At 41.0% G+C, this 60,948-nt stretch overlaps 1 protein-coding gene across 5 annotated transcripts; it reads left to right on the top strand.

Moving 5' to 3' along the window:
- Positions 1-3,967: 3,967 nt before the first annotated feature.
- stai (stathmin) lies at positions 3,968-54,440 on the top strand. Of its 5 annotated transcripts, XM_045740043.2 has the most exons (9): positions 23,284-23,442; positions 24,182-24,371; positions 42,932-43,012; positions 46,777-46,949; positions 47,065-47,256; positions 48,745-48,885; positions 49,030-49,170; positions 51,810-52,115; positions 52,263-54,440. In XM_045740043.2, the coding sequence occupies exons 2-9, from the start codon at positions 24,296-24,298 to the stop codon at positions 52,341-52,343; spliced, it is 1,191 nt and encodes a 396-aa protein (XP_045595999.1). In that variant the 5' UTR covers positions 23,284-23,442; positions 24,182-24,295; the 3' UTR covers positions 52,344-54,440. The 5 variants fall into 5 exon arrangements, with proteins under 5 accessions (XP_069187938.1, XP_069187937.1, XP_045596000.1 ...); XM_069331837.1 differs by lacking the exons at positions 23,284-23,442; positions 24,182-24,371; positions 42,932-43,012 and adding exons at positions 3,968-4,072; positions 12,286-12,333; XM_069331836.1 differs by lacking the exons at positions 23,284-23,442; positions 24,182-24,371; positions 42,932-43,012 and adding exons at positions 5,918-6,055; positions 12,286-12,333.
- The last annotated feature ends 6,508 nt before the right edge of the window (positions 54,441-60,948 follow it).

Genomic DNA, 60,948 nt, shown 5'->3' with positions numbered 1-60,948 from the left:
TATATATATATATATATATATATATATATATATATATATATATATATATATATATATATATATGTATATATATATATACACACATTAACTCAACTGTCATTCAACAGGTGTACAGGTTCCTGAGCCTATTGGGCTCTATCATATCTACACTTGAAACTGCGTATGGAGTCAGCCTCCACCACATCACTTCCTAGTGCATTACATTTGTCTACTACTCTGACACTAAAAAAAATATTTTTAATGTGTCTATGGCTCATTTGGGCACTCAGTTTCCATCTGTGTCCCCTAGTGTGTGTGTGTCCCTGGTGTTAAATAATCTGTTTTTATCTACCCTATCAATTCCTTTGAGAATCTTGTATGTGGTGATCATGTCTCCCCCTAACTCTTCTGTCTCCCAGTGACATGAGGTATAATTCCCGTAGTCTCTCCTCGTAGCTCATACCCCTCAGTTCGGGTACTAGTCTGGTGGCAAACTTTTGAGTTGGCTTGAGGAGTTGAGGATGTGTGAGTGCGCGTGCGTGCGTGTATTCAGGAATTAGTAACAATAACACTGATGAAAAACAAGGAATCCATCCAACACTTGTGATATTCAGGAAAAAAGTGACAATGTTTGGGTCTGCCGTTGACCATTATCAAGTCGAGACTCACTCTAACACGTGATGCATAGTGCATAGTCCAATATCAATTGAGTCTGCATATATAAATGGGTCAATCAAGATAAATCCGATAAGCTCTCACAGCTCGCCAATAAATAATTCCAGTTGTCAGGAACCGGAGGCTTGTGCATAGGCACATGGAGGCCACCTATCCTCACCTTCCCCGGGATATAACCCCGTGACAATTGCCCCACATTTTTACGGGCTCACCATAGCCCGTGCTACATGGACACTTCGTCCTGAGTAGCTAAATCTTTAACAACATAACAACATGCCCCACACCCGACATTAGATAAAAGGAAAAGTGCCTAAGTGTTTCTGTCCTGGACGGATATTAAACCCGGGTCACTCGGTTGCAAGCCGAGGACGTAGACTACTGTGCTACGAATAAGACACGAGTAAAACTGGAAGAGACTTGGGGCCGCCTGACAGCTGAGGGGAAGCTCGAGACAGTTCGCCCTCACATCAAGGTACACACAGTTACCTGTATAATCCGAGGCAGTTCCTTAGGCTGTTACCATCTTGTGATATTGAGGTAATTCCTCTTCTAATGAATCGTGGATGTCTCCACTGACTCCTCTTGCCGAGACAAATATGATTTTAACACCATTGTCGATACCATACGATAGCACAAAGGGGCTTCCACCACAGTATTAGGTCCGACCACTTCGCTGGGTACTTGCATGACTGGCTGTCTGGTGTGAACAATGCTGTACATTACAGCCTATGGTGCTCCTCCAGGCCGCAGATGACGTTGCTGATTTCCACAAACGACCACAAACAGGCTGACGACAGTTATCAACCACTGTCACTGCACAGAACTGGATCCTCTGATAGCTTCGTTAAGGATCGCAGCAATTCAAACTTTGGTTCAGGCAATCAAGAGCGGTCGTGCTGATATATGACGTCACAGGTCTCCTCCCATTGGCTTTACCGGGTCATGTGACCTTTATTATCGACGGATATGACGTCAGAGCTCTACCGGGGGGGTCATCTTCTTTAACTAAAATAATACCTAAAAATAATGCCATTACACAAATTACATTACACAATGTATTCTTCCAAACATAAACAACATTTTCCCAGGAAGTCCTTCGAGCTCACTATGGCCGAGTACTGTAACGCCGGTGACCAGGAACCGGGTGACTGGTGACCGGTTGACTGGTGACCGGTTGACTGGTGACCAGGAACCGGGTGACCGGTTGTCCGGCAACCGGTGGTCCTCCTCAGTGCTGTCAGGAGGGTGAGTCATGCAACTTGATGCCCAGGACTCGAGCACGCGCCCCTGCGGCGAGAGGCTGAGCACAAAGGTGGAAGAAAGATGAAAGAGAGGAGGAGGGGAGAGAGGAAGAGGGAATGAAGAAGGGGAGATCAGAGAGAGAATATACAAGGGACAGAAAAGAGGCAAAGAAAGGAGGAGAGAGAGAGAGTGACAAGCAATACAGGAGGAACGAAGAGAGGGGGAGGAGGCCGGAGGCGAGCACAAAGAAATACCTAATACTGTAACAGAAAAGAGAGAGAGAGAGAGAGAGGGCTAGGAAGGAGCAGGGGTTGTGAGGGAGGCAGTGGGTGACGGGTCGATACATGGGAGCGAGTGGGAGGGCAGGAAAAATATCAGAAAAAAATAAAGCATAGAAGAATGGAGCCGGAAGAGAGAGGTATGACAGCGTGGAGACTACATGGAGCTGAGAAGAAGAGCGGGCACGTGTATATAACAACAGCCCGTGAGACAAGCTCCAGGTGGGAGGGGGGGAACGGAAGGGGAGGTAAGGGAGTTGTTGGGAAAGAAAGGGAGGGAATGGGTGAGAAGGGCAGTGTGAATACATCACCAAGGTATAAATGTAGCATTTTTTCCTTGTACATTTATGTAAATATGATCTTTATATTATATATTATTTAATAAAGAAAAAACTAAGGTGTAAACTGGCTGGGAACAGGGAGGTGAAGTGTATCACTAGGCTAGAGGTCAGGGAGGTGGAGTGTAGCACTAGGCTAGAGGTCAGGGAGGTGGCGTGTAGCACTAGGCTAGAGGTCAGGGAGGTGGCGTGTAGCACTAGGCTAGAGGTCAGGGAGGTGGCGTGTAGCACTAGGCTAGAGGTCAGGGAGGTGGCGTGTAGCACTAGGCTAGAGGTCAGGGAGGTGGCGTGTATCACTAGGCTAGAGGTCAAGGTGATGACGTGTGGCATTAGGCCAAGCGCAGGGTGGGAAGGTGTTGGGGGACGTCTGGTACTAGGCTAGGCGGGGACGTGAAGCAGTAGTGTGAAAGAGGAGAAAAAGAGAGGGGGTGAATGAACAACACTATTCCAAAACAAATATTTACCCATGTCCTTTCTGAATCTATCTAACTTGTCAAATATATCAACACAATTTAGAACACGAAACAATGGATTACTTAAGTTTAGATCCAGGAATGATCTGAGTAAATATTGGTTGATAATAAGGTTCACAATAAGATTTAAGGATGAAATGACAAGGCAACACAGTAGATGTGCAACCCGTTCTCACACTAGGCTGTTTAAAGCAGCGGTCGTCCTTGCTAGATGCATTCGTCAATTTTAACATACTCTGTATTAACAATTGGTTTGTTCTCATATATAAATTAGTATTATTATACATAAAAATTCTATGTTTAGTTAGGTGTTTAGTATCTGTTGGCGATTATTTGTATTTGAGGTACGTGGGTGAAGCATGTCAACCCGTCCTCGACTCAAATCCATGCCATCCAGCAGCCCGTCCTCCAAACAAAGATCCAAAAGTTATTCCATCCACCCGCCAAACCCCCTGTTTATGAATGAAAAGCGGTTTACACACGACTCACAACTGATTTCGTTCGAACACTTCCGGAACAAGTGCTTCACTGACGAGTTTTGTTCGAATCACAACGCTATAAATGCTTCACCCACGTACTACAAATACAAATAATCGCCAACAGAACCTAACCACCTGACCTAACCTAACCTATGCCTATATATACACAATATGCCAATATATTATTATATTAATTTATACTTGAGAAAATTCCCGTTTTGAATGAACAGCATGTTAAAATTTTTGAATGCGTCTGTGGGGTCGACCGCTGAATGTAATGGACTTGAGTCGAGGACGGGTTGACAAATACAAATAATCGCCAACAGAACCTAAATTAATATTATACTATAATATGAATTTAGGTTAGTTTAGTTTATCTAAGCAATACAAGTAAAAAAAATTGTTTTCCGGTTTGCCCAACTCAATAGTTCAGATTTCTACTGTCGTTTTACGTCAGTATATATATGCTATGGTCCTCATTGTCACTATAAATGCTACCAAAACAGGAGGATGGCCTGGAATCGCTTGTTGGACTGTACAGCGTAAACCGAGTCACGTCGATCAGAACCTCGGCCTTAACAGAGCCGGATCCCCAGAACCATTACAAGGTAAAAAGAAAGGATGGTAATGGAGTTCTTAATGAACTAATTAAACTGGAGGAAGAATGATGTGATCAACTCAGGCCAGCTTATGTGCGACTCGAGAACATCTGTACATTCTAATACCGAATCTTAATATTGACAACTTAAAACATACTTACTAATTGCACACCAAACTGTAGTTCAGCATCTTTACATCATGTTCTACGTGGCGCATGTAGCGCTTGATTTTTTTTAGTTTTGTTTAATTAGTTTATCATAGACCCTTACCCATCGAGGTGGGGCGGCTGCGCTGGCCCTGTATGACTAACCATCCTGCGAGATGGGGACTTTTATTATCACTGCTGCTTTATTCACTCTTGTGCTCATGATATCCTCATAACGAACCTAGAGTCTGGCAGTGCAGACTACTTATCACATGCCTCTGTATGACTAACCATCCTGTGTGATGGAGATTGTTTAGCATCACGTAGCTAGCTTTTTGACACACTGTACTCCCCTTCATATAGTCTAGGGTAGCTGCACAAATGCAAATGTACCTAATGTATTAATAAAAAAAATGATTATATCCAGTTTATATATTATATGTCATCATCTGGCTGTGGGTGTAGGGGCTGATTTTCAGCTTATGTCCTGTCAATCAGCTTTCAAGTGTCACGATAAATATAAACAAACAAATAAATGGTCGTAAAATGCATTTAAATATATGTGTTAAAAGTTGCAAGATTTCGAATATATAATATAATATATATATTTTTTCCAATCACTTGGGCCGGACGGTAGAGCGACGGTCTCTCTTCATGCAGGTCGGCGTTCAATCCCCGACCGTCCAAGTGCTTGGCCATCATTCCTTCCACCGTCCCATCCCAAATCCTTATCCTGACCCCTTCCCAAGTGTTATATAGTCGTAATGGCTTGGCGCTTCTCTTCATAGTTTCCTTCCTTCCTTCATACACTCACGAATATTAGAAGATATTCTTGTGCTCTACCTATAGAGTTTGTTTGTGCAGACTAATAGATTAAACTCGCATTTCATGTTCTCGTATTTTCGTATTAGGCCCCTGTCAAATAAAAAAAATTGGCATGCGTAAAAATTAAAAGATAACCAGTATTAACACTAATTATTAATTATTAATGAACATAGACCTCAATAGGTCAATTGGGTTACCTAGGTTTGTACGATTTTGGTTAGGTGAAAACAAAATTAAAAAAAATTACGCTTGTCGAATGGTGAGAACGGGCTGTTCTGTTACCTATATATAGAGCTTGTGGTGGTTACATAATAAAAACCAGTTGATAATACGCTGACAAGACACAACAAAGGCATTACTTCCACTTCCCGAGGTACTTTTAGTAAGATATTTTGTCTTCAAATTCTTTTTTTTTTTTAATAGACTGCCTGCTAGATTCGTTGCACGTGGCTAACAAAATATTTTCTGGAAATTGATAGTATGATGAGCCACCTGCCCGAGATCATCGTACATGGGATGCGGGTGGTAACGTCTCTTCACTTTGATTTATAACTTTTCATGCGAGAATTTTTTTGATAATTCAAAATTTTAGTTTAAAGATAAGGAAATTGTGCATATAATATAAACATATATGTAATGTACATTTAATTTATATGTGCTGATAAATTTTTAATTCCGAATGGAGCGAGAAAACTGTGAATCTTAAACTTACAAATTGCATGAAACAATATAAAACATATCGCAAATCAAAGAAAATATGTTCTGGGCGGCCACTGGTGAGCACACACATTTTAAACCTAGCGCGGAAGGTTCGGATCAACCAATCCTCGACACCGTTACACCGGGCGAGCGAGCAGGACCAATTGGAGCTCTTCTTACATTAGAGCCTCGAGGAGCTTTGTTGGGGGTTGTTTTGGCGGCATATATGTGTTGTGGCCGCCAGGGCAGGAGATCATAGCTTGCTTGATTTTCGTGTCGTTAGCTCGACTGCTGCTCCCTTCCGTACGTCTCTCAGGTTGTGGTGAGTACAAGGCTAGCTTGTCTTAGGAGTGTGTGGAGGAGTGAGGTAGAGGGAGACAGGAAGAAGGCTAGGTGAGCTTCTTGGGCCTTCTCTCTTTCTCTCTCTCCACGTTTTCCATTGTTCTCTGGTTGGAAGTTGTTAAGTCTTGTAAGTGTGCGTTTGTATAGTCTTGAGAAGTACACGCTGTTATGTTGGTGTAAGAATTTTAAATTTATCATTTATTGCCCAATATTTAGGGTATTTCGTAATTTCGGGTATTCCTCCTACACTTAGGCTGCTGTAATCCAGGGCAGTGTTGATGTTTATCAATGTTGGCTACTCAAACGGCAGCATTTTAATCTTCCTAAAGTGAACTAGGCTGCTCTGAGATAGCCGTTATCAACAGGTGGGACGGGACCTAGGCTGGCCGCTGTAAGGTTTACTGTAGTATACCAGGCGAGGTTTACTGTAGTATACATACACTGGTATGTCGGGTGAGTAGACCGTTACCGAGGGAGCATTAGTGGGGCGGGGGGTACCGTTAAATAAATATTAGAGTAATAAGTTAAACTACTTTGGATGGATTAGGTTTTAAAACTACTGGCGAGGTTGTTAAAGAGGTCACCCATCCAGTTACTGGTTGAACCCAATACTTAAACCCATGTTATGTCCCTATCTTGCTGAGCCACCATTGATGGACTTAAAACCTAGAAGCATACAAAAAATGGTTTAAAAATAGCAAGTGTACGATAGGTGTTGAAAAGAGCTCTTCTCCGTAGTAAATTGAGCGGGCACTCGAGGCGAGTGGACAAAGGAGCCAGCTCTTGCCTTGCGGGGTCCTGGAGAGTTTACCATTTTCTCTCAACGCTCTCCCTACCTACCTACCTCTTCTCCCCCCTTTCCTACCTACCTCCCTCTTCCTCCTACACCTCCCTCCCTACCACCCTCGACCTCCCCCATCCTACCCTACCATGGACCTCCCTACCACCCTCGACCTCCCCCATCCTACCCTACCATGGTACTCTCTTACTAACGTACTTCTCTCCCCTCCCCCGCTCCATCCCCCTCCTCCCCCAACGCTCGGGTTGCTAACTAATATTTACATTTTCTCTGGCCTCCGGGGGGGAAACTATTCCCTGGAGCCCCGTACAAGGTGTTACGGCGTTAACAGCTCTCTCTACGCCATACACACCTAAGCTATCTTGACCTTTTATCTACAACTGGCTTTTTATAGTTTCGAATGTAATTTGGAATGTGCATCGATGCTGTCAACACCTACTTGGTTATTACTAACCTGAAAAGATCACATGTGGGGTAAAGCGAGCCAAGACTTAACCCACATGTGATCTTGGTGGAAGATAAAGATCACTACTCCACTGTTCTATATATATTTTCTTAATTTTTTTTTACCAAATGGTTGTGCCGTATTTAGTTGTTAATTTAGTATTTAATACTGTATACAGTCTTGTGTAAAAAGTTTCTCAGATGGGTGTTCTTTCATGAAGCAGTTCTATTGTTTAGTTCATTTATTATGCACTCCATAACACATTCTGTGGGTGATAGTGGAAAAAGTTAGGAGCGTAATGGGCTCTGGAACTGAACCCCCCCAAAATTCATTTAGCTAAGCAAATTAATCCTTAAGAAGTTACAGAAGTTTTGTCTATCCTGGTAAAGCGAAACGTAAACCAGCATATCCTGGTTAGCAAATTGTACGTTATTGAGCGTACATAGGATATAGTTCCTTGAACAAAATAATAAAGCATTATGAACGGAACCTGTAGTCGGTCGCAGGTGTATACTACAATAACCCTGGAATTGCGTTAATTAATGAAATTATAATTTAAAGAATTATAGGCAGAGCAAATGCTAACAAATGTCTTGTGTTGATTCAAACGTTTTCCCCTGCTGAGTCGACCCGTCCTCATACTACGCTGTTTAAAGCAGTGGCCGTCCTCCCCAGATGCATCCATGAATTTAAAGTGTTTAAAAATTGGTTTGTTCTCGTATATAAACTATACATACAAATTCAATGTATACTTAGGTTTTGGTGTTTAGATTCTTTTGACGAATTTGTATTTGAAGTGTGTAGGTGAAGCATTTGTAGAATTGTTAGAACAGAAGACGAGCGAAGTACTTGTTCCGGAAGTGTTCGGACGTCATCAATAATAGTGTAAAGCCGCTTTTCATTCATAAACGGGGGGGGGGGTGTGGCTGGATTAACGAACGTGGATCTTTGTATGCGTAGACGGGCTTGCCGAGTCGTCTCTAGCTCGAGGTAATGTTCCACTCGTCAATGCTGACGAGTGGAACATTTCCTGGTAGCACTAGACGTAGTATCTAGTTCTAAGCGTAGGTTAAGAGTTTGGATGGATATAAATGTTTGTATTGGACCATAAAAGGCCTATGGACGTTGTATGGTCCAATAGGCCTTTTGCAGTTAATTGTGCTTAGTTAAATTGAGGCAGTTTCCTTGACTTCAACTTTTTCATTAATTAGTGCGCTATTGCTCTTCATATTCTTTACCCATGATTGGTTAATCATAATTTTCTGGGCGGAATTGATAGAGTACTAGTCAAGTTTAAAATTTCCATCAGTTTGTTACCTTGCCGAGTCTGACCTCTGTGCTGGTAAGACTCCCAGGGTTCCAACTCTTGGAACCCTTTCCAGTAAACTCTCCCTCCAGGTAAATTCGTTGCCAAGCTGCTGCATAAGTTAGTGTTTTCCGCTTTGTACAATACCATCTTCAAGTTTAACCCAAAGTTCATGGTTGATACTCCGTGCGATACTTAAATGGTGTATGTTGGATTCCATAGTACGAATTTATTTGCTTTGAGTTGCGTGATATATCAGTTGAGCGGTGCTTTCCGGAGGGGTGTGGATGTGTTGAGCGGTCTCCCAGCCCAAGGGCATATTTAGACGGGTGTGGTTGTTTTCTCGCTGGTGCCTGGCACTGCTGGATTTCCAGTTGGGTAATATTGGGTTATAGACACTACATGAAAGAAATGCTACAGTGCCACTTTTATCAACATCCGTGCATCACGATTTGCTAATGTTTTGACTGGTCTTGGAAAGCGGGAATTATTATCTTTATTGACAATTACAATTTTGCCTAATCTGAGGATTTAGATTGTCTTATTAAAGTGAGGATAATGCTGGTATTCACTGTCACGCAGGACAGGAAAGCGGGATGACACTGGTGGGTAGAGTACGGGAAGTGTCGTCTGCGGGCTAGAGGTGAATGACCAGGCCTGAGTCGCCGCACTAGCCTCGCCTGCCTTTTTTTCCCTATTCTTCCCTTCCTCTGTTCTTATTGACTCCCGGGTTGCTTTCTCGAGAAGAGATGGTCGCGTTGACACACCGCCTCATCTTCTGCCTGGCCATTTGTGGCTCATCCCAAAGATTTACTATAGATTAATTTATCGCCAGCTCTTGGAGTAACATTAAAGAACTGGGCTAGTATTCTGTAAGGAAAGTCGGTATTCAGTTGGTCACTGAAATGTTCATTGATAACGTAGAAATGCGGGCGAAATTTGGTAGTTAAATTTTTTTAATGAACATCACTAGATTAAGACTAAAGTAGAGATCATAATAGTTTGACATTTTATTTTGGTTATATACATATATAACCAATCTTCTGTATAAAGTAATGTATACCTTGTATTATGCTTGTTAAATACTACCAGGGAGGTAATATATTATGGAGCTATGTGATGGAATTGAACTCGCGTGCATCTGGGATGACCCCAAGACGAATTACTCACTACACCACGATGATGAATATAATTATAATTCACCGTGTCGGGCGACAGGAAACCAGTGTATTCATATACGTTAGGCTTTTATTGAGGTTCCCCCAAGGCCGAATTGCTGAAACCGCCTAGGAGTCGACCCTACAACAAGCTGACTAACTCCAGAGTACCTACTTGCTGCTAGGTAAACAGGGGCTAGGTGAAATGAGACATGCCCAACCATTTCTATCCCGCCCGTGATTCGAACCCGGAATTCTCGATTGTGTCGAAAATGAATCTGACTGTACTACGTAGACCCTATAAATGTTGGGTCCCTTCCATTATGGATGGAATATACAAAAAAATACATTTTTCTACCCAAGAGTTAGTTTTGCACTACAGTATTAGAATTCTAATGGGCATAAGACTAACATTGAACCTGAACTTACTTGGGCATTGGACACGCAATCTTGGGTCTAATTTAGTACCTATATATACATTTGGATAGGGGAAGCTAGATTCTATTGTATTTGGGGATCAATAAATTAATTGTAGTAAACGTTGGACTCTGTACAAATTATTGTACCTTGCAACCATAGTAGCTATCTATAAGCAAACATTTTGGAGGTTAGTGACCTTCGTATACACTGATGGCACCCCATTCGTTGGATTAAAGCACGTTTATAGTTTAGATTATTGTATTGCAAATTTAATTTAGGGTATTTGCTAAATCATTAATATTGTTCTATGCTGAATTTACACTACAATAATTATGGAAATTGTTGGTGAACATTACCCTAAAACGGAAAATGTTTTGTACTAGACAATTTTTACTACCTAATAGTTGTTTATGGCTTTTAAAATAGTGGCAGTGCTCTTGTAAATTCAGTTCGTTTTGGTCTCAAAGAAAAGTTACCAGAGGCAAACTGAAGCATTCCAGGGCCTTGGCTTCACATTTGCCTACTGCATTGATTATGAAGGTACCGCAAACGTAGCGTCCGCGTCTAGAAGTGTTTCTAGGGTGGATTTCTTCACTTGACATAAGGCGAGAGATTCGCACACGTTTGTTTAAAAGCATCTCTGGTATTTAAACTACCAATCATATAGTTTGACCTATGCTGGTCTTTTGCATGGTTGGACATTTGGACATTTTTACGTGACGTGCCACCAAAGGCAACGCGCACCAACGGTATTGATATGACGCTTAGCAGGGTAAAGTTGTTAGGCGTTGCTACAAAAGTTAGTATGTAGAGGTTTACAGCGTGGCGTCTAGTGCAGGTGTAACGTGGGTGGGGCCAGGGGCGGGATGGGGTACTGTATATAAACCGGGAGGGGCCTGTGGCCAACCACAGAAGAGCCCCGCCTTTGCTACTCCTGACGTTGTGCCGGTTCTCCTGCCGCAGTGCCGCCCGCCCCCCTTCCAGTCCACCCCCTCCTCCCCCCCCCTAGCCACAGGAATACCCACGTTTTACCAACCCTCTTAGTCCACCCCTTCAACTGTTCTCAGTTATCACAGTACCCAGTAGTAAATGTCTAGCAGCTAAACCATTACTAGAGTACCTAGGTTCTTGTCCTAGTGACGCATCCTTCCCAACTCATTTAAACCTCTTGCCCCCATATCCTTCCCCCATACCCCCCCCCCCTCGCCTCGTCGCCGCATCACAGGTACAGTAAGTCTCGCTTATTACGATATTGTTTTAAATTCATTTACATTTAACGTCAATATCATGACGAAAACTGTGCATTTTTGTAGATCATTTTAATTTAAAGAAATATTCCAATTATGTCTGACGTAAATAGCGTGTCGTCCGAAAATTAGCAAAAAAAAGTGGTCCACATATCAAGGTCGTGTTATATCGCCGCCATGTTGGAAGTGGGCTAAGACCACGTGCTGAGCCCAAATAAAGCGGACAGTCATGGACTGTGGCCGTCTAGTGCAGGTGGTCGACTTCAGCAGGTCGTTGAGAGTAGACGTTGTTCTAGATACAGGTAACGTGTATGTACTTACGGACATCCTTGTGAGTGCGATTAGTGCAATAATTGTGGTATTTAATGATCTTGTGAACAAGAAAGTGTAATTAAGGGGGAAATGGTTCAGAAAGATTGAGGAATTTCCTTGGCCACAAGATAGGCCTACCCGAGATGAGTTACGAAAGTGCAGGTTGGTTTAGCCATCGTAGTCATAGCTTCATGGTTAAAGGAAAAATGGAATTTGTGGCAAACTGAATTTACCACTTTGATTACAAGGCGGTTTGAGTGACTGAAGATGTTGCATAGCCGCGCAAAAGCTCAAATTGTAACGCAAGATGCAAATTTTGCAGTGTTAATTTTGTTAGCGTGCTTAGGTTAAGTATTGAAACTGCTATAATTTCAATAGCAAAGTTACTATGGGTTTATATGGAGTGATAAGTTTAATAAAGTATTGGCAACAACTTTATTGTTTGAACCTGGTATTAATTTCATATTGTAAGAGTTAGTCTAATATGTTTTGATAGCTGAAATAATAATTGAATTATTTTTCAGAATCATCAGTCAAGATGTCTCCTCCATCAAACATCTCCGACAAGAAGGGTGAGTATTCATTACAATTAAAGTTGCAGATACGGTGAGTACTGTTGTAATGAAACTATTCGGCTTTTTATATAGCATTTTAACCTAAATCTCCTAGACGCTTTCATCCTTATTACCATCCACCTTTATCTTGAAACTGTCTTAAGAGCATGGCGATGAAAGTTATTCACTACGGATGTTCTAGTCTTTGACGTACTTGTCCGGAATTTTGCACAAACCTGTGATATTTTTTGTTTGAAAGTGGAACTGGAAGCGGCTAATCAAAGGTGCATCTTGGCATGCGGGCGAGGAGGTCGCTAGATACAGCAGGTATTGATTCACACCGGCGGCTCAATGCCACCGGACACGCGTCCTTCAGGGTACACTTCCCACTAGTCGGCCAGGCTGTTAAGCTCCATAAATAGTCTTTTATGGTCTGTGTATTACGGTTATATGGAGATCTTGTCTTAAATGTTGAATAGTGCTTTGAGAGACTTGACTTAATTTTGTTGGGTACAATAGGTCACTTGTATTGAATACAGTATACGTATAGGAGAAATGGTTGGACGTCGTAAATAATTAACTTGTATTTATCAAAGGGATACCATCTCTAGTGGCCTCAAGGTGGACAGGAAGCCGCCGGCTCTATGGTTACCAAAAACGTGATCCGCCCACACCCCCCTTTTCCAAGAGTCCTCTTAATATGCATGCATGCATTTAACCTCGATTACTATTGTGCTGACTATAGTCAAAATAATTACATCGCATGAAGGAAGGAATTTGTTCAGATTATCCTGGACATTTAAGTGCGTTGACTTTCAAATATGCTAAAAAGCAACCAAATGGGAGAATATTGATAATACTGTACCTGTACTAAGATGATCATTCAAACAACCTTTACGGCTGCAGTCAATATATAAACGCATATAGAGGTACTAAATTTGTTAAAGAATCTTAATTTGTTACTGGAAATTGGCAGTCGTTCATTAGCCATGTTAATTGACGGCTGTTTGGAACGGGATTAAGTCGCCCTTAGGTACGGCAATACAGTATATACACTTGCCAAACTACTCTAGTTACTAACTAGACCAGACTTGGCTTGGCTAACTGCTGTTAATGAGGACGTGTGCTATTTTTCTCTAGTTTAACGAAAATGTTTTGTTGGGTTTAAAAATCCCTGGCAGCTATTAATGTTTAAACTCAGTTTTATGTTTTTAAAGATAAAATTAATGGACTAGAGTATGCTTACTGTTGAACTAATTTAGTCGGCTGAAAGTTCACCTTTGATAGAAAAGGTGTAAAATTATTAACATACTCTTGTTGTTTGAATTTGTGTTTCTTTACCACCGTGTTTCGAGATTTTTTTAATAGCTTGCGGTCAAAGGCATGTGTTGAAAATCAACTTAGCCTGTTCGTTTTCGCACGAGAAAGTTTGTCATGCTATCCACATCGCATCCAGTTGATTGACAGTTGACAGCCTGGATCAAAGAGCCAGAGCCCCCCCCCCCCCCCGCACGCTCAACTTGGTGAGTACATGCGCTTCTCAGTCTTATTCAGTGACGGACTTTATTCTGCCTACACTATTTCTTCAAATTAACATTTATGCAAAGGAATGTGTACAAAACATAGTAAATTACAATTGTAGGGAGAGGAATTGCATATATTAATGAAGCCATTTGCGTATCGTTTCGGATAAAATCTAATGCTAAAACTTCAGCTATGCGGTAAAACGATAGTATACTATAACATGTCCACACGCAGTAGTGTCTATCTATCGATAAATCAGAAGTGCTCAGTACTTAATAAACGGAATATTGTGGTAGACTTGATACGTACTAGTATAATGTTCAATGTTACGGCAGGTCTAATGTTGAAAAGTCACGCAGCAATTGACTTCCTAAAATGTAATACTTGAATGCTGTTCCTAGGCTTCAAGGAACTGTTAGTTCCTGTTAGTGAATGAAGAGGTAGGAGAGCCACAAGCAAGGGAGGACGGCCAGCAACAGAAGCCACTCTGGCAACGAGTCTCCTGCCTTATATGCAGGAGAGTTGGCGCCGCCGCACTCGCCCACCCACCCACCCACCTAGCAGAGGGAGCAGACTCGCGAGCATTATTCATTGTCATAGGAACCGTAATCCCACTCTTAAATGGACAAATTAGGTGTAAATAAAATTGAGAAAGCTACGGTCTTCGACTTTAGGGACTCGTGACGCCTATGGCCCAAGTGAATGAAATAGTTTGATGCACTTTATTTGTATTGATTCGAGGGAAGGAAGGGGTCAAGATATTAGGTGTTTTAATTGACTAGGGCTTGGTAGTTTTGTAACTAATTCGTATATTAAAGAACATCACTTCAATGCGACAAACGTGAAAAGCAAATTGAATGTAATTTAACAAATTTGTATAGCTTCAGTAGCTCAGTCGGTAACAATTTAAAAAAAATCTACATGACTGAAGCCAGTGATTTGAAGAGTTGTTGAACTGAATAGTGTTTGTCAGTCTTGCCAGAGTAAATCCTAATCATGGACGCTGGGTCTACTTGGTTGCATTGTAGTAGTAGTGCGCAGGAGCCTAGGTCTTGAATAATTTAGACCTTGATCTGTTTTCCGTATTGTATATTTCAAACTGAATGTATAGTAAATTTTGCACTGTAATTACAAGGGAAAGGTTTCTAACACTTGAGATCTCTACTCCTATGATCTGACTAGTTCCGAACCACTCTATAGAAAAACGTCAAATGCGCACCATTACGAAATGCCTTGCCTACGTGGAAATCTGGACCATATACCTTGTCTCGCACTCGTTAGAGTAAAGATTCTGACTAATAATTTCTTACGGACTTCGTAAGAAATATCCGCAATTAATGTTACCTTCTGTGTAATCACTGGTACTGTACAACGACCAGACATTATCAACGTAGTCCTGGGGGGGGGGGGGGTCTCCCTGTTGGCTGTATTACGTGTATAGTACTGGACGCAAGTTATTCATACCTGCTCCTTTGCCTACTGCTTTAATTCAACTTTCTACTCAAATTTAACAGAACCCACCCCCCGGGGTGCTTATGCCACTGCTTGCATCCCAACCTGCGCTCCAGGCAGAAAGCGCCTGGGCATCATACATTAAAGATAAATCAACTTGAAAGTTGTGTGCCGTTTCGTAGCTCTTGTTTTTGCTCTTGTGAACTTTTACGAAGTGGAAAGACTGCGCCTATACCCTATTGATGAAGGCTTGGGGGGGGGGGATAAAGGTGTTGGTAGAAGTATTGGGCAAGTGGCCTTGAGGGAAGCTGGTTCTAAACTGATTGGAAGAGTTGGTCCAGAGAAAGCTTTTTGTGATAAGGCTTGGACGAGCTTTGGTAGAAAAAATAATTATCAAAGAAGGCACCAAGCTGGGAAGGCTATGTAGCACAGAGCTTTGGGAGAGACTTCTGACTTTTAACAAGGTTTAATCTGCCTATGTATCCACCTGTTGAATTTTTTTACTGGTACCTAAAAAACAAAAGTGGAAGCTACCTACATTAACAGCTTAAAGAAAGCACCGACCAACCCCGCTCCAGGAGAGTTTCCTTCGTCAGGATCGGGTTTTCCCTGAATATCAGCGTAGGTCTGGGTGGGTTTCCAGGGTCGGGTGATTCACCGGTTCGGATGCTGGAGTCTAGTGTGGTTATGTGCAAGAGTTTACCGCAAAGCGAGTCGTGTATTTAAAGTAATTTACCATTACTGCTAAAGTTTAAGAATTTCAAATAAATATACTTTTAATTTATTATGTACTCGTGCGGTAGCAGTGTGGTCACAATGTTTAAAGTTAGGAACATTATAATCGTGAACTAAATATGTAGGTAAAAAAAAACAAAAAAACTGCTGTCTAACGTACAAAAATGTTTAGGCGTATCTGCATAAAGAAATTGCAAAGCTGCAGGTACCTCATGCCGGCAGGTCTAATGAGAAATCTAATGACTGGACATTCGATAATGTAATGCACAAGATCATGCAGGGGGGATGTGGCTGGCTAGAAACTCCACGGCTAAGCGCTACCTCACTTGAATCGATGGCATGACCAGTTTTCTGTGGAGTAGTTTCCTTCCAGCTGTAGCTCTGGTAACTTCAGGCATGTTCTTGCCGGGATTACGGGCTCACTATAGCCTGTTATATTATATTAAGTTGTGTTACGTTGTTATTATATTACGTTACGCTGTGTTGTTATATTACGGGCTCACTATAGCCTGTGTCACTATAGCCTCACTATAGCCATGGAAATGTTGTTTAGAGTAGCCAAATCTGAAAACTACTACTAAATGGTAATGTACATGGGTAAATAATGATAAACTATTAGATAATTTTTTATTTATCTCCAGGTGTGTCTAGGTAATTGGGGAATTGATAGAGCCTAATCATAGCAGTTATGAATACCTCCTGGAGGTCCTAAATACCTCCTAAATATGGTTACGAACTTTGTCCCGCTGACTATCCGTGCGGGATGATTGAGTTTACATTTACTTCAATTTATATATGATGGATCAACAATTCTCAATTGGCTTAGGCTGATGGGTGGAGGGGGGACGTAAAACTAGTTTAAATTCTATGGAGGCAACGTCCGGGCATGTTTGGGGTTTAGAGGGGAGATAAACGTTAATTGCATTGCCCATCTGTTATTAGATACCTTATTTCGGTATTTTAAGTGACCCTTAAGCGGTCATAATTTAGTTTATTATACGTTGTTCAATGTCAACCAAACTGTTTTGACTAGTTGTGTGTGAAAAGGGCTGCAACTGTTCAGTTTCAGTAACGCAGCCTAAATTGAAAGTTTTTTGTTTTCCAACTAGTTATATTTTCAATAAGCCTCTACAACAAGTTTCAAATGAAATCATTTCTGATACTTTACCACATTAGCACATAAAGGATCTGTATGACCGGATTTTCCAAAATATGCTTAGTTTACTATTACAAATAATCAGTTCCCCCCCAATCCAAACTATGCAAATACAGCATGTTTATTACTATTTATAAAATCAATAAATGAACTTTGGAAAAAAACGCTTCTTACAGATTGTAGAGAGAAACTCTACATACAAGGTGTAAGTTTCATGTAAATTGAAGAAAATATGAAAGAGTAGAAATTACATTTGTTACTTGAAAAGAAATAATTAAAAGAAGTCTAAGGTGCTGCCATCTGTGGCTGAGGTTGACATCAACCAATTTCCTCAAATTTTTACCCTTACAGACAGGCTCACTTGCAATCAGGTGTACAAGTTTCATGCAAATCGTTCGATAAACAAATAAAAATGAAAAAAAATAATTTTTTGTATGAAACTAATAATTTTTTATGCTATTGTGATAGCAGTCACACATGATTTCAGTTGACACTTGCGTTTGATGTTAATTTTTGAACATTTTGGAAAATTGGCAATTTTTCTGTATGCTACGATACTGGGACCAGATGAGGCCCTTTTCATATACAACTAGTCAAAAAAGTTTGAAATCGAACTAGTTTTCATTTATTGCATATTTTTTTGCGTACTTGAAAATTATGCCCCTGTAACAGTTTCCAGTTTCAATATTTAAAATTCGTTCCGTTTATTGGTAAAAAAGTTTCCTCCCCTATCTTCAAATATATTTCGGACTGCCGTTTGCACCTCTCGAATTTTATTTTAGTTTGTCTTAGTATTCTAACGATGGTCCTCTATTCGGTACCCCTATTAGGGAATTTTTAAGATTTGGTCGTGCAGGGAATAAGTGTTTGATATACCCGTACTGTACTTTGAGTGGGGGGGGGGGGTTAGTGTGATGGTGGGGGGGAGGCTCTTGCGGGCCACCCCATGACTCACCCAGCAGGGGCTAGCACATGGTAGAGGTACGAGAACGCGCAGCTCTGGCCCTTGCTGACACGCCTATTCCATACAATGACAACAGTGACACGGGGTTCAAAATATGACTGGCCATACAGGCTGGATTTGTGATCATTCAAATTTGACACAAGTCTGTGATAATTCTGGGGAGCTCTGTGAAGTTAACACATTGTAGTTAAAGTGTACGTACACAAGTGTGTAAGCACGAGTGCACAGGCACAATGTTTGGCGGGGCAGCCAGTGTTTGTGATTACTGGCCACCTGGCGACACCAGTGTGCTGGCGGCTCCTGGCTGTCTGCAGGAGTGGCACGAATCTCATAATCCCTCACCCCGACCTGTGTAATACAGTACTCATTTTTCTCCCCCCACTCGTGGGGTGGCGGCCAGGTATTGTGGGGGTTGGTGGTGTGGTGTTGAAGGTTCAGTAAATACGGTATTTCGTTCTGGTTGTAGGGGAGGGTTTAGAATAGGGTTCACGAAAGCCACCCCGCCGAGGACTCGAATAATAAAGTTAACATGGAACAAATTAGTAGTCTCTACTTAATTTAGATTTGATGTCATGTTTGAAGGAAATGTTTGCAAAGGATCAGACGCTGTTTATCATGAAGTAAACATTGAAAGCTTTCGCGAAAATGTCAATAAAGGCGATTTAACTTTCAGAAGGTGGGTTTCATGCCCCTCCCGCTGTTGAGCATAATTCCTGTATCGTTCTCTATTTTATTAGACATAATTCTTGAACGTTCAAAATTAGTATACTTTGCATTATAAACTAATTTACTAACGTAACGTAGGCTAACCTTTTGTTACTTGTATAGTAGAATTCCCAGAACCCCATCCAGGTACAATCCAGTACCTTCATTTAAAGTACACCATGCAGGATCAAAGGCGGTGTCTCAAGCCAGACTGTGCTGTTCCAGTCACTTTAACAGGTTAACCTTGGCGGTGTGTGTGGGGCGGGTGGGCCCAACTCACGATTAACGGCCAAGTGTCTAGAGCAACGGTAGAGAATTCCCACAACATGAATGTACAGCCGTCTCGAGACTTGTCTTTCACGATTTGCATTAATACAAAGCAGGAGGGTTCTGTTCCTTGGTAGGTTAATCGAGGTTTCGCTAGGTGGAATACTCCTTTAAGATCCCTGGTTGCTGCTGCTTCTGATCTTCTCGTGGAGAACATATCTTGGTTTAATACTGCCGGAATGATGTTTGGGGACTGGCCAGGTGATGTGCTAACGTGTACAGAATGTGTGGCTGTGGGTTTAGACCAATAAATAGAAGATAGAGAAGGATAGAGTAGCACCCCCAACCCTCCCTCCCAGACACCAGACGGCGGCGGCGGTGTCTGGTATTGATTGTACCGACAGACCATACGCGCGCAAGGCACCTCGCTCGCACAGGTTTACTTAACACTTATTTACACACGTACATGTGGATTCCTGTGGTTACAGGACTTAAAGCTTACATAAACAAAGGTATACTCGTTCGCGAAAATTTTACCCCTAATGCAAGGGATTAATTAGTTGGCAGACTTGAAAATATCTGCACCTGACTGGGATAGAGGTCACTATGCAGTGGTGACCGGACCCTCCTTGTCAATCCTTACTCCTTGCTATCAGCTGAGTTTGAGGCGTGGCGTGAATGGCTGCCAATGTTACAACCAAAGATCTTAAAATATTTATACTAAGGTAACGTAGAACATGTGTAGTAAAGACCCCCTTCACACATTAGCTGACCATCCATCATCAATTGTCTTTAACAAGGTCCACTACCTTTTGGAGGCCTGGTAAGCCCCGGAACCATTACAAGGGACCCCACCCCCCTCTAAAAGTTTAGCGGGTAGATGTTTTTAATTTAGGACCAACAAAGAGGATGCTCATCCATCGGCATTTTACGCTTTGTTAGGCCTAATTTAGATTATTCAAGTCTGTTACTACTGTAAAGTGTGAACATAAATTGTTAAACATGCACAGACAATTAACATTTAATTCCAATAATTCGGAACTAACCTTATGAAGATGTTTAATAAATTCATATTAGGCGAAAATGAAGTGACGACAATTTCTTTGTATAAAAGCTGAACGTGTATACCAAAAGGGTTAATTAATGGATATCCACAATAATAATACGAAAGATGCAAAATGAGTCGTTTACATTAATGACCTGTCTAGATAATAGTTAAAAAGGAAGGTTATTTTATTGAACACATTGCTGGGTAGCATGATGGACATAGGATTATGCTTGCTGGTTGGCACCCCCATTTTGACCCCTCCCTTGGCATGGGCCTTCAGGGTGAAATAGTGTATATTTACAACAGGATGTACCTAACTAGAAGTACCTGCTGACCTACTTAATTACAAAGATTCAACCCCCCCCCCCCTCCCAAAAAGCGCTTTTATTGAACCCCGAAGGCCGTTGTTAATAGGTTGGTGAGCAGATGGCATGTGAACACGAGGGGGCGATGAAAAGGAGCAACAGGGATAATATAGTCTGAGGGAGGGACATGCTGAGTGCCGAGTACTGTATTGTGAAAAATGTAATGTAAGTTACACTAATGTAAACTGGTTTAAAAGCGCTTATATTTATACACATTTTAAATAACTTTACCAACACGAGACATTAATATGTCTAGAAGTGGGCCTCTGCGAATGAGCAGGACCAGCTATAGCGCACTCAGGCTTAGATTGAGAGTCCCGAAAACAATTTTATTGCAGTAAGGTTTGCCTCATTGTTGCATTATAAAGTAACAAAGGAATGAATAAGCTACAGTCATGGGTGTTGTGAAAGTACCAATTATTGAATTGTGTGGAAAGACTGGAATAAGCAACTTTAGTTTTGAATATATAATATAAAACTTGTGAAAGTTGAAAGAATAGAAGCAGCAAAGATTGACGAAAGGCATTCAGTGTATCAGTATGAAGTTAGAGAGACTGAAGATGGGCAGACGAGAAGGAAGAAGCGGGTATATTGTAAACAGAGATGCGACTAGGCTAGGGGGCTTCGTGATGAATCTTCAGGTGGCATTTTTTATGGAGATAGGCAGGCAAGCAAGCAAGCAAGCAAGCAAGAGGGTTACTCGGTAGACAAAATATTGTTCTTGCAAGGCAAGATAAAAGTATAACATTTGGGGTTTACGGCTCATGCTATGTGATGTTAAAACAAAATTGGTTTACAGATTATAACTATATAAATGTACCATTTTTCCCCATGTAAATATGATCTTTATTGTATATAATTTAATAAAGAAAAAGTTGGGATTGGTGTTCCTATTGTATACTGTATGGGGAACAAAAGAAAGTTGTGAATATCTTGAGCTTCTATACGGATGTATTCACAAGGAGTGAAGGCAGGGGGATGACTTGTCAGTCTTTGTACACAGTCTTAATACCCTTAACCTCTTCTTAGTTAAAAATCATTACTTTCACAAATTTTATACAGTACTTAGAGTATTCATACAGCGTAATCTGTCGCTGGGAAGCATGAAGCAAATATATTTAATTTGAGACCCTTAAGGAAGTGAAAGACAATTGAAGATGGATGATCTGTTATTGTGGGGGAGGGGTCTTTAGTACACTAATGTTCTGCGTTATTTAGTATAAAGATCTTGGATATTTAGATCATGGGTATAAAACGCTGAGCTTATTATAGGATTAGAGAATCTTCAAAATTAAACTTGACCTAAAGATTGTGGATAAACTAGAAGAGTCCATAGGGGTGCTGCTCTTATTTTAGATTAGTATTAATCACTATCCTGTGTACATATTACCTAGTACAGCATTCTAGTTACACTGGTTCCACAAGTTTTGCCAAAGTCGTGGTTAAACCTTCACAACTTGGGTGTGAAAGTTGCACTTCTTTCTTTTCCTTAGTCCAATTTCATGACAAGAGTAACTGCAATCTTCCTAGTTCAGTACAGTTACCCCCACAACTGATAGTAACTGAAGCAAAGTGGAGAATAAAACGCCTTAAAGTTGTTGCATTATAGCAGATCAGAGACGAAAATGGTAGGTCATGTTCTTGGCGAGTGTTAAGGACGCGGGGTCACTTGCTGCTTCCTTGCCACAAACTCCTCTCCCACGTCTCTAAGGGTTGTACTTTTACTGAACAGGGTTTGTATAAATTGGGTAGTTTAATATAATAAACTATATGTATTGCATGTACATAAATGGCTGGAGTGTACATTGTATCGGTTGCCAGACAATTTAATGATTTTCGATGGCAATGCGCTTAACACACTGACGAACACAGTACACCACAAATTCGTAACTTAGTTACTAGTGCTTCACCGTTGTAAAACCTGCAAGATTGGTTTATCGCGCTTTAAAGTTATCAAGACACTTATCTGACCATTTACCTGAAGGTGTACGCCGTGATTTACTAAATAAAGTTGTATCATGTATATAGCTTGTATCATGGCTATAATTGTAAAAGATATTGGTATGAAAGTGAGAAAGCGCTCTTAAATTGTGGAAACCGTTGATGGCTGTGGCAACGACACCTGCCATGGGTCGGTTAAGCACTTGTGTTGTACAGTTAAGAAAGCACCGTATTGTCACGCTAACCTGCTTCAGGCAGGCTGTCGTCGTATCTTGCTGGTTACTCTCGTAATCCTGAAGACCACCACAGACTTGGCAGACTGTGAAATGTAAGTAGATGAATCTACTTTATTTTGAGATAATGAAATGGTATAGTAAAAAGCCTAGATATATTTGCCAGGTAAAAGGGCAGTACTTAGTACTAGGGACGGTAGTTCCCTGTCAAGATGAGCCCTTCAATAATAGCCTTAAGGAGGTTAATGTATAGTCTACGTGGGGTACACTTGAACATCGCAATTTATTTTAAAACTAAAGATTTTCTCGACTTGCCTAGTAATGTTTAAAACCTACGGACGGTAATTGAAATAGGTATGTTTAAGGAAAAAATGATGAACGTCAATCTGCATCGGAATCATAGACCATATAATTAAATATTTGCACATGTGCATGTGCACATGGTGTGTAACCAGGTGGTAGACACGGCGGTAGCTGCAGCAGAAACTGCTTCGGCGGCGGCAGCAGCAGCAGCAGCAGCAGCAGCAGCAGGATTGAGCCACCGTCGGGCGACACTGCGCAGGTCAGAAAACCACACCCAGGGAGACGAGGCGAGCACCAGCAGCGGCGACTGGACTACAGTGGCAGCAGCAGTCAGTGTAGCCCCGGCCCCCGCACCACCACCATCAACATTTACCACCACTGCCATCACCTCCACACCGTACTGCCTTAGGCTCCGGCTCTGCCACGTTTTAGTGGTGAGAAGATTAAACGCGTATATATATGTATCTTGTATACTTATGTTATATTACGTGGTTAGCTTGTCCTGGTGTCTCGTGGCGGTAGACTCGGCAGTACCTGCTTGGTATTCTTGCAAGCATTTTGGATAAAGCAGCAAACGCCTATCACCAGCGCCCTGTATCACAAGCCATCCACAGTGCTGGTCCTGATATCTGCTGGACTGTCGGGGCAATTCAAAAATTTCCAATGTCTTAGACATTTGGCCACGTGACTTGATTTGATATTAGATCACCTGCATAACAGATGTGCATAATTCTGCCATAGTGCCACGTCGTGTTAGTGATATTAAATGATCAGGCACATTAGCTTATTTGGTATTGAAAAAAAGTTTCCACGTAAACAAGAGTTGCCCCGACAATAGCGTGATCACAGGGCGGGGCAGAATGGCGTGTTGGGCTTTGCTTGAAAGAATATCTTTTTCCCCACAGCATTAAATTGGTGCAGTCAGTGTACCGCCACAGCATTCGCTACACCCCTTAAGTTGCCACCAACAGTTACTTGCCACTTGAAATATAAGTAGTCTAGGGAAGGGTGGGGGTGGGGGGTTATTTGACCATATTAAGGACTAAAGTCTCGACAGAATTTGCTGGCATACAAAGTGTTACTCTAATGAACACTTGCCGGCACTGACGAGATTTTGGTCCTGCATCCCAAAGTTGGTGACCTCGAGGTGGTTTTATTTTTTACATGGTGTAGAGCGGTGGAGAAGCAGTTTCTTGTAGCTGTAGCACTGTCCGGGGACTTGCCAAAGTCGCCCCGAACTCCCACCTATCCCTCCTGCACCGCTGAAGGTCGACCCACGTCGTCAAGATGATCATCGGTCTTGTTCGGGATTCCTTCCTCCGCTGCTTTTGTCAGACATGTTCTGTCAACTCGGCACTTCCAGGTTAGCTTCGCCACACTCACAATGTTGGTTGTGTATGTATATGAAGTGCACAAAAAGTTTTTGATTTATGAACATTTGAAACAAATTTGAAAAACCTGCAGTGTCGAAGCTTTCAGATTGTGTTGAAATTATAATGAAGTCGAAAGCAAGGAAAAAGCTTGATAAAGTATAAAAGACAATGAAACATGAAGTACAGATTGTGTTTGCTCCATTCAGGGTTTCCGAACGTCTCGTTTTCAGCTTCCGTTTTCTATGAACCGCGCCCACTTCCCCTGGTTTGAATGTAAATAAGGGCGAACACTACGTGTTCCCCTAATGCAGCATCGTCCATACCAGCGATCGATAGTAAAATAGCATGTCGCTAAGGGTGCCGCTCCCGAAGGGTCGCAGTGCCCTAATAGACCTTCCTGACCTCCCAGGAAGCGAACTACTGCAGTATCTCGTGTTAGTAGTAATAGTAGCAGTAGAAACTTATTGTAACAGTTCACACGTGAGAAGACTTACGGAAAGGAATTAAGCGAGTTGTAGCTTAACTCTTAATCTTAAGTTGCAGCTGCAAAGATATGATAAATTTTCTACCCCGTATTGGGAAGTCTGGCAAGATAAATGGGTGGTTGATTCGGGGGCGTGGAAGAAAGGGTCTGCCAGATCGAGACGGCATGATGGTCTGCCATGCATATAACTTGGATTATAACTAGTTACACGAAGGTTTCGTAAATAGTGGCACATCTAAGTCAGTAAATTAGGAACAAGGTACAGTGAAACTGATTAAATTGGGGAAAATGGATAGCGGTAGCCAAGTTAAGTATGGTGTTAGAATTTTAACTAAGTCTGATGTTTGAAAAGGTAAATTCTACCAAAAGCAAAAGGAAGTTGTAGGGAGGATGGGCAGTGTTAACATTTGTAACCTAACGGTTAACTTTATTAGACGATGCATTTAGGTTAGCACAGCATATATAGTATGGTCTAAAAGGTAATACGGTGTTGCTTGCATTTTATTAAAAACTGACGTTGTATTTCTTGTAGACTAGTTTAGTTGGGCTAAATTTTATTAAAGGCAAACTGGTGTAATTTTGTAGGTTAATGTACGAGATACGAAAGAATAGATTTAAATTGAAACGACTAGCGGGTCAGTACTGCAAGACTGTCAAATGGAAACTGGTTAGGTAATCTACCCGACCAGAGGTGGGAGGAGGGGTAGTTTGCTGCAGTGAGTAGAAATATCACCGTTCCCATTGTCTAAAATAAGTAGACAAGCTCTGGTGCTTGCAAAGGTTATCATTGGTGAATGAGATTAAAAAGTTTCTTTATGAAACCTTTGTTCTGCCCTGCAGTCTTCGTTCATGAGCATCCCGGTTGACCCTCTAGCGTTCTGCTTGTGCTAGACCGACTTATTTTCATTTTGCATTCTTTCCCTCTTGTGCTTTCACTTACTTTCCTTCGCCGAATTGTGCTTGTTTCCACACCCCTCCTCCCACCCAACGGCCAAAATAGATGCCAGACGTATTTGTAGTTTTCTAATGTGGTATGTGCAACTATAAGCATATTACAGGTAAACTACATAAAGAAACCTTTCCCAAGCGTCCATTACTGTCACTACCTCGTTCATATCCTTGATTAATTTTGCTTTGGCGTTCTTCTGGCCATTCATTGCTTTGTCGTCTGCCACCATTTGATCTTGATAGCAGCAGCAGCAGCAGTAGTAGTAGTATGTTATACCGGGTCAATGAATTAGCATACTCGTAGATGCGTCGATGACCTTGTTAATGTGATTTACTGGGGCCATTCGCTGCACTTCCTAAAGCTCCTTGCATCTCCTGCAGACTTTCCCGCTTTATTAAAGTGATATAGTTGGCAGCCCACGGAGAAGTTAGAGGGGATTCCTTCAATTACTCTTAGGAAGGCATCCTGATTGTACATTTTGAAATGGTAGTAGCGCATGTATCACTAGTTTTACTGTTTGCTCGATCAAGGCTGAAATTAAATATTATTTTTCAGAGGACTTTATGGCCAGGTTGTCTGGCTTTATCACACTTTCCCTCTGCCAATTGTTCTTTTCAAAACAAAAAGGAGCGTCTATTTGTCGTAATTGGCAAGACTACTTTTAAGTGAGGATGATGTAGGAATGATTAACAAGTGTCTTATTGTTAGTCGGCCTATTTACCATCCCTCCCTCCGTCCATCGCATTGACATTGTCGAACTTGTCGGCTTCCTTAATTCACTGAGTTGCGCGATTTAACATTTTCGCAGGTAATTCATAAAAGCCAGCTTCCGTTAACGACAATCCTAATGCAATGTACATTACATCCTGTCACCCGTCTGTTCAGTAAAAGTTTACAATGGTTAGTTTCCTGCAGGTAGCCTGCAAGCCAAAGAGTGGCAAGTACGATTTGTTCTTATGAATAGGGGAAAGTTAGGCGTGAAGCAGACGTGTCCTGGTATTCTCGTGAGTGCTTTTGATTCATGCATTCATTTTTGTTGACCAATCTGTCTTCTTAGGATAGTACACCATACTTTGGCCACAACGGCCAAAGTGTGATATACTATAAATCATAGCGGCTCGTCAAATTGACTGTCATGGTTTCTATTCGTGTCAGTTAGGTTCGGGGATACTTTAATACATATTTTTTTCTAGATTGACAACTAGAGGGCGGGCTGGATATTTTATTTATCAGACCTCTGAACCATTGCCGAAGAAGAGTAGGGAGAGCCTTCATACCAGTATTTGATATTTTGACGTCTAGGCGACTGCCGAATCAATGTGAGCTTTAAATACCTAATATTTTGGAAGCTTGATTGTTAATAAATTGGTGCAATTACTGTTAGCTTCTAGACTTCTCAGATATATTCCATCATGGAGCCGAAAGAAGTCACTGTCTGGCAGACATGGATGAGGTAGGGCGTCTGGTGGGAGATGGGGGGGTGGGGGGAGACGGCTGGCCATGCAGGTGAATCAATAGTCGTAGCCTATACGGCGTAGGGTGTGGTGCCAGCGGCGGCTTTGAAGGGTCATGGTCACCCATGGTTCATTCCTTAATAAAGTAACTTGCATTGCTGCACATTATAGGGCTTAACTGTTTATATTGTAAGTGTATTAGTAATCTAGCTTGAGACTAAACGTCTCTCCTGACTCGAGTAACCATATTTTTATAGCTTGTGACCAGGACGTTCAAACACCTATTGCTTACGGCGCTGAACATTTTAATGTGTAAATCATTTCATTTTCCATGAACACACTTTTTTTCCATTCGAATTCCTGCCATTCTAAATTCGTAATGTTGCACCCGGTCAGTATATATACAAGGTCATTAACGACTACAAGGCATGCATGCACCAAATAGATTAGCTTCGGGTTTTTCAGTCTCCAAATTTTTCTTAATGCTCCCTCCCTCCCTCTTTGTGCACTTCAAAATTATATAAACTTTTTTTCTTTATTTTAGTGTTTTTTAAGAATTCCGCAATCCTTGTCATTTAATCGGTTCCTTCACTATTTGAAGGAACCAACAGCTAAGGAACCCCGATATATTGTTATATCGGGGTTCTATTCTAGTGTTATATTTTATAACTGTTATATTCTAGTGTTGAAACAGATATCCCAAACAGCTTAGTCACAGTCTGTAATTAAATGTTGTACAATTGTCTGCAATTATCTCGAAATCCATGCACTAGACTTTCTTGCTAGATTTCTCCTAAACTCTCAAAGGCTGTTGCAGCTCCTAAAGAGGGAACTCCCACTGGTGGGGGGGGGGGGGGGGAAGGGGGTGTTCTCTGAAAGGGCTGAAGCAGGATCTTTAGTTTTTGCATACCTTGTGGTAACTTAAGGTAAAGGACGCTAATAAGTTTTTTCTGGAGTAGGTTTGAGTAATCATTTTTAAGGTGCTTGTTTTTTTTTCTCAATTTTTTCCTCCAAGTTGGACAAAATGCCCAGCGCAAGAAGTTATTAAACACTATAGACTAATTGGTCTATATAGATGGGTGTGCGTTTATACACTTAAGCTACTGTACGATAAAGGCATGACATTGAAATTTCGTTTTGTAGGAACGTGCTGGGAAGACTTTGTAGGTGGTCTTCGGTACAGAAGACAGGAACATGGTGGCTGCCATGAAGTAGACTGGTTAACTTATTTGCTTATAGGCTACCCTACAACCCAAGTAAACTACTGTATAGGCTTTGGATAGCGGTGGATTTGTGGGCATTTACTATTGGATCCCTAAAACATCTAAAAAAAAAATAAAAAAAAAAACGCTAAAAGAGGTATTTTTAACTTGTCGATATTTTTAAGGTTCTTGTATTTGTGGCGGCGGCTTGTACAGTACCTAGAACTTAGATAAACCTAGAAAAGTCCTAAATCTTAATTTCTTCGCCCGCGTTTTTTCAACCTTTGGTCCCTTGAAATAATTCTGGGTCGTACTTTAGATATTCTCGCATTTTATTGTCAACTAAACTGTCTTCGCTCTTGATAATGGTTAAATAGAAACAAAAATTAAACAATTAAACCCAACAATTACTCGATATACTGTATTTGCCTATGATGAGAATGAACCTGTATATCAGCATCTCTCTCGAAATTCCTAGTTTGGCGGGCCGTGGCCACAGTGGTTGGAAAAATTCTAACTAATGTTAGAAGATAGAAGATAAACCCACTTACGTTTTTAAAACGTAAGATAACCTTATTTTGTTGACCAGGATGGACGCAGGTTTTTTTTTTTTTTTTTTTTTACACTTGGATATAGCAGCTTGAATGTCTTAAGTGTTCCAAGTTGTTGATGGGTTGCCTCACCTTGGCCCGGCAATAATACCACCAGGACCTTGAAGCCGTTTGCCTCCGCGCTTCCTTAGTTACCCCGTGTAATCTTTCCAGGCGCCGCCCACGGGTGGGGTCCTGTTCGGCCCCCCCCCCCCAAGCTCTTGGGCATTTCACCCTCTTGAAATTTCCATTTTACTCTTGTTCCATTATCTATATCTACTATAATGGTGTACACTAAAAGTTTTTTCCCCTGGGTAGCAAGTGATATTTTCAGTACTTATTCCTCCAACATCTAGCATGGCAATTATTCTCATTGCCGAAAACAGCTTATAAAAATATTTCAAAGTATTTGAAGGCTGTCGACTTGTTAAAAAATGTCGCAGATCTTGACAAGGAGTCTGCAATATTAAATTTCCTTAAAAACCTCTTTCCCAATCTTTCTTTTGAATAGACAGAATAGTCTAATTCTTGGAAGAAATAGAAACGGCAGTTTGTTCCTTACCTTGTAATCATGCCAAAGATGTACCTAAATGTTTTGTTCGGTCCTTGTAGCTAGACAAGGCGTGCTTAACTCTTGAAACAGCCACGCCTGCTTCATATTGTGGCTTTTAACTGGTTCATACTCTATGCACACTAGGAATCGTATGCTAGGTCTGCAGGATGCTTGCTGTTTCATACCGTTAATACCCTACTCTTCATAATCATGAGTGTGAGTCGATCAATCGGTTAAGTGCCATCAACGCACCGCTACCATCACATTAGTCATGGCAGGGTCCCACTTCTGGTATGACTAATGTGATTTTCTCACGGATGGGGGCGGGGGGCGTCACAGACCATCTTTCAGATACTAGTTTTTAACTAATTTCCACCGTACCCTGGCTGTCATATAGTCTCTGAATATTGACAACATCGCACGATTATTGGGTTGGTAGTGGGCCTCGGTCATACAAGCATCTACGGGCTCACCATAGTCCATATTACTTGGAGCTTCTGTTTAAGAGTAGCTGAATCTAAAACATAATAAGCTGCAGTCCTCGGATCAGTACTCCTACACAAGACTGTATGGCGGGAGGGAATTATCAAGGGAAAGCGCCAAGCCATTAAGACTATATAGCCTTTGGAAGGGATCAGGATAAGTCTTTAGGTCGAGACGGTGGGGGGGGGGGAGGAATGGCGCCCAACCACTTGGACGGTCGGGGATTGAACGCAGACCTGAATGAAGAGACCATCGCTCTACCATCCAGGCCAAATGGTCCGGAATACCACGAAGACTGGTTTTGTATCGCGTAGATTATTATTTGGCATGCCTGGCGAACACGTGCTGGATCAAGATACGCTCGAAGTACGTAAAGTATATTTGTTTAAATGTACTGTGACGAGTTATTGGTTCTTGGCCATGATTAACTATCGGCTAATCACCGATATTGATGAGAAATTGAAACACTTCGAACAAAACTTTATATCGGTTTTGTTAAAAGTTTACCCGTTGTTTAGCAGACAGTACCTCTGAGCCGGCATAGGGAGGTACTTGGAATAAGTAGTAGCTTTGTGCTATCGATCTGGAAAAAGTGTGGTGCCAGTAAGGCTGGACTTGGTGGCGCCCTCTCCTAGACGCCAACATAAACAATGTTGGCGCCTACACTACAATGGTCCGGCCTTCCGCACGGGGTGTAGTTTTGCCGTAGTTTTTGTTCATCTTTGTAATTGGCGAAATCTAGAACAATTAGCTAAAGATTGCCATAAATTGGTCTAAATCGGCGCCCATCGGTATTAAACTGATAAAAGATCAAATGTCTAGTTCTCTGTTCACACTTTCTAAGAATTTATTAAACTTTTTACCAAACTTCAAATAACCAACCTACATTTGGTGCGGTTTCACCCGTCTTCGTAATAGTGGTCTGTATTAGATCCAGAGGTAACATTTATGGTTAACTCTGGCGATGTAGTGCAGTAATTACTCTGCAAGGTGCCGCTTGCCTTCTAACTAAACATGCATTGTGTGCATACTATGACGCCAAAGTTACCACTCCTATTCCAGGCTACTGGATTTAAACATTTTGGAGAGACTGTTTGGAAACCTGTAGGATTGAATCTGCTGGGAATTGTACTTTCATAGCCGCCTAAGTTTTATTTAGCTTCAGATTTGTAAGTTGTGATTAATACGTCGACAGCTGGAATTGTTGCTTTTTGGTGTTAATGGCAGGAAAAGTTACGGTCAGACTAGCTCTGGAGATCAGTTGTATGTTGGTGTACTGGTGAAGTGGGAACTGGAATGCTTGGGTAGGCGTGGTAGGTGTTGCTATTTTAACCTTTTAAGCTTTCTCCCTCGTGTCTTTCCCCTCCCTTCACAAGTAAACGTTTAATAATGTTAAAAGGTGAAGCTTGCTCGGAACAAGTTTAATAATGTATTATCGCCCTCACTTAATAGGGTGCCACTGTTTTTTCATACCCGCGTGGTTGTAATTTAGACATTCTTAATCTTACTGCATAATTGGACTGTATTGGGTGCCTCGGCGATGTCGCTTTCTTGGGCGACAGTAACTGTCAAATGTCAACCCAAAGATTGTTACGTTCTCATTAGGTTAATACAGGTTGGGCATTCACATTGGATAAATTACCATCATTTTTTTGCTTCCTCTTTGGCCCCCCCCCCCTCCTAGTTCCTGTGCTCCAGTGACGTGGGTTCGGTGTTGGTGAGTCAGTGGGTGGAGACAGCGGCTCGGTGCCTGCTAGACTGGCGACGGTGTCCTCGGTGACTCAGCTGCCAGTCCCACCCGAGTGCTTCCCCATGAATCAATTGTATTGGCTGTATCCCATGATCAACCATGTTACCGTATTTCGTTGGGGGGTATTGTGACTGGGTAACTTGTAACAGGCGTGAGTTTGTTTATAGATTTTAGCAGATTTGATTTTTTGTGGTTGGGGGAGATTTATGTACATTGATTGGCCTGTAGTTGAGATGGTGCGTGACTGGATTCGTAGAGGCCGGTAGCACACTTCTTGCTCCACAATTTCTCGGTTCATTCACCTAGATCATTTTGACTGTGGGATGGGCTTTGTACAGTTGCTCTGGAGACTGGGCTTTGTACAGTTGCAGTCTCTTGCAATCTTAAGTGTAATAACTGCGATACTTCCATTAGACATTTTAGCACTTACACCTAGTGGAGAACGAAGGAAGCTTAAACATTGCGATGGACGTTTTAGCAAAGATCGGTTTCACTCGTGGACTGTCTAGAGTTCTAGCTGTCGAGCTTGTATTGTAGAGAGCAGCAAATTTGAGGTTGTCTCGGTCCAGTTGTTAATGGTCTCGCGAGGTGGGCGCCGGCGCCGCCTCCTGTGGCCGGGTGGTGGTGGGGAGGACGAGGGGATGGTGGGGAGGACGAGGGGATGGTGGGGAGGACAAGGGGAGGGACCCTCACTCTCTTGGCACGACAGGTGGGGAGGGGGAAGGTCTTACAAAAAGAATTCGGATTTTTGTGGCTGTTCATTAACTTGTGTAGAAAACTAGTTGGAATTGTTTACATTCTTATCCATCTCTTCCCTCCCCCCCCTATTAGAATTTATATTTTAACGTTAGACACGCTTGTTAAATGGTTAATTCACTTGGAGTTGAACTATTTTAAGGCGTTGGTGTGTGTTTCCCCAGGTCTTGGGTGTGTAATGTTCTGTATACTAGTCTTTACACTTAATTCAGGATTAAAGTTCACTTGTTGGATGATGGCTACAAGAATTAAGGTGAAACTTTGACTATGCACACTTATAAACAGGATTTTATATGCATAGGATTTCGGCTATTAAGTCTCTACACACGGGGCTCACTGTACACTGCGACCTACACAAATTTCTTCAGTTTCAATCTGATTCTTGCTGTCAAGATGCTGCTGCATTTAAAGTACCAATTCATTATTTGTGTGTAAAGCCTACCAGTTAACCTTCTAAAGGCGCACTGTATTAGCTCGCTGTGTGCAGGACTGTGAGGGGGAGGCCGCCTCTCAGTATGGCATTGTGCTCAAAGTTACGGCGTTTTAAGTAATGCACTATAGCCAGAATGAGGGTAACCATGGCGTAACTAGGGCGGCTAGTGTGATCCGTACGGTTGAGGCGCCACTGCTCGTTTTCTCCCAAGTGTTGATTTGTTTGGAGTTTGCCCCTAATTACCAACAGTGGCATATTGTCAACTTTGTTCCTTCGCACGATGACCGAAGTATGAATTTTGGAAGCGCTTTACAGCTAGCATAACATTCCTAAACTTTTCAAAGTTCACTTAAGTATGTTGTTGTACAACGCTTTGCCTTAGTTTTGTGAAGCGAGTTGAGGCTTTCGGGGGGAATTTTTTTTTAGATTTATTTTCCCTTTTAGCATAGCTACAGTTGCTAAATTACCGCTCTTCCCTTTCTTTGTTATATTTATATTTCTAGATACCCCTCTAAACATCTCGTAGCTAACGATACAGTTGCGATAGGCTTTTTGCAGCAGCCAAATGGCTTATTAAATATTGATCAGGTTATCAGGCTCCATTACCGCTGGTTATGGAGGGTGAAAGTGGTGTAGGATATTGAGGTTGATGTATTGGTATTGTATATAGCGTATTGAGGTACCCTGCATCGCCCTAGGCTCTCCTCGCATCACTCGTTCCACCCTTAACTCGACTCTATACCTGTGATAAAATCTACATTTTGGTGGTTCTGGTGGGGGGGGGTTAGTGTTCAGTTTTCAGATGTGGTGGCCATCTCTCACCATATAGACGGCCTGATCTCGCTTGATGTTCTGTCATGTTTATAGGTATTTTTGTCAGTGCTTTATTTTAGAGGTAATATTAATTTTCTTTAAATTTAAGACGAGGCTTTGTAGTCTTGTTGCCTTTTTCAGTTGGCTTAATGTACCTATTGAACTCTAAAAATTTTACTATTGTAGTCTAACTTTTGCTCTTCTAAATCGGTACTGATTTTACTCAATTTTCCTATACTGATAGAGCAGAGTTCAGACAGGAATCTTGCCTGTGACAAATTTTAGTTTCCGTTATTGACTAGTCATGCGCATTCTCAAAGCTACCAATCTTACCATTTTTAGATGGTGCAGCTGAATGATAAGCGGTATTCAACCCTGGGGAGTTAGAAAGGCTTAGTGGGGGTCACATAAAGAATATTGACTTCCACATCTTGGTAAACTGCGATCGGAACACGAATTCACTTGTATACACAAACAGGTCTTTAATTATAGTCGTGTATTTAAACAATAAAACTGGAGCTTGCAACAATGATGAATCTTGCTTTGCGATTACCTTGCGATGATTTCTGGGTTCAACGTCCACGGGGCCCGGTCCCCAACCAGACCTGGTTGCTGGACCGCAACAACTAGACTGTTGGACTCGGCTGCTTGCAGCCTGACGTATGAATTACAGCCTGGTTCAGATATCCTTTGGACGTGTTTATAAAGTTCTCTTGTGAACATTGTGAGGAGTCGGTCAGTTATGCCCCTTATGTGTAGTGGAAGTGTTGAACAGTCTCGGGTCTCTGGTGTTAATAGTTCTCAGTACCTATTGCACCTCTGCTTGTCAACGGGGATATTCTGCACATCCTGCCATGCCTTCTGGTCTCAACCTGTCAGTATATTTACCCTATACGTTAGTGCTTAGTCCTTTCTTTCACTTTGCATTAACGTTAATCGTTCCTTTAAAACTACTGGTTGGAACTCTTAATATGATGTTGTTTTCCTCTTAAGATGATCCAAAAGAATATTGCAACATTGTGTGAACGTCACACAACTACTCACGCCACGATACTAGTTTAGACAAGCTTTTTAATTTGTAGATTAGTAATTTAATTTAAATTGTGAAGTTTTGATAATTGTGTAGATTGAACTGCTTATTGTATATGTAATTGTATGAAAGTATGAAAAAGCCGCCTGGAAAAAAATTAATAGTAAAGTACTTACTCGCATTATTAATCATGGTAGTGTATCACCAGAAGTTATTGACACATTTTAAATGCAAAAATTGAATGCCGACATAATCAGCTGTCAAATACAGGCATACATAATTCACCATTGCTCCCAAGCTAGTGTTCCTCCCCTCCATGCAATGTCCCATTTTCTCCGAGAAATGGGTATGGCAAGCTTACTTCCCAGAATTGGAGAGTTGATTTAGTAAACATATCCAGGGCATTATTTCTGAAGCCCCGGGAAGGAAATGGCCTCTTAAATTTTGGTATTGGCGCATAGTTGTTTGTTGCCTGCCTTCCTGCAGAGGGTGGGTGGAAGGTGGATTCGAAGCCTAGCTAGAGGCATTTTCAGAGTTCAGCCGTTATGCATCCACCAACCTGTCCTCATAAACAAAGGCCAAAAGTGATTCCAGGCACCCGCCACGCCCCCCGTTTATGAATGGAAAAACAGTTTACACAAGATTCGCAGCTGATGACGTTCGAACATTTACGGAAAAAGTGCTCCGCTGACTACTTTTGTTCGAACCACAATGCTGTAAATGCTTCACCCACGTACCTAACCAGCACCTAAATATGCACAGTATGTTAATACTGTGTTTAACTATTAATTTATATTCGAGAAATCTTATTTTGGATGCACAGCATGTTAAAATTGGTGATTGTGTCTTTGGGGTCGACCGCTGGATGGAATCGACTTGGTCTGAGGACGGGCTGAATAATCACCAACAGAACCTTCCTGTTCATGTGACTTCTTAAGTTGGAAAGTCTGCTCGAAATTAAAGATTAAAGTAGCATTGAAGTCGTAGTTAGTGAAATAAGATTTACAATGTCCGTAGACTTGTATTCTAAGTACTCTACATAATGGTATAAATGGTTCATTCCAAAGTTAATGTATTTAATTTGTGGTGTCGCAAGTCAAATGTTTCGTACCCATTGTATCTCTCATTTTACTTTTGACAATTATGTTAAGTAAATAAGTATAAAAAGTAACGTGAAATAATCAGAGGTTGACAGTGTTGCAAGTAGATGAAACTTCGTCAATGTCGCGCACACGGGGGCTTAGCAGAGCAGTTAAGTATAGTGGGGTTATGGGACTCTCCGGCTGGCCTGGTCGCAGGCTTCGTAAAGGTGAGCGGGTAATGGCCTTCATGACTGCTCCAGCGGAGTGTCCCAGCCTCGTGATACAGCTTTTACTGCCCACTTCACTCGTACGACTGGGCTGCCAAAAGTTTTATGTCGTGTCGGCTAGACAGGGATATGCAGGAACTTCGGGCGCGTTGCACGAATATGGAGGAAATGGTAGGAAAGTTGGAAGATATTGCTATATTTAAATTATAGCTTTTAGTTTGCACCTCAATGTTTTGGTATTGGAGCATACTTCGTAAATTTGAGACACAGCTGGTGAAAACCGGCCTTTCCATTGATAAATATTTTGTCATTTTAAGACTGGCAGGTACAGATATGCAGGTGTGGGTGTGAGGAATGGCGGCGACTCTGCTGTAACGAGCCGGGCGTGGTTGTTCTCTGCGGCAGAACACTTCGTCCACGCTTGCTCGTAGACGTCGACCCCCTTCTCTTAATGGAAGGGTGGCTTTGCATATGTGAATACCTTTCCAAGCCTGCAAGTCTTTCGACCACCACCTTCCTCCCCTTTTTCTGGCACTTAATCAAATGCTTCTTAGCAGACTCCAAGTTTCTAATTTGAGACGGTCATGTAGCCGTATCAGACTTGTCACATTTATCTTGACTTTGTCCCTCCGCTGTCGTCTCCAGTTACTAGCTGGATGTTCATCCCAGTTACCATTTTAACTTAAAGGAAGCATTCTTGGACTTCATCTTCAGTGGCAAAAATTAGTTTTAGCTATAGGTTATTTCGACTAACAGGGCGTAGTCTGTGTAAACAATAATTAGATCATTGTAAAAGGAGCGGGGGGGGGGGGGGGGGGGAGAGCTTAAGAACGAGCTGATATTTTCTCAGGTGTTATTCACAGTCTGTGGCTAAATGCACCACTTCAGTACTCTCCTACTTGAACTTGTGTGTGTCGTGTGCCGGGCGGGTGGGTGGGTCTGCCTTGCCTTGAGGAGCTCGTGGTCTTCCGTGCCGGGCCAACGCACGCTCGGCGAGATCGATGAGGTGGAGACAGTAGGGCGCCGTCTATTGTTGCAGTATACACCTGGCCTTCCGCAGTATTTTGTAATGCCAAGGAGACCTGATTAGTGTTTTAATTTGCAGATAGTTCGATAATTTAGCGTAGTTAAGTGATCGTAAATTTCATGTTAAACAATAGACATTTAATCAAATTTTAGTATTTTGCCTTTGAATAATGTCTTGATGATGCGGTATATTAATATTTTAACGAACTACGAACATGCATGGAGACTTCGTTTTTTCCAGTTGGCGATTAGTGCCTCGGTGCTGTATAGTAAAAATTCCATAGTTTTCCGAATACGGTTGAAATGTTATACGTAGTTCTGATTTTGGCATTAGTTAAGCTAAATTCTTGTGATGCTCTGACGTTGCCTATAAAATCAGGTATTTAAAAATTTGCATATCGGTAATCCTCGCGTCTAGGAAAATCCTCTATATAATAAACTTCGTTCTATAGGATTGGTTTTATTTGTACTGGTAAATATTGTACTGGTAACGTTGTGTTGCGTGAGTGGCAAGGCGTGCTTGAGCAGCTGTTGCACGCTCACTGCTCTGCCAGCACGCAACTGTGTGGGTGTACCCTAGTACCCCCAACTCGCACCCTACACACGCACTCTTCCCCATAATGTAATGAGGTACGCGGCCACAATGCTTCCTGGGGAGAAGTTTAATAAGTTTTACCCATTAAATATGCTCACCGGAAGCTAGACATGACTAATGATTACTTAATGATGACAACTGCATGTTTATTATGGTTTTGAGCAGTAAGTGAAAGGGAATAAGTTATTGTTTTAGTAATTACAAGTACTTGGTTGCAAGTATCTGTTAAAGAAGGTGCAAGAGACACTCCACACCTGGAAAAGTGAGAGAGAGGGAGGAATTATCGAGGGAAACGAGGCCAGGGGACCAGTTATGACCCGTCCCTTTTTTCCCTTTTGAGTAAATGGCCATTTCCGCCGTTATGGTTTGCCCATCCTTGCTTCACGATGTGATGCCTTTCAACACAAGTCTTGAATATTGGTACCCCGCCTGCCTGCCTACGTATAGATGAACTAGATGGTTGTTGCAACTATTTAAATATTAAAATATTTTAGTGCACGAAAGGTGGATTGATCATAGCGGTTTCCAATAACATTTGCTTGGAGTTGTCATATATTTCAGGCAGGCTGACATCCGGTATGCAGTACCTGGAGCGTGTTTGGATCTTGAAACCTAGGTTCCACCTGAAGTGTAAAGCTGGTAACATGGACGGGGAGGGGGGGTTCTATAGTGCAATAACTCGTTGTTATTGGCTCTTGGAGACGAAGCTGTCCCCCCCCCCCCCCCAGAGGGTTGTGAAGAATAGGTCAGAGGGTATGACTAGTTCATCCTAGAATAACCGCTGTGACCCCTGCCAACATGCTTTCCTTTAATAAATATATCCTTACCTTTTTCCGATTCATAAACCTTGTTCAGTTAGTTTATATAGCGCTAGTGATGTCGATAATAATTTCCAGCACTTAAAAAGTAAGATTTAGCAGATTCGTCTAATGTGACTTCTAAACTTAGTGTCACACCTTCGCAACCAACAGCTCGTAGAGAGGACACTTCCTCTAGTCTTTTGTGCCTGCCAGTTTCCAGGGATTGTTGCTCATTCTCCGCTTTCTTACTCCAGACTAGTTACCAAGTGCGCGTCTAGTACTACTAGATTTCTTCAGATTCATGAAGTATAATGGTGCTGTTTGGGTGGAAGTGTGGCCACATCTGCTGTGGGGTGAGAATTGGTCTGGTAACCAGCCGAGCGACCTCTGCTGTCGGCCGTTCATCTCCTAGCGTGCTCCACTATTGTACAATTATTTTACCCGCTAGGGTCTTGGAATAGCCTGCGTTTCAGGGTTTCTCGCCACTTGATTCCCCTTTTCGTGAAAATCTATTTACATTCCCCCGCACACACGGTATTCCCTCACCAATGACCAGTTGCTATATTTGGTATTGTATTCTGCCGCGTGAACTAACACGAGGAAAAAGCCACCCACATGACCATGTCATGGCCGGCGAGGCGGTATCACCCACGCCCGCGACTGAGGTATTGATCTCTGGCAGGCTATGCACAGGGTGCGGTCTGCTGCTGCTCCAGGTCGGTGGGGCTGGCCGCTTCTGCTTCCTCCACGTTCATTACTAACAAGCACCTTAGCTTTGCCTCATTGTAAGCAGGAATACAATTATAATGTATTTAATGTACAACTCTTCGGATTCCAAATTTATGTTCTTGGCAGTCTGAAAGTTAAAAAAAAAAATAGTTCTGCGCCTCTCCCCCCCCCCCCCCCTCAAAGCTTTTGTAGACCATCCTCCCCCCCCTTCCCTACCTGCCTCCGCAATCCTGTACCCTTTCCCTTATTGGGCATTTCTCCATTTTATAGCCTATTCTACTAAAAATATTTAACTTGTGGACCTTCGAAATACTTTCCTAAAGACAATGTAACAATTGTCATTTATTACCGAGAAGATGAACAGTTTCTTTAGTTTTAATTTTATTAGAACGTTCGTCATAAAATTCATATTTTTTTTTAGTTTTGGAACTTCAGTTCTCTTTAAATATTTAATATTTGGAAATTGTAACTGGTTTTGTTGTACTGGTTATGATTAGTATGTAAATTTCATCACGCGGAAAATATAATAGGACTGCAGGCAAAAAAATGGATTAATTTCCCGGCCAGAATAAAGACACATCTACCATATTACTCTTAGATGTGTACTGCCAATGACTTTATTATTCATATTTTGTCTTGGTTGAAAGTTAAACGTTCCAGTATTGCGGTTATCCTTAGTGTTGTTAGCAGGCTTTACAATCTTGAAATTCGGATTTTTTATATTGAAGCGATTTAACAAAGTGGCTATGCTTTATTGGAAAATTTTGAAAATAAAAATAGGCGAATCTGACCATTCCTGACAATCCTTTCAACCACTTTGGTTCATTACTTTCTCAAAGTGGATGGTAGAAATAACCCTTGGGTCATTATCAAAGGGAATAGATGCTGTAGATAAAAAATATCATATCAGACAAATTTTAAGTTTTATACACGTGTACGGAATTGATACCCAATGAAGTAGAAAAGCTCGGGTATACTATAGAACCTGTGTAAGAATGTAACAATTGTTACATACTCGGGAATAGGCCACTATAGATCGAAACAAATATTTGTACCGTCTCTTGGTTTCTGGTATATCTTCTCACTGATCTGACAAATCCTTCTGGTGGGTGACTGTTATTGCGTACAGTCTGACGTGAATTACAGCCCGGTTGATCACTTAACCTTTGAAGGTGTTGATCCAGTGCTTTTGATCTTTTCCAAACTGCCAAAACGTGCAGTTTCCTATATGGTTCTATTTGTTGCACTTGGCGATTTAGTTTGTACCCGGCGCGAGACATTACAACGACGGACATTGTACCCGGCGGCGATTCTCGGTTGGTGCCAAGGGCAGGAGTGCGGGGAAGGACGCGATTGTCGCGTCCCTGATGCTTCAATGTACGAAATAGCCACCTGAACACCAACGGCCAAATTACGGTAGTTTATTGAAATTACAGGACCTCAAGCCAGAGACTTACATGGGTTTGATTAGGTTCGTACGCTTAGGCAAAGCTTCCTATAGTACTCGACTAGTCTCATCGTAGCAGTGGGTTGTGTGGAACCTGCCTTGTCCCCAACAAGCCATCCACCCCAATCCCCTAAAGTCATGTTCACTGTGATACACGATTCCACACCTTATAAAACCAGACATGGGTTACGTTAGCAGTTGAACCTCATGCAGGTTAAGGGAACAGAATCGCTTCTTAAACTAACCATTTATTACCAACGTAAATCATTTACTTTTTTTTACTAATCCTATTGCCTAATAATTAAGATTCTGAACTTAACGTAGAGACCTAGCAGTTTCGTGAAGGTTTAAAGTGGTACACACAATTATTGAACTGCCTACAGGCTGCTCAAAACTTAACCCTTTTCGGAATTTTGATGGTATCAAAAGACAAACCTGACACTAGGTTGGAGTAGAACTCCTCCCAGTACAACTCCCTGTAATTAGGGAAGGCGTGCCAAGCGTCTCAACCATACGTACAAGCAGCAACCTAGATTTTTCTCCCTGTGTTTCGGGGTAAAAGAATCGGTGAAATCACAAGTGATACATCTGAGATGGTCTTTTAGAGCAAAGAGTTGCCCAGAAAGCTGGTTAATACCCCGTTCTGTTCAAAGGATGTTTAAAATTATTATAGATAACCTGTAATGCTTGGTTAGAAACGCGTGGAGTCGAGCAGACGCGGCACCCCTGCAGCATGTTCCTGGCCGCAGCTGCTGCCCTTTACTCGTTGGTTAAGAGGTCGTTCAAAAAGGTTCCTACAGATAATTTCTTGAAGTGCACACTTAGTGTAGTAAAGCAGCAGCGGCGGCGCAGCTGCTACACTACTGGACTAACGTGCATTTGTGGTGAAGCTTAGTCACTTCAGGTCCTTGCTGAGAATGTTTCCAGTAAAGATGTGAATTGTGCTCGTTTGACTTCCAACTCCTGAAGCTGAAACATGGAATAATAGGCTAACTTAGAGAATACCCCCTTTCCTTTGTCTTGTAAAAGTATGAAGTGGCGATACTGTAAAAATTGATACCCCAACAGTTTAATTACTGGGGGGAAGGAAAGTAATTACACGAAACCCGTTAACTTTTGTGGTTAATGGTCACTGGTCCTGTCTTTATTGATTCTTAAGAGTATTTGGTGCGTGATGCATGGATATAAATTGGGACGGTTTCTTAACTTGGGGGCATGAATTACGTCCGTATCGCCACAGTGATGGGTAGAAGAGTAATGTGACGAGTGGAGGAGGCAAGCAGGATGCGGGTGGGTTGTGGTGTATCTGGTGCCACTTGTGGTGGTGCTATTGATCCCGCGCACTCTGTATGCACGACGGCTGACAACACTTTCCTCCCTCCTACTTGTCCCTCTCGGCACACGCACTTGCCCTCGCCTCCCCCGACCCTTTGGCTTTTCTTCAATTAGAGACTGCGGGGAAAACTAATGCATTCAGTTCCGCCACTTCTACACCATTTGTAGATATCATTTTACTCCATTTTATTTCGGGAGACATGGTGTTTCAGTTAAATTTAACTTGCTAGCGCTCAAGTGCTATTGCTGTGTATTTCACACTATAGGAAAGTTGTCTTGTTACCTTTCTAATGGATACTGATCAGACATTTTTCATTTGTGCTGGTGCATACCTACAGGGAGAAAGTGGTGAATCTTTTTCACGTATATCATTTCTTCCAGTAACATCCTCGCCCCAAAGTACTTTGTCGCTACTCTTTAGTCTGACACCCCTTCTGCTACCCCACCTTCCTTAGGGTTATATGGAGCCATCATGTGGCAGGTGTGGAGCACTCGCGTGCACCTTCCTGGCTAAACTCGAGACTTTCCGGATCCTAAGGGATCCAGGAAAGAAGCAGCACCTTTCTCCTTCCATCTATAATCTTCATAGTGTGAAAGCTGTATTGGTTGAACTTTTCATAAAGTTCAAAGGTCCATGAAGTTGCTGAACTATTTTTTTTTTTTCGAAGCGTTGAAAACCTGAAATGTGCACTAAAACGAAATTGGAGAAGTGTCCCTTATATTTCCGTCTGAGAAACAAATCTGAAAGTTACGACCTGCAGGCTATAATGTGAAATTATTAGACGACTAAATGGTGCGACTCTTACTTTTAGGTCGGTATCATAAGAAGCCCATCAAGAAGGGGCTGAAGAAACCCAAGTGCAAACAGCCCAAGAAGGGCAGGAAATATGTTGGTAAGTATGTGGTGCCGTCCACAAGAGGCAGGGCCTCCCACACCAGTTCACACTAATACTATTACATTTTGGTTTAGTGATCCACGTATTTCTGGACATGTCTGGGGTTTTCACTTTTAAAATCAAACGTATAAACTTAATTTTTTTTTTAATTCAAGAAGGTTTAAGTAATCAAAGTCTAGAGCAATTTAGTTTAAAAAGTTGTGCTAATATAATCTCATTTTCAGGAGTGTTGTAACAGCTTAAAAAAGTTGTCGCATGTGTCTGGTCTTGCGAAAGAAATAACATTGTATGCGTACACCTGAAAGTCTAACTTAAACTGTAGAGCTTCACTTGCAGTTTAAAAGACCATACAAAATCGCCAGGAATGTAATACTTTGAATTAGTCTTGCAGCCCAGTAGGATTATTAAAAATAAATTGTATTGTGTAAGTTTGGTTATTAATTGGTCTTGTCAAATTGATGCTAATTTGATTGGTAATGAACCTGTGAATGAGACTCGTAAGCTGTATACTAGTTATTAAAGTTTCACTTGACACTAGATGCCTAGTATGAAACACTTCGCTCCTGACAGACCCGTGTGGTCATACAAATATAACTGTAATAAAGCTGTAGTGCAGCCCAGATTTAGATTGAAAATATAAGAGGTGTTGGTTCCAAATCAACACGCAGAAATAATTTAGGATATCAGGAATCGTGGGGGGGGGGGGGGGGGGAAGAGGGCAGGATAGCCCCATTTAAAAAATGTGGGCTTGCAGTACCTAATCATAGGACAAACATGAACATTACTAACAAGACACGTGAACACCCAGCTTCCTGAACATAAAGTGCATAGCTAGCTAACCTCCTTTTCGGTGTTCAAATTTGTTTCACGATACGCCCCTAATGGGTACTTAATCGGCAGAAGACGGCCATTGCTTGCAACGACGGCTTAACCTAGTTGACCAAATGACCAGGCGGCCTTGTTAGACTGCGCCACGAAAACAATGGTTCCTCGGAACAAAGGTAGATAAGGTACTGTAGTAGTATTAATTTTCTTAATCATTACAAACTGTGATATATATATTGTAGGAAAGATATGAAGAAATGGTATTCATCAGATCTAAATGACTTAATGGGATGTACATCGCCAGAGGATCTAACGTCGTTAACTTCGTTGATCGTTGTCAGTTTTGTTAAAGATGCTTCATATACAAGTTTTAACACTGATAAATACACAGGCTAGGTTTCATTATATTAAAGAATAACTTTTATTCCCCCAGATTTTAAGGTTTGTGATTCAGAATTTCTTCTTGACAAAAGTTCTTCACGTGAAGTTTAAGTTTTCAATATTCCTAGTTTATATTCAGAAGTTAATTTTGTGATGGAGAAGTGTGTTTGATGTAGTGGGAGGCTGTGTAGGGCGACTAGACGATGAGAGCGCTTCCCCATAATCAGTCCCAGCATTGTATTTACAAGCGTCAGAATACGCGATGCTCTTGTCATGTATGTGTGTGTGTGTTTAATTCTAATTATACATTAGCTATATGCACTAGATAACTTTCCTTCTTGCTCCAACTAGATAACTTACCTTGCAATGATTTCGGGGCTTAGCGTCCCCGCGGCTCGGTCCTCGACCAGGCATCTTAAAGGGGTAATTGCGACAACAGAGATCTGCCTTGGTACCCATCTCTAATAGCAGCCTCTTTTTCAATGTCGAGATGCACAGCTGTGCGTAAAGTTACACGTTTTGAAATTTGCCCATTTTAGCGCGGTTGTAGGCCTCACTTTTTTAATGGTACATTTCAGACATTAAATTTCATGCGAAGAACTTATAATTTGACAGGATGGTTCGTAGAATCGTCCAATGAATCGGGTGAATTTTGTTTAGCTTTAAATTATGGTTGTACTTTTAAGACACGGGACATTAGTCCATTTTTTTTTATATAAATATAATGGTTGCAAGAAAAGGTAGGGTGTTGATGGTGGATTGCTGGAAGGACAGTCTTGGAGGCAAGGTGAGTGTGGCTGGGATGGGTGGGCGTGGTGTCTGGGAATTGTCAAGGTCAGGAGCAGGGCGCCACCTTGGCTGGTGGCCCCGCCGGTGACGTAGAGTGCCAGGCCTTCGCCGCTATCGCCCCCAGACCCACCCTAAATATAGATGGCACTAGCCCTGTGAATGTTGCAGTAGCACATGGGGAATAGAGAAAGTGGTCTTGCGATATGGTGGACCCAACATCTGGGAGCATGGCGGCCGAGAATGCAGGCATATGGTGGTTTATCTAATTTCCCAGTGGCCTTGACGTCATTCTAGGTCATCACCGGACATTGAACCCCCTAAAGTTGCTGCCTCTGGCAAAGTTCGCAACCCCCTCCCCCATCCCCTTTGACTACAACACACTAGCCCTCGTTTATCCATTTGACCAGGCTTTAGTTTAGTGGCAAATAAGCAACTTTTGACAATTTGATTTTGTTGGGCTAATTTAAATGGCTAAAAGAAGCGTGTAGGCTTAATTTGCTAAAGCAGCATAGAAATGGTTAGTTGTATCGAGTACAGGTTACACGAGAATAATGGTGGGAGCCGACCAGGCAAGACTTGCTGCCACTGTCGCATTGCAGGGAGGCGATGGCTGTGTAGGGCGTAGGCTCGTCACAGCTCTTAGTTTAACTCTTGTATTCGTATTTTTTGTTTACTCATTTCATTCCGGAAATGATTTATCCTGGATGTTAATAATTACCGAAGGAATGATTCATTGTGGCGGAGAGTATCCACTTTAGTTTGTCACTTGTTGAGTACCTGTTGCCCATCACATCACGCCAGGCCCCATCCCCTCCTCCCACCCCACACAAGTGAATAAAGTTTTCTCACATTACACCATTTCACTTGTTGGCCTTTACTGCTTTTTATATATATTTGCATAAATTAAGTTCATAATTAGGTAATGAGCCTGTCAACTTGTAATACAGTACCAGCAAACACCACTAAGGACCCTGAGCCCTACTCACTACCTTTCAACCCACCAAAATTGAAATGGGTCAACAATTGCCACTGTATCCAAGCACTGATTAAAATCCCCCAACTACACCTAGTTGAGAGGTGGGACCAAGGAGCCAAAGCTAAATGGCCACAAGCACAACTAGACAATTTATGTAATTCCAAAAGTCACTAAATATTTTAATAGGTACAAAGGAATCATTATGCAAAAAGTGTGTAAACTTTGCATATGGAACCAGATATTTATAAAGATCTACAATATTTAATGTTTATTTTCCTTTGTTTAAATTCGTAGTGTAAGAATTCAAATCCCCAGTACCCTAAAGGATATAGCAAATTTACACATTAAATTTGTTCTAAGAACTTATTCAAAGTTTGCCTTTGTAATTACCTGTGTAGGTACAGGATGAGCTACACTTGTGTACAGTCTTCCAGTGTTTTTGTTTTTCCTCTTAACGGTTTTGGTGTTAAACAAATTCAAATTTTCTAAAACTGCAAAATAAATATTGTTCTTTTGGCCTCTTTGTTTCTTTGGCTTGAATATGACTTTTGTTCTTGCAAGTTGCAAAAATCGTACTTTAGAAACCTTGTGCTATTTTGTTAGATATCCATTTTCCCTTTTTAGCCTACTTTTGACTAAAATTGTGAAGTAATGAGTGAGTAATTTTCAGCCATGCTTTTCTTAGCTCAACATCCTAGTTATAAATATCTAAAATTGTTTTGTATAGTACTATATTATAAAAATGCTTTAATAGTAGTAGTGCTCATTGCTGTTTAAATTTTCTTTCTAGCCACCGAGATCAGGTGTGAAGAGAAGTCTCGTGGTGGAATGTGCTACGAGGTGATCCTTGCAGAACCATCTGCTGACAAGCCCGCACCTACAGCAATCTCCTCCCCACGTCCCAAGAGTATGACTGCTGATGAGATTACCCAGAAACTGCTGCAGGCTGAAGAACGCAGGAAGGTATTGAAATTTATCAATTGTGTATAAACGTTCAAATGTTAAAAAAAAAATTAAATAAGCTTTAGAAAGCATAAATTTAATACAGTACTGTATCTAAAAAGTGTCATCTTTCCAGTCCGTAGAGGCCTCTCGCCTTGCTAGCGTTGGAGAGCGCATGACACGTTTGGAAGAAGCTAGTCGCAAGAGAGAAGAGTCTACTGCTGCTTTCATTGCTGCAACCCAAACTGCCCTAGATGACAAGCTTGACACAACCTCCAATAACCGTGAGGCATACCTCAACGGCCTACGTGCCAAGATCTCAGACCATGTGAGTTGGCAGTAGATGTGGAATTACAAATTCATGTGCCTTGAAATTGCACTTAGTCTTTTTAGGGATAAGCGCACACACTAGCTACATCTGTAAAAGTTTGTCAGTTTTGAAGTACCTGTATAAAGGTACTTGGTATTAATTAGTATTAGGATATTTAAATAAAGCTAATTATATTTTTAATCTATACAACAAATGTTTTAAATTAATATGTAGGACACTTTGGTATGCATACGTAGCCTACAGAGTTGGATCTAAACTTTAATCTTGAAAACTGGCAAATATTATGTACAAAACATGCACTGGGTTAAATAAGCCACTATAATTTACAATTAAGTGTGCCATTGCATGTCATTCTCATGCACCTTTTGTCTGTGGTATTGACAAGGAATGGGCATCGTAATTCTAAGCAATTATTGAGGAAAATTATCACTGATAATGAAGTCCTAATAGATCCTTCCAGAATTTCTACTAGAAGCCTGCCATATTCCAGTTTTCTGTGAATAATAATCACAATATTGATGCTTCTTTACCCATGTTTGCAGATTCAAAATGTAGGAGTAGAAAATGGAGGAAGGCAAATTTCAGGAAGATGTTCACGTAATGTGGCTATAATGCATTTAATCCTACCAATGGCAAAGTAATGAAGCTGGGTGCACAGAACAAAACTGACCTGTAGGTAGGGACATCGGGTAATCTGTCTAGTAGACATCAGAAGGCAGAGACTGTCACACACCCACTACTCGTAAGGGGCATAACTGGCTGATCCCTCAGTGTTAGAGAACTTGATAAGCACCTTCAAAGGATACCTGATAACCAGGCTGTGACTCGTACGTCAGGCTGCGAGCAGCAGTCAAACGGCCTGCGTAGACCAGTCGAGCAACAAAGAGGACTGGCCGAGGACTGGGCTGCAGGGGTGTTAATTTCCGAAACCACCTCGAGGTAACCCTGTGGGAGGAGAAAGGATGAACTCCCGTTAAATGTTCCCAAAGCCTACATTTATGAACAATCTGGGAAAACAAATTTCAGAGCCCTATTTACCACTGGAATAATAAAATGAAATAATTTGTGCTAGCCCAACTCTCAACACAAGGCAAGCTAGAGAAAGTGCAGGTATAGTCTACTAGGCTTGTCCCAAAGGCACGAGTAGAGGAAAAAAATTAAATAGTCTCGAACATGATATGTACCATCAAATACTCTAGAGCCCAGGTTCATTTCCTTATGGTAATTAGTTGATGTATAGTACCAAAATAAGCCACAATATATACTAACTGCAGTAAATAAATGATATGAATAGTAGACATATTCCGTATGTGGATGAAAAAAGTACAGCCTACCTTTTGGGGTACTTGGGTTACCTTTTCCTCTTCATGAATAGTAGGCAGAGGTGTGATTATATAATTCACTACTCTTAAGGTGGAGTATTTTTCACATTTAATTTAAATAAATATATTAATAAATTTCATGTTAACCTTCTATTTCTTTCAGCTGAATAATGTAGACAGTGTGCGTAAACAGTTGGAAGCTCAGACAAATGAACTTCGCCAAACCATTGAAGATAAACTGCGCTCTGCTGAAGAAAACCGAAATGAGAACATGGGAAAGATGCTAGAGAAGCTGAAGGATCATGTTAGTGTTGACTAAATTAATTGAGAGCATATCAAATTTATTCAAAAGTAGAATTGAATTACTGTATGAATTGGGATGGAGATGGTTTTTAATACTGTTTGTAAAATGTCTCCTTCCTCTCCTTATATATGCATTTATTTTCAGGAGGAATATGCTCAGAAGGTTCGCCTAGGACATGAGGAAGCCATTCGGCATCTAGAAGAGAGGATTCAGGCCAAGTTGGTTGTAGCAGAGGCAAAACGCGAGACAGAAATAATGAAGAAACTTGAAACACTTAGAGAACATGTATGTGCATAATGTATTTATTCTTGTGCTCGTATGTGTTTAAGAATGGCAGTTTGCAGGCATTAAAGCATTTTAAAATAATCTATTTATGGTACTGTTAAATTGAAGTTAAATTTCAACTCTTAAAGCATAAAAGTAACTTGGAACAATTTTCAAAATAGAATTGGTAATTACCAACACTTTCACAATTTGCAAATGCATTCCGTAGTTCTTAATCTATCAAAACACAATTGTGTGGGAGGCATTACCTCTAAAGAAATGCTGAAATAAAAAAATCTTAATGGGAACCTGAGAATCATGATTGGTAGGAATCTTAGTTTAGAATAATAAATGCAAGGAATGAAACAAATAGGGTACTTCGATTTCTTCTTAGACCTCTAATATTCTTCGCTATATCATGCCCTTCTTGGGCTCGGTTTAAGTTGCGTATTCCAGTATTGGTCACTATACTATAGAACAGATTAAAATTCACTTGACCAAAGTAATCATAGGAATTGGAATCTTCCCTTATGAAGATAGATTAAAGAAAAAACGGTAAATAAAGGAAAGGATACGAGAAAGGTATATTGGCACACGATGTAGCTTAAAATAATGGGTATAATTTGGAAGTTTACATAAAGGAAATGGTTAAATGCTAGTTTGAAAATAGGATTGAAAGTTCATGTGAAAAAATTACTGGACAAAATTAGGGGTATGATCACTAGATTGTTTAAATCAAAAGGTATACTTTCACAAATTTGTGGGTATAGTGATTATATCCTTGATTACTCTTGTACTGTATCCACTTTAGTGAAATATATTGATGTTCTGGCTACATTTTGAAAAGAGTTCAAATGCTTGGTAAACTCATTTGTGTTACCATATTTAGAAAGCTCTTGTCCACCCTGTCATTTTCACTACTTTGTTTGGCGAGTCTGCAGTGTAGCTATCAAACCAGTGCAGAGACTGGTACTGCAGACATCCAGAACTACCAGGCCTTGGAACTTTCAATGTCTACCAACTATATCTTGATCGGGAGGGAATATGAGAATGTTAGTCCCGAAATGTCAAAATCGTCCAGAAAGCAAAAGCCATGCAAAACTTTCTAGCGTTTGTTCCTTCTATAGTTGGACTAAAACAAGATGTAGTTGAAGAAAGCCTTAGGGCTTACTTTAATGTATCCTTACCCTATTTTGACTATTTCATATATTTATGAATTGAATGTGTCGAGATCCCTGCTAACCATGATGCTTGGATCTCTCGTATTCAGACTGTAAATTCAACATGGCTCTGATATTTGGTAACTATTATTACCTTGGTTCAGTGCTTCACTTTTAAACATGAAACAATCTGCCATTTGGCAAGTGCTTCACTATCCAAATTTGGGCATACTCCAACTATTTGCTGGTTTTTGCTCCCACTTTACAACACCCTCATTCTTGCTTATGTCGTACTTTGACAGTTACCCCTCCTGTGGGCCCTGTTCCCTTTCACCACCTTCCCCTTTCTGTATGGTTGTCTTCCTTGCAAGGTTCTCTAGATTTTTGTTGCCAGTGTTTCTCCTTATCATTCCATCCTTGCCCCCTTGGAGGGGATCCCTCTTAAGTTTTGTAGAACCTTGACCTGCATGACAGGCATTTTTCCTTGCTCACTTCACACTCCCGCTCCATCTCAGTCTTCACAAATGGGTTCAAGTCTGATGATGGTGTAGGCTTCTCCGTTGTTTCTCAACCGCACCCATGTCGCCTGGCTGCCTGCCTCAAGATACTAGAATCTTCACTGCTGAACTTTATGCAATTTTGTTTGCTCTTAAACTGCTTTCTCGCCGTAATTCTTCCCTTGATGTTGTAGTTGACTCGCAGTGCCCTCATGGCTCGGGAGTCCTTTAATCCTGTCCTACAAAGAACACCGTTTTTAACTCCTATGCGTTAAAAAAAGTCCAAAAGTTGTCGTACAAGAAAATGGAAGAGGCTTACTGAAGTGACGTACTGTCCAATTTTTGGGTCCTCTGGTAGGTTAGGAGAGGACACCTTAAATAGACAATTTCTTGACATTGGGAAACCTTAGGACGACAGGGTGGTGTCACTTAAGTTTCTTGTACACGAGCTCTCTACTGTACTTAACGACATCAGTTGCTTTAGCCTTTGGTTTTCTTTGTGATTGTCCATTAATAGAAGCGTGCTATTGCAAGAACCGTTAATCTGTAGACATGTGCATTACTCGTCCTGTCATGCTCTAATGATTACATTTCGATGTTAGGTGTTGTGCCTTGTTTCATTCCAGCATTAGTGCTGGACAAAACTGCTGAAGTTTCTTGAATGTAACGGTCATCATAATTTTATCCTTTTTCTTATTACTGCATACAGTACTTACCAGAGCTCTGCAAAGCACTTTACTGAAAATTCTGTGCATCATTTAAACACAAGGCCTAGTTACTAGGAATTATGCGTTTACAGTTCATTGTGTTGAATTATGATTATGGTAAGTGGTTGCCCGCGGGTTTTGATTTTTCTTCATCTCCAAAAGATGTACTTTGGGAAGTGCTAGACTTAAGTTTTTGTTTTGTTTTTCTTTTCCTTCCTCCATCCTCATTTTAATTTATTTTAATTTTTTTAATTTTTATTTTTATTTAATTTTTATTTTTGTTCCTTTTGTGGCAGTCTAATAAAATCAGTGAAGCTCAAGAGCTTGTCACAAAGAAGAATGAGGAAGTCCAGAGGCAGCTAGAACAGGAACTTGCTGCAAAGGAAGAACGTTTGCGTAAAATTAGCAAGGAAAAAGAAGCCAAGCGACTGGAGAATACGAAGACGATGTCAGTAAAGTTGGAACAGGTTCAAGAAAACCGTACAAAGGAAGAAGAAGAATTAAAGAAGAAAACCTTAGAGAAACTGGGGCAGAAACTTGATATTGCAGACAAGAACCGCATGGAATTGGCAGAAAAGGCACGAAAGGCAAAGGAAGAAAGTGTGAGTGAAGAATAATTGCCACTTTTGGGTCCTATTTAGAAGTTTTTTCTTTTTGCATTTTATTTAGTTTTTTTATTTAATGTCGCCTGGTTTACTTGCATTACAGTACAATACCTGTAGTCTTAAATGTGTTTTTCTCTCCCACAGGATCGTAGAGCTGAACTCGTTCGAGCTAACAAGGAACGACTTATGGCTGCTGAGAAGCATGAAACTGCCTCATCTGGTTAGGTCCCTTGACCCTCTCCATTCCTCCCACCCACCCATTCGGCCCAAGGAACCCACAAAGAATTTCACCAGAACCAATAAGCAACACAACATCCTAGTGAGATTACATCTCATAAGCCAGCAGGCTAGAGAAGAGCAGCTCTTCTTGAAAGTCTATTTTTGGCCATTATACCATTCTGTCCCTGCCCATCCATCACAATCCTAGTGTAACCCATTTTGAGTAGATGTTAGGAAAATGGGCTATTAGAATAATATATTTTCCTTCCCCCCCCCCCCCCCCCATCCATTGCTCTGAAGTTGAGCAAGTTGAAACTACCCTCTCACCCTCAGGGCAAATGGTGGTTAGTATTGTCTTCAGATTTCTCGCAGATTTGATGTTCCCCTTGAAGCTAATCGCCCCATATCTAATTTGCCTTCTAATGTAGATTCCAATTGAATCTATAATGCCACATGCAGTGATGTTAGCTTGTACATGATGCCTATGCTCAGCTTTAACATTAATGTCTCTATTTACTGCTGGGTTCAGAGTGATAGGTAATGTTAAGGTTAATGAATATTTAGATAATGCCTCTTACTGCCAATTTTATAATTTTGGAAGTGTCTGTCACATGTTTCTGATCATTTTACTGACAGTGCACTGACCAACAGAAGTAGGCATTAATGTAGAGACAATTTAGATTATCATGATTCATAAACTGGGATGTCTGTAGGGTGCTGGATGAGTGGGTGAATTTGGTGAATGGAGGTCCTTGGTTATTTAACCCCCTTTCCCCTTCCCCCCCAAATAAGAATGCAGTAGTTGTCCCAGGATGAGAGAAGACCCCTTTCCCTTGTATACTTCCTAAAAACCTGTCCACACTGCCTTCTGCTGTCTCGTGTTTTGCGGCAATCACATCCTTAGCGCCTCCTGCAATAGGTTTACATTGCTGTACATCAATGTCCTTGACTTCCCAACTGTTTCCAATATCCAGTGATATTCTCAATTAAACATTTAACATTAAGAGTCTTGTGATCTGTCTTTAGTTTAAGGATTTTTCTAGCCTAGATTGAAACTGAAATCCTGTATTCTAAGACTGCCTTGTATCATTAGGAATACAGGTTTTAGTTTTCATCTTTGTACATTATGTAAAGATATTTTTTAATTAGTTCTAATGAATGAAATTTGAAAGCTTTTGCAACCATTGACAATTTATTTTTATTCTTTGTGTAAGTGATGTATGTAGCAAAGTTTGTGCTAATTACAGCACCAGTAATGCCGAATGCTCATCGGGATACTCTCCATAAAGTGATAAATTCAATGTTATTTTCTAGACAATACATTTGCATAAATTCTCAGCTAGAATTGCCATGTGTGGTCATTGTTTATTAAAGTTTTCGTAATTTTCATAAGCTAGTTTTAATTGGGTCTGTATTAGTCTTTTATTAAGGCTAAGCCTTGCCAGTTTATTAAGGTTATGATTTTATTCCTCGAGAATTATTATAATTATGAAGGTCTAGACTGGGAGATCTTGGTTTAATTGTACACGAATTTTTTTTTTGTAAAGTTGATTTTATAATTTTTGAATTCTCGAAGGAATTCAAAGAAAATTCAAATTTAATGTTTTAATTGGAGCATTTTTAAAATTGCTATTTGTTTTCAGCAAGGTTGTGCCTAATTCTTCAGCAAAATAGTTTGGGCTAATCTCTCACCCTGATATTGAGACAAAGGCATCTCATTGTTCAGGTTTCCTGAATGGACTACTGAACAGTTTTATTACAAAGGTCTGAAATATAATGGCGTCACTTTCGTGCAGATGTTGCTCCACTGCACAAACTAAATTTAATTTTTTGCTTTTATTGTTTTGGTGTTGATTTAAGCTAAAGCATCCTTTGTTTTAGATCTTGTAGCAAAGCATATAAAAGGCACTTGTAAATGTGGAAACATTAATGAGGATTAAGTCTTAATTTTTTTGTATTTTTGACATTACCTCATTTAAATAGTGCCATTTGATTTTGCTGTGACTTTAATTGAATGTCTATTTTTGCATACCAATGTTTGTAACTGTGTTTGTGCATTTGCAGTACATTCCACATTAGTGCTTAATAAATGGTAGTCCAAATTACACTACTTTTAATATCCAAGGTAACATTTTATTTATGTATAACACTTAGAATATTTAGTCAGTTGGCTTGTCTCTTTCTGGATAGAATTTTCCATATCTAATGTGTTAATACACTACTTTTGTTACTAAAGAAAAAGTACTGAATTGTCACTAACCACAAAAAAATATTGTGAACAATATACAGTAGTTTGTTTTTGAATGGAATTCATAATGTCTTGGTTATAAATTGTTACTTTTTATACCAAAAACATGCAAATTAGTGCAAACGGCCACAATCGGTGGGTAATTTTAATTTTGAAAAATGCCTAGGCTTGATCATGGTAAATGCATCCATTTAGTTTGACAAGCACCACTGCATTAAATGCCATTAGATTTCCTAATCCCGTCCGGCACTAAATTCAAACCAGCTCGTAAGAATATAGAAACTTAACATTTTCAAAATGCCCCACATTTATTAGCAGCAGTGCTGTCTCGTAAACAATTAAAAAAAAATATATATATATACACATACCCTGACATGACTGCATTTAGCATCTGGTTGCTCCTCGCCTTGGCCAAGCCAACCAGATAGTGAGGGGGTGTACTTCCATCGACACTACCCTGAAGGGTGGGTCGGCGGTATCGGCTCGGCTTTGCCTTCGCCATGGTGCACAAGACATTCTACCTTTCTAGGACCTAGATTCACAAAATGCCATGTATTTAAGTAGCTGTGCTACAAAGGTTCTAAAGTACTGGGTAAGAAGTCCTATGTACGATTTAAGAAAGGTGTTTGCACAGTTATTTGCAATTTTAATGTAGTGCACTTGTCTCGATAGATGTCACTAGGGCATTTTGTTTGGCCAATCAGAGAGGTAACATCGTTCATCTTACTGCCTTAGCCAATCACGAATGCTGGGTCATCGATCGTTACCAGTCACTTATTTGTTGTATATTCTTGTAAAGTTAGTTTATTTAGAAGTAATTTTTTTTTTTAAAGTTGTACAGTTATCACCGACATTGTAGTAAAAAAGTTAGTTTTCCTTATACTGTATACATAATTCTAAGATGTAGCATGGCATGTTGGCTCCGTCTAAACGGACATCAAGGAACACTAAAAACGTGCAACTTTGCTCTGACAAGTCATATTCCTTATGATGGATTCATAACTCGTCCTGGTGGCATATAAAAATGTAGGCCTTACTAACAGATCTGTATTCATTAGTGTGTGTATCAGTGTAGGGCTTGGAGGGCAGAGATGTGATATGTCGACACTATATTTACCTGAAGGCCACTAACACTAGTGGCCTCGAGGACAGTAAGCCGGTAACCCCCGAAATCATCTCAAGAAGCCGGTGGCTTTCCAAAGGTCTCTTTCCTCCCCCCCACCCATTTACCTTGATTGTTTCCTGTTGGATTTTAAAACCTAACGGTTTTGGCATTTGCTGCTTTGGCAGGTAGGCTGTTCCATGGGTTTTTAACCCTGTAGATGAAGACTACCGTTTTTAATCCTACTTGAGATTCCTCGGTAATAAAGGTTTTAAATTATAGATTGTATTATTATTACCAGTATTATCCTTACTAAATTATCAATTCAGGCTTGTCTATTTAAATTCTTAAAAATGCAAATCATACACACCACCCAATCTCGTGCTATTTACATGTACAAAACCTATCCCTAAATGTAAATCGTGATCTAAAAAACTTCCTTGGTTGATGTAATAGAACCCCCGAGGAGCACACCAGAAATAAATCTGATATTCTAGGTATTTTAGTGCTGTGCAGTTTTAATTTTGGTACCATTCTCCAGAGACCTTATCACTGTATATAAAGCTAAAGCTACATACTGTGTATGTAGCTTTATATTATCATACTGTATAGGTGTTGAAGAATTTAGCACTACACTGTTCACTAGCTATGACAACAATTTGGCAACTTTGATAAGTTAACATCAGTTGGTGTAGCTGCCATGTGTGATGCAGGACAGGAGTATACATTAGAAGGTAAGGTAATAAAGAAAAACAAATAACTTTTACTTCTGTCTTAAGACTTTGTGTTGAGGATCAAATTAAATTTGTTTAGGTTCAGTTGGTATATAAAATATTAATGCTAAGTAAAATTGTATGGTACAAATTGAAATTAGCTTGTTCATTAAAAAAGTAAACACATTTATAGATCAAGGTTTGTATATTAAACCAATTAAGCATTTTGTAGAAGTTATACTTTTCACTACTTGTTATGCAAATTGAGTTTGATATAAATATTATTAATAGGATATGGATTATATAAACTTTTTCAACACTAGCAACACTACTTTATTATTTGTTAAGAGAATGTCACAAATTAGATGGGCAATCCCCCACACAGGCTAACTTCATTGCTAAACATCTAAAGTTCATACATGTTAACCATGGGTCATTAAGATCTGATTTTGGTATGTAATGTGCATTGTTAGTCATATTTATTTTAAATTGTTCAATACAGGTATATCTTGAGATTTCACTTGCGTTTCCAAATTCCTTGCATTACCTTAGCCTGAACCGAGAGCTAGAGCATAACTTAGATGATAAGGTAATTATCAAGAGAAAATACAGAAAAGCCAGTATAGCTATATTACACTTAAAATGGATATACAAAAGATGAGAAAAACATGATAAAGAAATATTCGTTTTATGATATTTTTTTTATTTAAATAAGTGCATAAATATTTTTACAGTTGACAGGAATTTTTTTATTCATAAGTGCAATTATATGTATCTTTTAAAAGCAAATTTATCTCCAGTGAATGTATTTGCCTCAAATCAAATAAGCTGCCCCAGCTTATAAGGCAACTAAAATAAGCATTCCTCAAATAAGTAGCTGCCTCACCAATTGGTGATAATTTTTTTGGATCCGTGTACAGCAACACCATACAGTAATGGGTATCCAGAAAACAGAAAGCAATCTTGTAATACAGTCTGTGAGATGAAACTACCCATCTGCCCCTTAACCCCTTCAGTCCCCATCCCATTCTCCCCTGCTTCCCCCTCTCTTTTTAACAGGCCTTAATGTTCAGTTATAATCATAATTACAGGTCTTAAGTATTCAATGACAAAACATTTTAAGCTGCTAAATTTTAACTAGAAAAAACGGTTACCCAACATCATTTTGGCAGCATATTTTTCTTTTAAGTCTTACCCAGATTTAATTTCAAAATAAATAAAAACAAACAAAATAAATTACAAGTGGGTAAGTATAGCTAGGGTACACTCTTACCTATACTTACTGCTAGGTGAACAGGAGCATTAGGTGATAGTAAATCTCCCACCAGCCCGGGATCATCACCTACTCTCATATTTCATGTTCACCAGTGTTTATTTACTTAATAATTGCTGGAATAATATCTTGCTATTATAAACCTAATTATAATAATATAAAATACATATTACAAGTTACAAACAGGAACTGCATATATAGCTAACATAAAGGACTCACGAAATATAATGTTGTTGATTTAGTGGCGACGACGATCGTGGGATCGGATGTGCCCGGCTGCCCGATACCGGGAAATAGCAAAGAGGGATGGGGTCCCTACAGTCTCTTCAGGCCACAGACCCTACAATCTCCGCAGGTCACATACTTTACAGTCTCTTCAGGCCACGAACATGACGGATGAAGCGGAAGGTATGGCGAAGGATGTCATATCGTACGTCTTCGTCTCTCGCACCTGCCCCGTCAAGGAGAACGGGAACTGTGAGGCGGGAAATATTTCAGCTTACGACCGGCACTCTGTAGTCTGACGCGAGCACTGTGAAATCTAGTGCAGTAAAGAAGGTGTTCCCCTGTATCCTTCTGGGTCTTAAATGCCTTCCTGAATCCCGACGTAGCCGCTACGAAGATGGTAAGAAGGAAAACGTTTCTAAGTACTTGCGTAACTTGCCAGCCACCTCATTGGGGGCCCAACGTCCAATCAGAAGTTCAGTCTGGACCTACTTCAGACGCTGGTCTTATACCTGCTCTGCTGAGCAGGTATAAGAGGATTGCTGCGTCTGACAATAGTTTGTCCGTCACAACTCTCAACTCGCTGTATGCTGCAAACGGCTTAACAACCTTCAGAGTTCCCGAGGACAGTGTTTCCTACACGGCAGGTGCCTTCATCATCAGCGGAAACCGCCTCGGCAGCTACACAGCCTGCAACACCTGATTTTACCCCTCTATCTGACCCAGTAAATGAAGACGACCCTCCAGCCCTTCCTGCCACTTCCACGAAGATTACTACCGACGTTCAACGAACCATGGATACGCCCACCGATCCTTCTATTTTAGCTGTAGTCACAGCAACCACTCGGCAACCCTTTCCACGACCTGCTACTACTCAACCTTCAAGGAACACCGCCTCAGCTTGATTCAACTGAATTGTCAGATGAAACTATTTCAGTGGGTACACCATCCCCTCCTCGACGAAAGGTTCACTACACACCTGATCGTTTTCTACTGGAAACCGCGCCTACAACCTAGAACGACAGCACAGCAATGTCAACGAAAAGTATGACAGCCACGACTTCCACGAAACCCAAGAAGAACAGCGATTCAAGTTCGCTGAAAACTACAAGGAACTAGAAGATGAAAAAAAGAAGAGCACTGAAGTCTGTAGACCAGCGATTGAAGAATGAAAACTCAAGAAGAATGAAATCCCAAGAATGAAGAAATACTACAAACACCTACCATCAACTGCCAGTTGCTTGCGAGCCCAGCCCCCGTGTGTACTGAAAATTACTACAGTTCAAGTCGCCACCGCATACAGTACCACTCTGCTCAAGATTTATGTATCCTCGCCCCTGCCTTCCATCCCCAGCTTACCTACTCTAGGGTCATTGGAACTTGGAATATTCCAAATCTCAATAAAATTTAAATTTCAACACGCGACATTCCTCCTTAATAAATCGACTTCCTACGTCTATATGGTAAGCTTATAACATCTAATCTTTGTTGTAATGTTATTATTATTGTAACGCATGCCTCGGTGCCCTGCATGCCTTCCACCACTGCCCATCAAAATCATTTCTCTCCTCATCTCTTCTCACTCTCACCACCTACACCTTATTCTCCTCTTCAGAACTTCTCATATGAACGAGTCATCGCCTGTGTACAGGCTGCATACCTGAAGGCTAACGATGATGGGCGTGACTTTGCTGACTATCTTCCCATTTTTCTCACTCACAACGGTCTTCCTAGTATCTATGTCCTCATCTCTAGCGCTCTGCTCCATTCTCACCTACAGTTCACACTCTACAAAATATCGTGATTTTAGCTGCTTCGACTACTGTAGTTTCCCCAGAACCTCCAACCAGCCCAAGCCAGCCTAATACAGAAAACGAAACCACTGACCAGACTGATAACCATAAACTCTCCCAAACCGGCTTTTCTACGTTTCAATCACTCCCAGCTACTTCTTCCTCTCTCCACACCGTCCCCTCTTCTGCCAATCTTACTTCAATTCCTACAACTTCTGACACTTCCCTCTCGGCCCCTCTCAACCCGTCTTTTGACACTTCGTAAATTATAAGTAAATTATACAGACTTAGACCTGCCAAAGCTGACACAAAACTGTACCCCTAAAAGCACTTATCACACCTATTCTAACATGTGATTCACTTGCTCGTTCCTTAGCCGCACCCACTAACAAACGTAAACTTCAAAAAATTAAAAATAGAACACTTACATGGGAACTTAACACTCGATAGGATGATTTCAATACCAGCAGAAGCCTTGAAAGAAACCAACGTCGTCTATGCCTTCACATGCCCACTTCGGGACTATTAGCCCCAAAGATCTTAGTATATAGGCAAGACAACAACGTCTCTTTCTAGGTGATTAATAATGCACAAACAACACGGCTCCATCAAGAAGCATATAATCTCCACACACACACACAACCAGACCATTTAAATTTAAATTTTGCCCCGAGGGGCGAGTTTATTGGGCAGCGCCACTCATCTTGTGAGTGAACACACCGCCATAGCAGAATGTACAACACTCCCCAATAGGAAACCCGCCTTGTTCATCCTGTCACTTGTACCCAGACACAGCTGGGACTTGCTTAACTGTCTCAAGTGAACAGCTCCTCAAACAAGAAGATTAACATTTATCAACCCTTAAAAGCTTACGTTATCTTGCGGGTGCAAAATTTGGAATTTTTTTAAGAACAGTATCAATATTTGACAAATAGTGTTTTCCTAACTCAAGCAATGTGGGGTTTATTATTCTACACATATTCCTAATGTCTCTCAGGTGTTCACATTCACGTAGGTAGTGATCAAGGCGGTGTCCATCACTCTCACCACAGATTCTGCAACTTCGCTGATCAACTGTTGTTTCCATTCCAAATCTCCATGGATATTTGTATCCAAGACGGATTCACGCTATTACTGATTCTCTCTCTCGTCGTCCTCCTCTTCGGCCATAATGATTGGGATTGCCAGCTGCAACCATGTTGTACCATCGTACAGATTCACTGGTTTGTGCTCACCAGCGAAATCTTAACAAGCAAC

The sequence above is a fragment of the Procambarus clarkii genome, chromosome 26, assembly GCF_040958095.1.
Source record: "Procambarus clarkii isolate CNS0578487 chromosome 26, FALCON_Pclarkii_2.0, whole genome shotgun sequence".
In the NCBI taxonomy this organism is placed as follows: domain Eukaryota; kingdom Metazoa; phylum Arthropoda; class Malacostraca; order Decapoda; family Cambaridae; genus Procambarus; species Procambarus clarkii.
This window is presented reverse-complemented; position numbering and strand designations above follow the sequence as displayed.

What these genes read in the sequence shown, in the direction of transcription:
- stai (XM_045740043.2), top strand. Translation starts at nt 24,296, where the DNA reads ATGATCATCGGTCTTGTTCGGGATTCCTTCCTCCGCTGCTTTTGTCAG. An exon ending in TGTCAACTCGGCACTTCCAG is followed by an intron (nt 24,372 to 42,931) that starts GTTAGCTTCGCC and finishes TCTTACTTTTAG; the next exon opens with GTCGGTATCATAAGAAGCCC. An exon ending in TAGAGAAGCTGAAGGATCAT is followed by an intron (nt 48,886 to 49,029) that starts GTTAGTGTTGAC and finishes ATTTATTTTCAG; the next exon opens with GAGGAATATGCTCAGAAGGT.